The 72,089-nt window shown below is 35.8% G+C and overlaps 4 protein-coding genes and 1 non-coding gene across 12 annotated transcripts; 4 read left to right on the top strand and 1 right to left on the bottom strand.

The window, feature by feature from the left end:
- Positions 1-4,316: 4,316 nt before the first annotated feature.
- On the bottom strand, positions 4,317-10,986 carry LOC107761729 (uncharacterized). Of its 4 annotated transcripts, none has more exons than XR_001642630.2 (14): positions 10,786-10,986; positions 9,755-10,052; positions 9,204-9,394; positions 8,966-9,101; positions 8,139-8,417; positions 7,922-8,019; positions 7,628-7,742; positions 7,386-7,491; positions 6,734-6,827; positions 6,447-6,637; positions 6,009-6,108; positions 5,817-5,928; positions 5,534-5,590; positions 4,317-4,943 (listed from the first exon to the last, which is right to left on the bottom strand). XR_001642630.2 is itself a non-coding variant. In XM_016579993.2 (14 exons), exons 1-14 carry the CDS (start codon positions 10,882-10,884, stop codon positions 4,986-4,988), a joined length of 1,938 nt encoding a protein of 645 aa, XP_016435479.2. In that variant the 5' UTR covers positions 10,885-10,986; the 3' UTR covers positions 4,317-4,985. The 4 variants fall into 4 exon arrangements, 3 of the variants coding, with proteins under 3 accessions (XP_016435479.2, XP_016435477.2, XP_016435480.1); XM_016579993.2 differs by having other exon boundaries at positions 4,317-5,042; positions 5,817-5,933; XM_016579991.2 differs by having other exon boundaries at positions 5,817-5,933; positions 10,786-10,984.
- A 1,267-nt stretch (positions 10,987-12,253) lies between these two features.
- On the top strand, positions 12,254-18,920 carry LOC107761728 (cell division control protein 48 homolog B). Its single transcript, XM_016579990.2, has 12 exons — positions 12,254-12,565; positions 12,658-12,702; positions 13,008-13,063; positions 13,695-13,844; positions 13,996-14,103; positions 14,657-14,756; positions 14,912-15,196; positions 15,272-15,441; positions 16,259-16,387; positions 17,777-17,864; positions 17,973-18,050; positions 18,199-18,920. Exons 1-12 carry the CDS (start codon positions 12,416-12,418, stop codon positions 18,670-18,672), a joined length of 1,833 nt encoding a protein of 610 aa, XP_016435476.1. The 5' UTR covers positions 12,254-12,415; the 3' UTR covers positions 18,673-18,920.
- Positions 18,921-20,080: 1,160 nt separating this feature from the next.
- Positions 20,081-20,154, top strand: TRNAN-GUU (transfer RNA asparagine (anticodon GUU)). Its single transcript has one exon. It is a non-coding gene; the product is annotated as a tRNA-Asn (tRNA).
- A 4,617-nt stretch (positions 20,155-24,771) lies between these two features.
- Positions 24,772-32,566, top strand: LOC107761727 (pre-mRNA-splicing factor ATP-dependent RNA helicase DEAH10). Of its 4 annotated transcripts, XM_075247290.1 has the most exons (13): positions 24,788-24,956; positions 25,084-25,130; positions 25,682-25,762; positions 27,102-27,318; positions 27,567-27,708; positions 27,790-27,984; positions 28,231-28,434; positions 29,549-29,709; positions 30,452-30,637; positions 31,282-31,510; positions 31,726-31,925; positions 32,070-32,204; positions 32,328-32,566. In XM_075247290.1, the coding sequence occupies exons 1-13, from the start codon at positions 24,880-24,882 to the stop codon at positions 32,509-32,511; spliced, it is 2,058 nt and encodes a 685-aa protein (XP_075103391.1). In that variant the 5' UTR covers positions 24,788-24,879; the 3' UTR covers positions 32,512-32,566. The 4 variants fall into 4 exon arrangements, with proteins under 4 accessions (XP_075103390.1, XP_016435474.1, XP_075103391.1 ...); XM_075247289.1 differs by having other exon boundaries at positions 24,772-24,956; positions 27,567-27,984; XM_016579989.2 differs by lacking the exon at positions 28,231-28,434.
- Positions 32,567-34,687: 2,121 nt separating this feature from the next.
- LOC107761725 (putative methylesterase 11, chloroplastic) lies at positions 34,688-37,661 on the top strand. Of its 2 annotated transcripts, XM_016579986.2 has the most exons (6): positions 34,691-34,953; positions 35,037-35,261; positions 35,783-36,019; positions 36,281-36,424; positions 36,544-36,675; positions 36,948-37,661. In XM_016579986.2, exons 1-6 carry the CDS (start codon positions 34,951-34,953, stop codon positions 37,245-37,247), a joined length of 1,041 nt encoding a protein of 346 aa, XP_016435472.1. In that variant the 5' UTR covers positions 34,691-34,950; the 3' UTR covers positions 37,248-37,661. The 2 variants fall into 2 exon arrangements, with proteins under 2 accessions (XP_016435471.1, XP_016435472.1); XM_016579985.2 differs by having other exon boundaries at positions 34,688-35,261.
- The last annotated feature ends 34,428 nt before the right edge of the window (positions 37,662-72,089 follow it).

The raw sequence follows: 72,089 nt of genomic DNA on the forward strand, positions 1-72,089 counted from the left end.
GTTATTACACTAGATTTTTTTAATTTATGGATTTACTAAAATAGTACAATAAATTATGAAAAAGACATTTAAATCATAAGATTAACATAATGTGTTGCCGGCTTGTCGGCCCTAAACCAACTTTATATGCGGGTAGTGGTAGGAGGTTGAAGAGTGAAAATAACAGAATAAGTTACTAGATTGAAGAGACTTAAAAATATTCTTAAGCTATAAATAGGAGGAAAATTCAGGCGTTTAAGCCATCAGGTTTAAAGTTTAGCAAAGAAAATTGGCCTTCCTAGTATAAAAAATATTCCAGGATAAATTGATTTCTTTCACTAACAAAATATGACCAAAATATCTATAACGCCTCAATTTAAAGAATAGATTAGGAAAAGAAATGTTGTAATTATATTTTAAGATAAGAAGTTATCTTTGTCTACTTTGTTTAAAATTATTTTTCAAGAGATTTTACAAGTCTGAAAGTGATTTTCTTCTAAATTGCAAGTCCAGGCAGTCTTAATAGTAAATATAAAGGATTATGTATATTAGAAAATGTACATATATTGTTTTTGGTAGAAATGACATCAGATAGCCATTCTAAAGGATTGCTATTTAGGAATTAGTAATGTGTCATAAATTTCAGTTTTCTAGTTCAATTTTTCGAAATACAAATATCCTAAATTGTCATGAAATTAAGATTTTTAGTTCAAATTTTAGGAATAAAAATATATTGGCTAATTCCTAAGAATAGTTGATTGAAGAGAAAATGTAAGTAATTAACCCTTATGCAAATTTTCAACTATTTTAAAATGCTAATAATCACAAAATTGCATCAAATTATTACTGAGTCCCTTTTTGAAATATTTTTTAAAAAGAACTTCTTAAGAGAAATATTTTTCGCAAATTTTAGAAGCTCGACCAAACATACTAAAAATGGGATTAAAGGGCCATTTGATACTGCATGACAAATGTGTTCAACTATCGGCATAAAGAGCCAACTCTTTAGTATTTGCATTAGCAGCACAAATTCAATATTTTATCTAAAAGGTAGCAGCACAAATTCAATATTAACCAAATAATTTCCTTAAAATTAGCAAAAATATTTTGTATCCTTTCTCTCTCTCCTAATGATTCCAGCCAAAAAAAATTAAATATTTTTTTCCGAAATCGCTCTACTTCCTAACGACCTTGAAAAAAGAAAATATTTTTCCATTTTCAACTGTTTGGTTGCACAAAATAGTTTGAAAAATATTTTCCTAGATATCATATTTTTCTGATGGAGGAAAATGACTTCCGTAGAAAAAGTTAAGAAAATATTTTATAAAAACTCCACCTACCCTCACATCTAACCCCAACCCACTCCAACTTCAATTTTCGGTATTTTTTTCGGTTTTTTGCGCCACTCACCCACCCCAACCCCGTCAAACCCCCCACGGAAAACATTTTCCACTTGAGGATAAACTGATGCTATAGTAACTAGCTGAGATCCCTTCCAACTTCCCCCAATCCATAGCCGAAATTATTAAAATAATCTTCAAGCGATGAATCTAATGAATTATATTTGAATGTATATTCACTTTATATATCAGTATATATCACCATGTATTTCTGTTTTATCTCTCTTGTATATTATGCATATTAAAAACTATTCTTATGACAGAAAAAAAAATGAGGCTTTTAAGATTAAGACGTTTGAATCCGAATGTATATTTGAATATCAAGATGTGTATTAAGATTAAGAGATTTGAATCTGAATACACATCTAAATATTAAGATGTATATTAAGATTAAGAGATTTGAATCTGAATACACATCTGAATATTAAGATGTATATTAAGATCTGAATATTAAATGATTAAGACTGTTTGATTTTTAATATCTGAATGTGTAAAAAATATCTTTATTTAAACATTAATAAACATAAAATTCAAATAAAATACTAATTAATCCAATATTCTATCAACAAAATATATAATTTTTTAAAATATGATAGTTGCTGGTGGTGATGGCTAACGATAGTGTTTATGAATGCCGACTAGAGGCGGTGGTTGGTGGTAGTTTTGGTTGATGGTGATAGTTCAGGGTAGTAGCTAGTGATGATTGGTAATGGTATTATGATTGAGGGTGGTTGAGGAGTGATAGTTAATAATGGTGGGTGGTGGTGGTAGTTGTGATTGAGGAAGGTGGTGGTGGTTGGTGATAGTTTATAATAATGGGCAGTGCTGGTTGTGGTTGTTGATGGTGATGGGATGGTTAGTTGTGGTAGTTGAGGTGAATGAGTGTTGATTGTGGTTGAGAATGATGGTGGTGGGGATGGTAGGTGGTGATAGTCGATAATGGTGGTGGTGGTAGTGGTGGTTGAGTATGGTGGTGTTGGTGGCATGATGGTAGTTGATAATGGTAGGCGGTGGCAGCAGTTAATAATGAATATGGATGATAGCATCTTAATGAAATTAAGTATATGTTATATATCTTAATCATACAGACCTATTCAGACTCATTAAGTGTTGTGAAGTAAAAAATAATAAACACACTTAATGATTAATATCTAAATAATTAAGATTCGGACTTTAAAAACAAACGCGCTTAATATCTGAGACCTGAATGATTAAGATTCAGATCTCCATTAAGTGCAAACAAATGAGGCTAAAATAACATATGACCAAGATATCTATAACACGTGGATTTCAAGAATAGATTAGGAAAAGAGATGTTGTAATTATTTTTTAAGATAAGTAGTTATTGTTAGACTAAGAAATACAATCTCCGGTTAAACTATTTAATTTATATAATGAAGGGTTAAATTTAGTTAAGGATAATAACTTAGATATTAAGCACAAGGATGCACGATCGATGAGACAGAATCTGCATATGATTGATGACAATAAATGTAAAATACCCTTGCGACAAGAACATTAAATGAGATATATCTAGTAATAAATGTCTGTAAATGGCGTTTATATAAATAAAGAGAATGATTCACCCGATAATAACTGGACAAGGTGAATATTCTGTCTGACAATCGGTGAATGACAGATAGATCCAAGATTTGCATGAACAATCCTTGGATCTGGTGAAAAAGTGGGGAATAATATGAACGAGAATCTTTATAAAAAGGTAATCTTTGTGTTTTTGCCAGAGGGAAGTCTTCTTCTCAAAAAGTGTTCTTATCAGAAAAAATATTACATGCCCTTATCAGCGTCTCTTCTTTCTATATATATGGGCCATTTTTCTCAGAAAACCCTAATAGTACAAACACCAAGAATATTCACTGGAATATTCCCTTTTTTAATACTTTATTCCGACAAATTAGCCGTTACAAGTCTTACCACTAATAATTATTCCTTTCAAAATTTACACAAACCCAAAAGAACTAATGTATTACTTTACTTTTTTCACACAAGAACAATGTTGAAACTTGAGCTCAATACCTAAAAAGAAAATACTTTATTTTATTGAAAAAGAATGTATTCTTTCTCCAATATGAAAAAAAATTACTCATTTTGATGAATGAAAAGAAAATACTTTTCCTATTTCAAAATACTTAGTTTATTGAAATAAAAGAAAATATTTTTTCTACGTCATGAAAATGAAGTACTCGATTTGTTAAAATTTAAGAAAATACTTTTACTACATCATGAAAAGAATATTCATTTTGTTGAAATAAAAAAAAGTATTCTATCTACAACATGAAAAGAAAGTACTCTTAATAATAGTTCTATTTAGCGTGGGTGGTGGGCGAGGTTGGGGGTAGGGGTGGGTGGGGTATAGTGTGAGGGGGGGGGGGGCTAGAGAGTTTGATGGGGTAATGGAGTAGGTGCGTGGGTGGGTGGGTGGGGATGAAGAATAGGGTAGAGAAGGTTGAAAAAGAGTTTTGTAAAATATTTTCCCTTCTTTTGATAGGGAAAACATTTTCCTCTAATTGGAGGAAAATGAGTTCACGAAGAAAACGTTTTCCAAAACATTTAAGACAACCAAACATAAGAAAATTGAAAAATATTTTTCGCAAAATATTTTCCTTCATACCAAACACACTCTACGAGTCAATTCTTTGGTATTTGGCATTCGGTAGCACAAATTCAATATTTATTTTAAAGAATTCATGATGTATACATACATCGAGCCAATTAATTCCGAACTCAAGAGCTTTGGCTCAAACCCATGTAATATGTGTTAAAAGATCCACTATATAAGTATATATAATTGATTTCAACCCTAGTAAATCAAATGAGTTGTGGTAGAATCCCAAATGCGAGCCAATAAAATGTAAGCTGGAGCTGCTTATAATTACTAAGCTTTACAAGAAAACAAAAGGAAAAAAGGCATCAACCGAGTGAAAAACAACGGTGTGTGCTTGGATTTTAAACTAACTACATATATTGGATGTTCGCATAAATAGAGCCTATAGACAGTTGAAAGACAGAGCAAAACCTAGTAGGAGCAACATAGATCATTTGCCAAAAAGCCAAGAGAGTTTTCACTATATCTTTCCACCAAAGTATCAAACTAATAACCCTCCAAAGGATAATCAATGGTTTCAAAACTAAGTAGAACAAAAGGGAAAGTGTAGGGTCATCCTCTTGAACTCGGCGTCTTGCCAAAGCGAACACACAAGACAAGTGATAATATCAACATTCTCGACTCCCAAAACCGTCCTTCAAATAATATGCAGGATCAGTCATCACTCTAATAATATTATGGCACTAGCTGAATGTTGGAGTTGGCATGCATGCATCTTTTGCTAGTTTGTCATCCACCTTGATTTATGGTCTCATCCCGTCGTAAAGTAGATGAATGGAGTTGATAAAGGCTCCAGCAAACGAACTGGGCATTTATGATACATAAATATGGGATTATGAGTTATTTCCATATATCGTTACACTTCCGGCAGAGGCTTGATTGGCTGCACGGTTGCTTCCAAAATTCTTCCGATTTGATTCTCTTGCAATTCTTGAACCAAACTGAAGATAATGTTTAAAACATAGTTGAGTGAACTTGCCGCGTTAAAAATTTGAGCAATGGAACTCTATGGCCAATGAAGGACAAGCAACAAGTGGTACCTAAATTGTAAAGCAAAGTTGATTTTGAATGTAAACTCTATTTGGCAAAATGGATATCAACATTCAACAGTATGACAAGAAGAGTGCCATTTGGTTCTTGCATTACAGAAAGTTCTTATATTGTTTAGGAAAACCTCAAAAATTACTTCCCTAACAAACCTAGTGCCGAGGATGAGGCGAAAGGGGATCTAATGGTACAAGTAATTGGTTATTAATTTTGCAGTGAGGATTGCGATACCTTATATGATTAAAAAAACAAATCACAATCAACTTTTATCCATATTACCAATTATTCTTTATAAGTTTTAAAGTTGCTGTCAGAGTACGTGCATGCACAAGAAAGGATTAAAAAAAGAACGCTGTACTATGCACAATCACTCACTACATTAAAAAAAGTGGAAACCAAACTCCTCAATTAAGATATTTTATTGTTACTCAGTCATGAATAAGAGTATTGACTCGGCGACAGATGAAGAGCAAAACATACATACCTGGATTGCTCTTTTTGGCAGAGCGGCTGCTTCAGATAAACCAAGTAGATATGCAACCTTTAAAAGAAAAAGATAAAAGTGAAAGATATCAGAAAGGGGGAGAGCCACCGGGATGAAGAGAAACTTCGGCAGAGTGCAGCAGTAAAATTGGAAGAGAATAAAGTAAGGATTACGTTTCTGTTTAAGGTAGCCACCAAGTACAAATATAAACAAAGGATCATGACATCCTTCGTTAATGTAATTTCAAAACCCAATCTAAGATAAATTCAAAGGTGAATCTAACCTCTCTCAAGATTTTCTTGTCACCAATACCAATTGGTTGATCAAGGTCAGCGATCTCCCACAATGGAATATCTAGCAAAATCCTGATGACATCCTCATCTAAGAATGGAAACCTGGCCTGGCAAAAATAGAAAATAAGATCAGACTGTAACTATAATATAAGAAAGTACGCCATTTAAGCAGTTCAAAGTACCTCCTTGCCATTGTCAGCAATACACCTGTCATCTCTCCCTAGGTTTCTCTTCCAAATCCTCTGCATGTCTAGTTTCATTTCATCATTCAGACTTAACCAGCTGATCCAGATAGAGCACCAAATGAACAGGACGGAGGAGCACACATTAGAACATGAGCAATTACTATTTTAAGCTCTCAGAACTACTGAAGCAACTTTTTTTGCAGGAGGAAGAGGACATAGAAACATTAAATCATCTCGAGGTGAATGCACCCCATTGCTAGCTGCCCCTAGTACTATTGAGGAAGACAAAACTACACATAAGAACGCAGTGAATCAACAGGAATTGATTAAACAGAGCAAGAGAGGTTAGCGTACTATCAATACATGCACGCTCTACACAGTTCCACCTTTTGAATTGTGGAAGACAGGGTAAATTCATATACATGAGGACTTCACCTTCCATTTCTATATTTTGTCCTATGCCGACCATATCCAGCACATTGCTCATCTGCACCAGAACCAACTAGGAGAATCCGAGCCGCAGATTTGTACTTGACACGGTCAGAGGTATCATTGTTGCCTGTCTCATCTTGCAACAGACCATCTCCACTAGCAGCCAACCACAGAGCTATACCAATATTCAGATCCTGAAGCAAGGAAAGAAATTAGTTGAGCAAATTGATCGTGACTCAACACAAAAAAGTAACAGACGCAAATCATATAAATATCGATTGAAAAGATACCATGTAGGTACTTGCAGGATTTATTAGTGACATGACATGCTTCGTTTCAGAGGTCAGCTTCAGCAGCTCAGCATCAATCTCTACAAGTTTCCATCTGCAACTCAATTTTATGATGAACAAACCTCGAAAAAAAAGAAAAATTACAGAAAATGGAGAGAAACAAAATGGTAGACGCTCAAAACCAACGCATAAAAGTGTTTTACTTTCACATGGGCAACCTAATATCTCTCTGTCTTAAAAAAGTACATTGAGCAGGACCATTTTTTTAACATACTTAGTTACAAACATACCTCACAAGGGGTGTAAATGTAGGATTTCTGTAGAATAGGGGGTGTAAGTGTAAGTGTAGGCCTCTAAAATCCAAGGGGTGTATCTGAAACTGAATCATATTACATGGGTGTTTAGTGCGATTAACCCTTTTTTAAATTGCCAAAATTCTTCAATGCCCAATTATTCTTCACAAGAGCTATGCTTGCATTTAAATTCGAGGCTCATACTTTGCTTGTAAATGCAAGGCTCATACTTTGCTTGATTCATCATTTTGGGCATTATCAACATGCATATTCAAACATAAGTGTATCATCTTGCTTATTTCTCACGAAGAACTCCAGTCCCTAATAGTACATATGAAAGCAAGAAGGGGAATGGATACCTTCTTGATGGGGCAATTTTTTGGAGTTCCTTTAGACCTGCTCTAGCAGAGATTCGATCAGGAGCACATGAACCGTCAAAGCTTACATTAAGCAGATCAATTTCGTCTACAATTTTAACACCAGAATAGACCATTACTAAGGTTAGATTTGCCACAGGTATAACAAACAGGAAAGGAATTATAAAGAATGTTCTATTCTAAACTCAAGCAAGAGGGACATAGCAGATATTGGAAAAACTCACACTTGGCATCCATGCACTTATCTAGTAGTGCTGCAAGTATCATAGAGTCTATTCCACCAGAAAAGAGCACAGCTACCGGAGCATTGCATTTAGTTGTGTAGTCAACTGTAGCGGACTACACATTACCCAAGAATTATGTCAATTATGAAAGCTAAATAGCAGCTTATGTTTTTGCTGTTCCGTTGAAGGGCTTCTAAACCAACATGACGTTCCCATGGGGGGGGGGGGGGGTTTCAAAGCATTAGTTCTAACCATTGGGCGGAAACAGAAAACAAAAGCTAAACAGTTTCAAACCTGGTAGATTGTATTTAAGGCAGTGCGCCGCATTATTGACTCTTGTAAAGCATTCATTACCCTGTGAGGCAGCGATGTAAGTAGGCAGTCTGTAGAAGCTGTAAAATTAGAAGAAGACTGCACTCAAGTTAGACTCTGAACGCATTTTTAACTACAATTACTAAATCCACCAAACATGTAATAAATGGTATTAACAGCATGACTATGTGATATTGACCTAACTTAGATTCCATCAGAACGGAAGGAGTTAAACGTGAGTCCTCTTTCGTGCTATAAACCTTTTGACGGGAAGCAAGCAAGTCCTCGTGTTTTGGTTGGATAGAAGTTCTCTCCCAAGTGATTAACTCCTTAAGCTTTGGATCTGTCCAGTCATGCTTCAAAACTTCACCAATTAAATCCTCATCTGTTCCTGAAGCACCAATAGACAAACTGTATACACCACATGGAAGTTCTTCCCAAAAGTCTATTTTGGTTATTCCACCTCCATCTGCAAATTCTGCAAGATCAAAGTGTTCCATGCGTTAAAACATTGCACTTATTCACAGAGGGATAATCGAGGAGCTATAGACTACACTACCAACTGCTGCCATATTTCGTCTTTTTCATGTCGGTAGGAGACACTCAAATAATTCACATAGAAGTTTCGAACTTGAAAGTATTAAACTATGCATAAAGAATTTCTTCCAAAATCAACTATTTTATCCAACTAATAGACCGCTTGAAAGCTCAAAAGGAACAGTTTTGGATTGAGAGAGCTAATCTTCAATTATGTTTTTACGAAGCAACAAACTTCAGAAATAGAGGATGGCTAATTACCAGAAAGCTCAGCCAAAAACAATATGTTTGATCGTTAAATGTTCTTGTCTGTACATGGCACGTTCTCAATCATCACTATTGATAATTTAATATAATTGTTCTCAAAAGAGATAATGACAACCGATTCGCTTATGTTTTGCTTCAAAATAAGATGAAGTTTCTCCAAAAAATCTTTGATATTATTAGTAAAAGATATCAGTAAACGAGTAAGATTTTGAAGAGAGTTACCAGATTTTTCATTTACAGAGGCAAGTGTTGATACGGAAGACAGCAGAAACTGAGGGTCCTCCTTCGTTGGCCAGTGAACAAGAAGGCTTCGCCTTCCAAATGCATCTCGACCAAACCATAATGTTTTTGAACTACACTATAGCAAAGAGTAAGCAGAGCATGAGAGAAGCATTTGTTTCAAAATGATTCAGCCTTTCCTGCTGAAATAAGCCAATAGAAACTTACCACAAAAAGTTACCTGCCAGTAGATCAAAGCCCACGGCCCCTTGATTCTGGAAAGAAGTTCTGGAACAGAACTTTGCCTTTCTCCTGAAGTATGAGTTTTATTATGTGGAGAGGAAACACGAGAACAACATAGTCCTAGATGTTGCATAAGAATTTCAGTGTCATTGCTATCACTACTCATTTGGATGCCTCCAAATATTTCACCTAAACAGGAATACAGGAAAACAAACAATAGTCAATAAAAATAATTAATGTTGACAGAATGAAGATAATATAAAACAGAAAGAATGCTGAAGCAAGCAACTTGGTCGAGAAAAGAAAAAAAAATCAGAATTGTTTTTGCAAACAAGAACACAAATATTGTGGAATCTGCATTTGGTCATTTACTTGAAAGTGCAGAGAAACAAGTACTCATAATTGTGTACATTCTTTGACTCTCCAAGGTTAAGCATCAACTAAGTTAGAAAAAAAAAATATCACGCATAGGAAAGTCAAGAACCAAAAAAAATACAAGATATGCTTCAGTCTAGCATGTAGGTAAAGGCTCAGACGCCGTGGTATTACCATTATAAACAAGGATGTTCCCTGATATGTCTGTCAATGGTTGAACAATAGGATTTATGCCTCTAAGCTGCAATGTAGCACCAACAAATTGCAACTCTCCGGTGAATTCTTTACCACCACCACCCATACAACAAGCCTCCCCCTCACCGGAATCTTCATCTTCCACAAAGGCAACAACATCTTGCTCCCCACCACACAAAGATGAAACCCCAGAACGAAGTAAAATTTTCTTGCATCCCAAACTATCTGGACCCCTTCTTATTAACACAGCTTTTATGTCATCCACTGAAAACAAAGTCTAGTGACAATATAAAACATCGTTATCCTTTTCAAGATTTCTCTTGAAATTGAAAAAGATTACAACTTTAGAAATTCCACATAAATCTTTCCTCATTAAAGGTGCAAAGGTAGCTCTTTTCTTTTAATACTCTTTTATCAAAGCAAGCTTTTTCCTTTTCATTTGCAGCCAGTTTTTATGCTGCTTTTGCTTAATTTGAAATCTGTATAAGAAGATCAATCAAAAAGATTTTAAAGAAAAACCATACAAGTTGTTGTTCTTCTACTTAATTTAGATGTTGTAAGCAAAGGGGTTCATCTACTGAAAGAGTGATTTGATAAAGATAACAACTTTAGAAACTTCACATCAATCTTTCCTCATTAAGGTTCAAAGGTAGCTCTTTTCTTTTAAATCTTTTAGTTCAAAGCTAGTATTTTAAATTTCCCTTAAAAGACAATTTTTATGCTGTTTTTTCTACATTTATGTGTTGTAGAAAAATGGGTTCATCTCATATCAATCAAAGAGAATTTTTATTTTTTTAAAAAAAAACAGAAACTTCATAAATAATGATACAAAGATAGCTCATTTATTTGCTGTTTTTTAATTTACTTAATTTAGATGTTGTAGCAAAAGGGGTTAATCTAAAACGATAAAGAAAGGAGTTATGAATGTGAAATCAGAAGTAAAGTACAGGACTAATAAGGCTGCAGTTTTGTTGTTATTACATCAATGGTTAATTCAGTATATAATATACCTGCTGTTCCAAAAAAGGTAGTGGAGAGATGAAATTGATGTTGAGAGATGATGATAAGAGAATCCTAATTCCAGACACAATCACTGCTATACCACACATCTCTCTCTTTTTCTGCAGCGTCCCTAAACCCTAAACTCACTTGAAATACAGAGAGCTCTCGGAAGGAAGAAAGGTTTATGAAATATCAAAAAATTTAAATGAATATTAGCGAAAAAAATGACAAAAATTGTCCATTATGTTTGGGTAAGTTTAAAATAGTCACGTAAAAAATAATACAATTAACACAAATAGTAATTGACTTAAACTAAAAATAGTCCATCAATATATAATATCTACATAATTTATATATTTTATGTGAATAATTATATATAACTAGTTTTTACCCTATAAAAGTATGTATAATCTTTTTTTCTAAAATAAGATCTTGAAAATAAAATTTAAACTCTTGAAAATAAAAAATAAAAATACTTCTTCTTTTATTATTTTATAACATTTATTAAATATTTGACGAAAATTAAAAGTGCTTACGCTTGACAAATTTATCAACCATAGCGGATCAGAAGTATATTTAAAAGCATATTTAAATGACTATTTATAATCTAGCCAAATCAATATTTCAAAAGGAGTTTTCGGGGCGAGGCGCACCAAAAACGTCTCAAGGCGATGATGTGGAGCGAAAATCTCAAGAGGCGTATGCCCTGGCATTCGGACGTTTGAGGCGTATTTTTTTTGTGATGCGTAAGCCCTAGAGACTTTTTCAAATTAAAATAAAATTTGTTGAATAAGTCTTTCGTTTAATACCCAAAATCTCAAAAGTCAACTTGGTAATTACTCAAAAGTTTTAAAAAGGAACTGAAATATATTAAATCTAAAAGGCAAGACCTTTTTTATTGATTTTATGGTCTTTCCCAATTCTTTATCTTATCCGCTAGTCTGCTAATATCTCCCAAAAGCAACAAATATTTTTAAAAAAAAATTACAAATACAAAGAGAACTCCATTCTCCTTCGTAGCAGCAAGTTAAAAGTTCAAGTTACAGGTTAGTCATCCTTTTTGTCCTCCATATAGAAAACTTTATTCTTTTCGGCTCAAGTTAGTTGTGATTTTAAGTAGCATATAATAGATTATTTTAACTAGTTTTTTGTGGGGACGGAGCACATCTATATATATATTTTTCACATATTTATAATTTTCTTTAATTTTTATGTAATTTTACATGTTTATAAATATTTACTCTCCGCTTATTCTATAAAATATTAAAAATTAAATATGTTATGTCCGGTGTCTCGCGCTTACAGCTCGATGAGTCATACGTAAATCTGACTTGTATTACGCCCACGTCTTCTAAAAAAATTGAGCCAAATATACGAGACATTGTCTCGAATATTATCTATACTTTGATTAAATATTAAAAGGACAAAACTACCCTTCAGGTTAATTTCTTCTCCTAAGCCTTTTCAGAATAAAACGCTGAACGCTGCTGCTATTTCTCTAGTGAACAAAGCAGCCATTGCTGGCTGGGCGATTTTTTCTCCACAAAGGTTAAAAGAAGTAAAGGCAAACTGTAAAGCCAACCACCACCTCTGCTCTTCCATTTGCTGCGCTGTTCACCTCTTGCCACCGTAGTGGAGATGGAAAGTAGCAGCGGGAGCATCAGCTACGGCGGTGAGTGGAGAGCAGAGGAAGCTATTGCCGGCAACGCTGAAGCCCTTCGAATTCTCAGAGAACTCATCACTTATCCTCTCCTTTACTCAGCTGAATGTCGAAAACTTGGCCTAAAGGTACTACAAGTTTTCCAAATAGTATTTCCTTAATATTCGGCTTATTATCTTTAATTAACAACTTTCATTGCTTTGCTTATTTTTCTCTGTAGTGGCCACGTGGATTGTTGCTATATGGACCCCCAGGAACTGGCAAGGTACTATACATGAGCTTTCTTTATTTGGGTATGTGCCAAAATCATGCCTTTTTTTTTAATTTCAAAATTGACTTATTGGTTTTGAGCCAAAATCATGACATCTCAATTTCGAAATTGACATTTGGGCTGAGCCACAATCATGTGCTTGAATCTCGAATTTGGCAATTGTTAGAGCCAATGCCTGTCTTATCAATTTCACAGTTGACATTTGGATTTAAGTCAAAATCATATCTTTGGATTTGGAAATTGACTTTTGTGTTCTAGATAGTTGTTTGGTCAACTTTTTGTAATTTTTTTAATTGTAGACAAGCTTAGTTCGTGCAGTTGTTCAAGAATGTGGCGCCCATTTGATCGTAATAAGGTGTGTTTGATTCTCATTCAACTTTATTTTCTCTGTCAGGCTTCTTTCTTTTTGTTGCTTATGTGCAGTAAAAGTAATGGTCGTTTTCTTCATTAGTTCGGTGTTATCTTTTCCTTACTATGTATGCCTGACAAATAACAACAACTACGCCTCAATCCCTGCCTTCTTGGAGGTAGGGTTAAGGTCTGCGTACACACTACCCTCTCCATACCCCCACTTGTAGGATTACACTGGGTTTGTTGTTGTTGTTGTTTTACGCCTCAATCCCAAGCAAGTTGGGGACTGACCATGCTGCTCCAATTAAGTTCATCTTAGGACCCATATTATACAACAACAAAAAGTACTAGAAGTTCTATGCCTAGCAGAAACTTATCTAATTGGCTAATATCTATCAATTGAATCACTGAGCATTCCGTGATTGTTATGGTCCTTGATGTTATTTAATTAATTAAAGAATGTCTGCATTTTGAAAGAGTTGAGCTTTTGATGTTGGTTATTTCAGTATGGTGGGACAGTGGGTGACTCCACACTTTTAAGTACATTTAGAGAAGAGAGAAGAAATTGAACTTTAAGGGGAATCTTGCATTGTTTTGAACTTTATTGTGCCTTCTGGCTTTGGATGTATTTGCAGTCCTCATTCAGTTCACAGGGCTCATGCTGGTGAAAGCGAGAAGATTTTGCGGGAGGCATTTTCAGAAGCATCATCTCATGCAAAATTAGGCAAGCCATCAGTCATCTTTTTAGATGAAATAGATGCTCTTTGTCCTCGCCGGGATTCTAGGTATATGTTGCACCTCTTTATCCACATCCATACGACAGTGGCCTTGCTTGAACCATAGTTTTACAGTAAAAAGAAAAGATGTTGGCAGGGTAGAGTAGATGATATATACCAATGTTCTTTCTAACATGTTATTCGAGTTCTTTAATTGCAGAAGGGAGCAAGAAATTCGTGTAGCCTCGCAGCTCTTTATGTTGATGGATTCAATTAAATCATCATCAACATCTGTATCACATGTTGTGGTGGTAGCATCAACCAATAGGTAAAGCTTCTGCAACATTTGCTTTATTTGGTTTTTTATTTTTTATTTTTGTGGTGGATTGCATTTTCCTGTGTCTCTCATGTAAGTCTGCTCTCAACAGATTAATTTTTGTTGTCGTTATTAAGTAAAAACATCCATTAGATCTTTCCTAGTAGTCCTCGCAGGGCAAGCTGTAGGGCATGATATTTTGCGATGAGGAACTGCAACTTAGCTATTACCTGCCAAGGAAACCATTTCTAGGAATAGACTTGGTGAAGGATATTGTTCGCCCTTCAGAGATGTATGAAAATTATGATTGCTCTTACTTTTGTTTCTTTTGAGTTCATAAGAAACTAAAAAAAAATTCTCTTTATAATGATTAAAAAAATTCACGCGTTATATCCTAGAAGAAGATGTATGCAAGCTACAGTGCCAGCTTACTTTATGTACGCAAGCCACTGAGCCCCTAATGATATCCTTCTAATGGTCATGAAATTCTATGCTTACTTCTGTGTCATGGTGTTGTACACTTCCAAACCAAATTAACTCTGATGCCTATATATTTTATGTGCAGGCCAGATTCTATTGATCCAGCTTTAAGAAGGGCGGGACGTTTTGATGCCGAAATTGAAGTAACAACACCTACTGAGGAAGAGCGGTTGCATATTCTCAAGGTTAGCTGCATAAGATAAGATTTTTGCGTCTGCACCAATTTAAGGAGATACAATGGGTACTCTTTGTGGATATCTACGGTTTCTCAATTCCCTTCTATAGTATGATCTACATGAAGTTGGTCTTAAGATGCTGGTTTTCATTTCTAATCTTTCAGCTTTATACAAAGAAGCTTCAATTGGATGCGAGTGTCGACCTTCGAGCCATTGCCGCATCTTGTAATGGTTATGTTGGGGCAGATCTAGAGGCTTTGTGTCGTGAAGCTGCAATGTCTGCAGTAAGAAAGTGCTCTGATTCAAATCTAGACGAAGGCTCTTACAGCATTAGTATGGAAGACTGGAAGCATGCAAGATCAGTGGTTGGTCCTAGTATAACTAGGGGTGTTACTGTTGAAATCCCCAATGTTTCTTGGGAAGATATTGGAGGGTTGAAAGACATAAAGGTATGACCTCGCTTGAACAATTAGGTCTGGTTGAATATTTGCAATATCTAATATTGTGTTAAAATCTTGAAACAGAAAAGGCTTCAGCAAGCTGTTGAATGGCCTTTAAAACACTCTGAAACATTTGAACGGCTGGGAGTATCACCTTTCCGTGGAATCCTTCTTCATGGACCACCAGGTTGCTCGAAAACGACCCTTGCTAAAGCTGCTGCTCATGCTGCCCAAGCTTCATTCTTTTCCTTGAGGTCTGTTGACCGTTCTGGTCTCTTCTGCACTTGGCTAAATTATTGTATGCTGTTTGATGCCCTGTTTCCTGCTGACCCTTGCTGCAAATAACAGAGAAATGATAACTGTCATTATAATGAAGCATGAAACAGGGCATCATAAGGTAGGGGTAAGGTCTGCGTACACATTACCCTCCCTAGACTCCACGTGTGGGATTGCACTGGGTTTGTTGTTGTTGTTGTTGCATTATAATGATTTTTTGATATAAATGCTTCCGCTAGTAAAAGGAAACATATGCATGCACTGATAAAAGTCAAAATGATCCAATAGCTGGTTATACACTTGCAGTGCTTGCAGTTATCATAGCTTTTTACCTTTCTATCTTGTCTTCTTTATTTTCACCTATTTTTCTTATTTAAGCATTTCTTTTGAATGCATCTAAGAAGTTTATCTTTATTGTTTAGTAATTATTTCATGCATTGCTTAGAAGCAACTGAGTAATTTTTGTCTCCGTGAGCCTTTGCCAGCTGATATGACAGTTTATGGAAAACCAAAACCATGTTAAGTTCCAACTTATAGTTTCTGGAAAACCAAAAACATGTTAAGTTAGTTTAGAATGGCTGCCATTTAGTATGCTCCACCTAAATCTTGAATGTATGCTGGTGTTTTATGCCTCTTTTGGAAGGCATTAGATTGGTATTTACTATGATGTTAACTATCTTTATTAGCTTGTCCGCAGTAACTAAGTCTATATTATTATCTTGTGTATTTGATGTTTTGACTAAAAATTACAAGTCCTAATCGTTCAATTTCCTGAAATTCATAATCATGGAACAGTGGTGCAGAGCTGTACTCTATGTATGTTGGTGAGGGTGAAGCTTTACTGCGCAATACTTTCCGAAGAGCTCGCCTTGCAGCACCAAGTATCATTTTCTTTGATGAGGCTGATGTCGTCGCAACCAAACGGTAAGCTTATTTAGCTTAGCAATGTCTTGTGAGTTGAGTATGACTTTGGTATAAAACATTTTGGACCATCTCGTGTTTAGTAATTCGGATTTTGATTGTATCATGTCAAGTTTACACATATATCGTAGAGTTTATTGTACAATTTTGGTGACTAGGTGCTTGCCCCATATTCTGATTTCTGGTCTGGTAAACACATGCTTGACTGCCCTTGTTGCTTACTTATGGATGGAGATGGATGGAAGAGGGAGACAGAGAAAAAGAGGGGAATTGGGAGTCATGTAGTGAAGAGAGAAGTGGGTAGGATTGTATATGAAGAGAGAGACTGAAGAATAATCTTGTGGGAAATCCTTGTGGACTTTAGAAGTCTTCAGGCACACTTGTGCCTTGTCAAATATAATCCCTGCTTATACAAATTGCTTTTAGTTGGTACAGGACTTACCAAGGTCATGTCCCTAGAGGGGCCATCTATTTGTTAGTCTGACTGCGAGTTTAAGTTTATCTTCCTCATTATTTATGGGGTGGGGTGGATGAAGTGGAGGTCATCGTCTGGAGTCCTGTGTAACAAGAAAGTGTCACCGATACTCAAAGGTAAGTTTTATAGAGCGGTGGTTAGGCTGGCCATATTGTATGGGGCTGAGTGTTGGCCAGTTAAGAACTCACATATCTAGAAGATGAAAGTAGCAGAGATAAGGATGTTGCGGTGGATGTGCGGGCGCACTAAGATGGATAAGATTAGGAATGAAGATATTCGGGAGAAGGTGGTCGTGGCCCCCAGGGATGACAAGCTGCGGGAAGCAAGGCTCAATGGTTCGGGCACGTTCAGAGGAGAAGCCCAAATGCCTGGTGAGGAGGTGTGAGCGGCTGGCTTTGGTGGGTACGAGGAGAGGTAGAGGGCGGCCTAAGAAGTATTGAGGAGGGGTGATCAGGCAGGACATGGCTCTAGACAAGATGTTGTGGAGGTCGAGCATTAAGGTTGTAGGTTAGGAGGTAGTTGTGCATATTTTTACGACGCACCAGACTTAGGCTAGTCTGGTAGGATTTAGTCTTAGACTACTAGTGGATAGTGTTGAGTTCTCACTACTCTTTCGTTCCTCTTAGTGTCGGGGCTTTATCTACTAGTTATTGTTTTGCTTTTCATCTATTTTCTGGTCCTTGTGATGTTATTTTTTTTATGGTTTTTATTGATGGTACTGATATATTGCCTCTTTTCGTCTTCTTGAGCCGGGGGTCTTTCGGAAACAGCCTCTCTACCCTTTGGAGTAGGGGTAAGGTCTGCGTACACACTACCCTCCTCATACCTCACTAGTGGGATTTCACTGGGTCGTTGTTGTTGTTGTTGTTCCTCATTATTTATGGGAAACTCTGATATGGTTGATCCTTAAATGGCAGAGGAGGAAGTTCAAGTGGAAGCAGTACAGTTGGAGAGAGACTTCTATCCACCCTCCTAACCGAAATGGATGGTTTAGAGCAGGCTAAAGTGAGCAGTAAATCTTTTGCAGTTTTTTATGTACTGAATGCAAATAATGGATCATTGTGATCAGGTATAGAATGTGGTTCCTGTGTTTTCTAATCATTGCTTTGTCAGGGAATTCTTGTTTTGGCTGCCACAAATCGCCCCCACGCAATTGATGCTGCACTGATGCGACCCGGAAGATTTGATCTTGTAAGAAACTTATCGAATGCTTACTGTAATTTAGCATCTCAACATGAATGTTACTCTTAAGAGGCGTTCTTGTACTCGATATGGGTCATATAGTGTGGTTAGCAGCAACAGTAATTAGCTCATTTTATTCAATTTGCTTTGCTTGCAGGTTCTTTATGTCCCCCCTCCTGACCTGGAAGCTCGATTTGAGATTCTGTGTCTTCATACGCGAGATATGAAATTGAGCGATGATGTTAATCTCAGACAAATTGCAGAAGACACAGAGCTCTTTACTGGAGCTGAGCTGGAGGGACTATGCAGAGAAGCTGGAATAGTTGCTTTGAGAGAAAACATATTAGCAACAGTAGTATGTGATCGTCACTTCCAAATAGTCAAGAAGTCGCTAAAGCCAGCACTTACCGCAGAAGAGGTTGCTTCCTATTCTTCCTTTATGAAGAATCCATCTAGGAGGTCCGCAGATTCATTTGAAACCAGCTCCAAAACGAGTGACAAGCAAACCAAGAATCTGTTAGTTTTGGCCAGTCCTGTTACAATTGGTGTCATTTGTGTAGTATTGTACATTGGTGTGAGATACTTTCTGATGCCTACTGAAACATTGTCGAGGGAACTAAGGAGTACATAGAGTGCAACTAAGTTACTGTTAATTCCAGCACATTACAACACGATTAAATTACCAAATTTTGAAAACAATTTCATGGCCAGTCTAGGCAGTCCAGGTATGTGATAACAGTTTTGATGCGTTTGATTGTGTGTAACGTGACCTTTGATAGGAGAGTATGGAGGTTGAGAATTATGGTAGAAGGTTAGTAAGTAGTCGAGCTTTTCCTTTTTCATACCCGTAGTATCATTATTATTCGCAGATTTTTACACTTAGATCTCTAATACTGCCAGTTGTCTCTTTTGCTTTGGCTATCTTATTATCATGTTGGTGTTGAAATTATTGGTTTTGTTTTCTCATTCGTTGTTTCCAACTCCGGTAGCTCCCCTGTGCAAAGTTATTGCAACTGCTATGGCTGAAAGGCAGTGTCAGCAAACAAAACCAAATAAGGAACATTGGTAGAAAAAGACTTACTTTTTATTCTTCAAACAGTAGCTGCTCTTCCTATTCCCAGAGGATAACAGTTTTTTAGCAGTGTTTCATTCTTAGCCTTTGGTATTATCTTTTATATAGTTTAAAAACTTTCTTGTTGATACTTTGTTCATAATAAAAAAAAAACACTAGGTGATTTCGGCTTCTATCCATATTATCTGTCAATGAACCTATTTTTTATTCATATTAAATATGGATTGGATCGGATGCTTTGTCCGTTTTTGTATTATGTGTTTTTGCTGAAAAGCATAGAAAGATCATTGCTCAAATAATAACAAAGACGAGCATTATTAAAAATAATCGTTGCATTAGTTCAAGCCTTTATTTTCCGAGAAGATTTTTGTGACTTTAGAAGAAATTCCTCCCGCTGACTTTGTTTAGGAATTTTCCTTTTTAATGAGGTAATATATCATGAGAGTTTTTAGATGATAAACAATAACATACAAATGTAGATAGAATATAGAGGCCAATTAATAAGAAACGTAGAAACAGGATCAGACTAGTTTCTTGTAAATTGCTTCTTGACTTGCATTACATTTTCACATCTTTCTAATGACTATTAAATAATTTTTTTTATTCTTAAAAACTATCCTGATAACACTTTTAAATTAATATCTTTTATTTTTTCTAAGTATCTTTATATCCTAAAAAGATTGACAGAATTTGAAAAACCTGAATTGAAACGTCGGACTTTTGGTATGAATTCAAACAACAATTCCTCACAAGTTTTTTTTTAAAAAAAAAAAATCAATACTCAAAAATTTTACATAAAAAGCTAAAACTCAAAATTTGTATGATTAAGAATATTTTAGAAATATTTGAAAAGTTGGACGGGAAAAATCTTAAATTAATACGAACGGCATAAAAGCGAAGAAATAAGTTGAGCACGGGACACTGGATAGAAATGTTTAATATATTAAAACGCAGTGAAAACGCATAAGCTGGAATAGCTCAGTTGGTTAGAGCGTGTGGCTGTTAACCACAAGGTCGGAGGTTCAACCCCTCCTTCTAGCGTTGTTTTCTTTTCCTTTTTATTTTTTAAAATAAAATTTATTCAGACTTTGGTAGGATGCATTAGATAAGCTAATGCATGCATTAACTTTGTGTATTAATAATACCTTGTTTAGTACACTTTTTGAACCTGCGGACCCTGAAGCAGATTCAATATTAGAAGTAAATAACTTTAGTCGTAAAATAATAGTTGTCAAGTGGGTTCAAATAAAATATTTATACAAAATTTATGCAGCTTTAGTCGTAATTTATACATATACACAATATTATTTTTTGATGAAGCGAGTTCAACTAAACCCGCTTGCTACCACGTGCGTCAGCCACTGTATGCATTAGTTATGCAAGCATTACTTACACCATATTTGGCATTATCCTATGCATAACTAATGCATAAGAAACCATGGTATTAACAATGCAATGGATTTTAATGCATGCATTAGCTTAGTTAAAGATAAAATTATCCTTCAAAATTTATGCTTGATTAAAATATGATATTATATTAATGCATGTTTGAAATAATCAAGAAAGTGGGAAATAAAATTATATCACTAGTAAATAAATAAATACTTAGCAAAAATTTTATTGATAAATAAATATTCAGTTTTATACTACAATATAGGTAGACAAATCAAATATTTTTTTAAAACCTTTTTTCATATAAAAATATTCCTCAACATATGTTTCTTTTAAAAATATAAAGTGATGGACTAGTTATGGGTGTATTTTTTTAAACAAATAATTCTTTTAGAAATTGTGCAATATTTTAATACGTCAAACCAAATAATGGATAAAAAACATGTCAGCATAACTAATGCAAGCATAACTAGTACCGGCATTACTAATACACCATATTCAGTATTATTCTTATACACTCTACCATTTGGTAGGATGCGTTACATAAAATAATGCATGCATTAGTTTTGTATATTAATAATACCTTATTTGATACACTTTTTGAACATATACATTAGTTATGCAAGTATTAGTTATACAACATATTTGGTATTATCCTATGCATAACCAATGCATAAGAAATCATGGTATTAACAATGTAATGAGTTTTAATGCATGCATTAGTTTAGTTAAATATAAAATTGCCCTTCAAAATGTATGCTTGATAAAGTGATGGACTGGTTATAAGGTTATTTTTGTAAACAAACAATTCTTTTAGATATTGTGCAATACTTTAATACATCAAATAAAATAATTATTAAGAAATATGTCACCATAACTAATGTAATCATAACTAATATCACAATTACTAATACACCATATTTATCATTATTCTTATGCACCCTACCAAATGACTCCTAGGGTCGTTTGTTATGTAGAGAACTTATGCAATGATCAATTATGTAAGGATTAAAATATGAGTTTTGTTTACTTTTAAAAAAATGTCTAATACACCGTCTATTACAATTTATACAAACCTTTTTAATCGAGCATAAATTTAAGAAAAAAAACTTTTAAAATTTATGATCTAAAATAAATTTCCTCCCGTATTATTTATGAGAAACTCTGATACAACTTTGGGAGGAGAGAGTTCAAATGAAAGCAGTACAGTTTGAGAGAGACATCTATCCATCCTCCAAACTGAAATGGATGATTTAGAGCAGGCTAAAGTGAGCAGTAACTCTCCTGCATTGTTCTCTAATCTTTGTATTTGTTTATTATTAAATAATTATATTTTATCTTTTACTCTGCCTTTTTATTTAAAGGGAAGCAACATCTTATTATCTTCGCGAGAACTTCCGGATCGTAGAAGCATTCGGAACGGGCTCCGCGTTCATTTCATTGGCAGAAACAATCCATGTAATTTTTTATCGTACCTTACTTTTTTAAAATAATATTATAAGTTTATTCTTCATATTATTGGTGCATGATATCTTGAAACGGCAGTAAACAGTACAATCTATCCAAACATTATATACATCAAAACGATACAGTATAATACAATATAATACTATACGATACATTATGAAATGATACATAACAACCATCTAAAAAGTTGTAAGGTCTTGTAGAAAGATTTACCGGTGCTTTTGGGAGATAACAAGTGTCCGATAAAATAGTTGAAGTACACGCAAACTAACCCGTACAACACTATTATCCAAAACGCAAAGTTCGTTCTTTACAAATAATGGTGCCATCTACTACTGATTTTAACAAATTATTTTGCATATTCCATGTTTAAAATATTAGTTTTGGTTAGATTTAAACTCCTAGTTGTAATGTGAACATGCAAGAAGGTAAGCACTTATGCAATATGGTTCTTCTGGCGAATTATTTAAGATGGATTAAACCAAATTCGGAGAAAACAGTCCATTCCAAATTTTTTTATTCATGTATAACTTTGAAAATAAATAAATGGTTTAAGTAGTTTAAGTAAGCTTTTGAACAAAAGATCTGAACAATCAGAAAACAAGAAAAACGCACATTAAAATCTTTAAATAACTTCCCTTTACAAAAAGAATCTCTAAATAAATTCCTTAAATTGTCTGTTAAAAACAGGTTCAAAAACGAAAAATATTAATTATGCTGATTTTTTGCGATTTTTATTACTACGACATATAAATTACCTCTTTGACAAAAGAATGTCTAATAATTTTAATATATGAAATTTATAATATATAAATTCTTATATCATTTTTATATTTCAAAAATAATTTCACATTACAGCTTGTTTGGATGGTTGTTACCAATTGTACGTATTGTTACTTCAAATACAATATTTATTTTGATTGTTGCTTAAATTTTATTGTATCGTATCGTTAAATCCGTCGTTACGTAATGACAAAAAATTCCACCTTATGTAACGACAAATTTGGTGTGGTCGCGTTGTTACCTTATTTTCCCCCTCTCATCTTGCCCTTTATTATTAATAGATAATCTTATTTTATCATTTTCCCTAACGTTTTATATAAAAATTTTACCTCGTATCATAATTTTTTTTTTATAATATTGCAAGTTTATTCTTTATATAGGTGGTGCGCGATATCATGAAACGACGGCAAACGATATAGTCTATCCAAAATTTATATTCATCAAACGATACAGTACAATATAATATAATACGATACGATACATTATGAAACGATACGAGACAACCATCCAAACAAGATGTTAAAGACAAATAAACCAATTAGCAATTCTTTGTGGGAGAAAGAAATCAGACAAACTTAAAATAAGTCGCAGATATATAATATATGTATAATTCTATGTATAGTCATATATAATCATTGTATAATGTACTAGCTAGAAAAAATAAATAATGAATTCAAATTTATCTGTGTAAAAATCCCCTAATTTTGTAGGTTTTGCAAAGTGTCCGGTTTGACTCAACTTATAAACGTCGTTCTTCAGTTTAATTTTTCGGGTTCTTTGTACGCTCACAAAGTTTAGAACCATTAACAAGTCTAAGGGCGACTCCATAAAATTAGTGGCCCAAAACTAAATTTTAATAAGAGGTCTTATGCTTTTTTTATTAGTACATATACACACATATATGCAAAACAATTAATCTTGACATTTTTTTTCATACTTGTTGTTTATAGTATATATTCTTAAATGATATAAAGTCTTTTAACTTCACATAGTAATATTATTATTTATATTAGAAAAGGATAGTTTAAATGAATGAGATGTTAGACATATATTTGCAATATGTTACATTGATATCGTTGTAAAAAATATATTTACTAATATGAAGATTTAAGCAGTTTAATTCAAAGTTTTTAAAATATTACTGTTAAAGAGTAGACACCTTTCTTTCTTTTTACAATATTTTTTGTACTTTTTTATTTTTTTCTACAAATATTAATATTGTCTAATTTGAAATAAATTATAAATTTCATTATTCAAACTTTTGGGGGACCTAAATCAAGGCTTTAATAGTCTCTTACTAGAGCCACTTGTCCACCATGACATTCTAAATCAAATTTATAGAGTCTCACTTAAGATAATGCAACAATGACAAGAATATTAAAGGCAGTAGGTGTGTCATTCAGTTACCAAATGTTAATGAAGGTGGTTGAACATTACGTTCATGATGGGGCAGTAGTCTGTAAATAATTATCGATCGTCAATGATGGTCGGCTCAACATAATTGGTAGCCTAAAATCAAAATATTAAAAAGACCCTGAAACGTCTTTTACAAAATTCATATAATATTGAGACACAAAAAAAACTACATCATTTTGATACTGGTGAGAACGCAACTCATGATGTATGAGTTAGACGCACGTCATATGGTATTGAATTCTTCCAAGTGAAAAGGGTAAAGGATGAGCCTATTATCCATCATGTTTTGAACCTTGCGACATTTGTTACGGGAATTTCTTAGTTAAAAAAGATGAGGCACCAAAGAACTTGATTTCTGGTATGTGGATCAATCAAATGTGACAAAAAGGAATATATAATTTATAGAATTTCAGTTGAAATTGGAAAGTAAAAAATCGAGAGAACCATAGAAAAAGACTATACATAAAAGAAGATTTTTTTTTTGATGAGAAGGTAAATATATTATTTAATTTAGTGAGAAAAATTTATCCAATTAATTCACTCAATTTTATTAATAATTATATAAATCTAAATTATGGGTATATATTATATAATAATATAGTAGTGCTTTTTATTTTTGGGGCCTTAATTATTTGGGGGACTAAGGGCGTAAGGCAAGGGAACCTGGAGCCGCCCTTGAACAAGTGTTTTTGGAGCAAATCTTCAGACATGCCAGGCGCTAATAATTTTTCAAGAAACAGTTATCTCCATCACCCTAACCAAACAAAAGGGGAATTTTTTGCCAGGTTTTTTACTTTTTAGCATACCCCATTTGTCTATTAACCTTTATCCCTTCGTTGTTCAATCCCTGAGGCTAGAAAATGCTATATTGTTGTTCAAAGGTTTGATCTTTCTTGTGTGAAATTTTTGCAGGAAGCAAAAGATTGAGCAACGGAGAAAAAAATTACCAATTGCTGCAGGTATTGTTTTTGTTGTTTAATTTGAATCCCTTATTCTAATGTCTGCTCTCTATCTTTATTTTAACCATGTTCTGATTATTCCAATGTGAGTTGCTTCTAAGTTTACTGATTCTTTTACAAATAAAAAATTTACGCTATGTGCTGGGTCCGGGGTCCGGGAAAGCGCCGGACCACAAGGCTCTATTGCGTGCAGCTTACCTTGCATTTCTGCAAGAGGCTGTTTCCATGGCTTGAACCCGTGACTTCCTTGTTGACATGAGTTGTGCTTAAATGGAGAAGTGAGGATTCATATAGCTGACCCCAACTTGTTTGGAAATTAATTTTGTCTGGTGGTTACAGCTGTTTTTTGTCTAAAAAATCTAGGGTGCTGTGGTTGTTCAGGAAAAAAAAGGGATGTATGCTGTGTGTCATTCATTACCTGAGAAGACAATGCCTGCATTATTTTTCATTCTAATCCTATTTCTGTTTTATTTAGTTTTCGTCCGTTCTGGATTTTGGTTTACTGAATTCTGTAGTTTTTCATCTTACATGTGATATTTTATTGACTCTAGTTGAAAGGAGACTAGTGGAGGAGGTGCGGAACAATGACACTCTGATAATTGTTGGAGAAACTGGAAGTGGAAAGACAACTCGTAAGTACTTTGCTACACGTCCTCTTGGTCTGAGTGACATGCATTTGAAGCAGAATCATTTGCTTTGCACTACTTTAAATGATACTTCAACGAAGGTGGTCATTTATGATGTTTCATAGTGTTGTTCCAACCTTTTTGTGTACACGTGTTTGAGCATCTTTCTTCTTTCTCCGTGTATTTGTGCTTTGGGTTATGTGTGTTTTATCAGTCTTTACTGAGGTGTATAAGGTATCTTTCTGTATGTTTGTGCAAGTCAAGCATTATAGAACTGGTGAAATCGTGAAGATTGATGACATATTTGATTCATTGATACTTTGGTGAACATGTCACAGATGATTTACGTGTGGATTCAGTAATCATAGCACTGAATAACTTCTTAGAGTCTTTTTCTTTTGTAGTGAGGGGTTAAGGAAGTCATCTGTGTAAACTTTTTGTTGTTCGCAATTGCATGCTGAGGTTGCATCCAACCCTCTATTGTTTTTCATCTTTTGCTTATTCTTTTTATTTTGGACTCCTGTTAGAAGAATTAGGGCATATCTTACCTTTTGGTAGATGGGTGTGTTTGAGGATGGACAAGTGGGTTGCTCTAGTGGTGAGCACCCTCCACTTCCAACCAAGAGGTTGTGAGTTCGAGTCACCCCAAGAGTAAGGTGGGAGTTCTTGGAGGGAGGGAGCCGAGGGTCTATCGGAAACAACCTCTCTACCCCAGGGTGGGTAGGGGTAAGGTCTGCGTACTCACTACCCTCCCCAGACCCCACTAGTGGGATTATACTGGGTTATTGTTGTTATTGTTGTTGAGTGTGTTTGAGGATGAGAGGGAATGTGAGGATTGACAGCAGGAAGCATGATGAATTAGGATGGGAACACTATAACCTTAAGAAAGTTTCAGTTAGATCCAAGTAACCCTCAGTAACTTGGTCTAGCCATAAACCGAGGAACGCTTGTGGTGGCTAGTGAAAGTTTGTGATTTGGTCATAACTGCTTGACTTGTGCACCTGAAAGTATTGACTGGATTGTCGTTAGGCAGCTCACTCTGTTTCGTCGGTTTGATATTTTGAGTGTGTCCTAATTATACATCCTGATAATGATAATGAACTTATATGTACTGGCCTGTGAATTCTGAGATTATTCTTGGATGCTCTTTTGCTAATTTCCTTCATCTCTCTCTCTCTCTCTATTAATACTTCATTACATAGGAAGTAGTAACAAAATTTGTTATTCATTCTATAGAAATAAATACACCAGAATACTCTTGAAAGTTGTGTCTTTTGTAATATTCATCAGATACAAATAGGTACGTGTTACATGGTCTATCTTATCCTGGCATATATATTTGCAGAAATACCTCAGTATCTTTTTAAAGGGGGATTTTGCCGTGATGGTGGTATCATTGGGATAACTCAACCTAGACGTGTGGCTGCTATTACTGTTGCTAAACGTGTTTCTGAAGAATGTGGAGTTCCACTGGGACAAAAAGTTGGATATGCTATTAGATTTGAAGATGTAACTTCTGGCCTAACAAAGATCAAATATATGACAGATGGTTTGCTTCTAAGGTAATAAGGAAGAATAGTTTGATGCATAATGTCCATGAGTCTTGCTTTTTCCCCCCCAAAAAAAGAAGTAATATATACCCATGACTATGGACTCGATTGTTGCATACATGGTACATGTATGGAGTGATTGTTCAAGTTCCACGTAGAGTTTACCTTACATCACAAGATATAGCTATTTATGGTTATCAACAGCTGTATGCGTCTAGAAAAAGCATTTACAAATGGCGAATGACATGTCACTATTGCAGGGAAGCATTATTGGATCCATACCTCTCCAAGTATTCTGTTATTATTGTTGATGAGGCGCACGAGCGAACTATCCACACTGATGTATTGCTTGGCTTGTTAAAGAATGTACAGAAAGCAAGGTCAAAGGGTATCAACGAAGTGGTAAATACTGATCATAATAATTCTAATAACGGGCATGCCTCGGAGGGGAGGATTGACAATCAGAATAATGGTATTTTGAAGCCAGGTCAAGCGAAAAAGTATAACCCATTGAAATTGATCATCATGTCAGCTAGTCTGGATGCACGAGTTTTCTCAGAGTACTTTGGTGGTGCAAGAGCTGTTCATGTTCAGGGACGGCAGTTTCCTGTCGATATATTCTATACCCATAAGCCTGAGACAGATTGCATAGATGCAGCTTTGATTACTATATTTCAGGTTTGAACTGAACGACAATGTCACTAAAAATTTTCACAAAAACACAGCATTTTTATCCTTTGTTGTTGCTTTCTCATAGTATCTTATAAGCTCCATTTGCTTGATTTCCTACTAACATTGGCTTTTTTCCGTAGCTAATTTTTAATGTTTCACGTAGCGTTGGGAGTTCAATTAGTTAAGATTATAGTTTGTGGTGTTGCTGAATGTCTTATTATCTATTCATCTCTTTCTAACTTGTTTTCCTAGATACATCTAGAGGAGGGTCCCGGTGATATACTTGTATTCCTTACTGGCCAAGAAGAGATTGAATCCGTTGAGAGGCTTATCCATGAACGCCTCCGACAATTACCTGAATGCAATAGGAAGCTCTTAACTTTTCCCATATACTCGTCACTTCCCTCTGAGAAGCAAATGAAGGTTTTCATGCCTTCACCAGCTGGATATCGTAAGGTTGATTTGTTTCTTCGGATAGCTTATTTTTTGAAGTTTGAGATGGATGTATTCACTGTTTTTTTTTTTTGGGGGGGGGGGGGCTGCAATTAGGTCTCTGTGAAAACATGACTTAAATGAACTTCTTTTATGGATTTGTTCAGAAGATAATTTAAGAATTGAGGGTGATATCCTCTGTTAAAAAAAAAAAATTTAAGCTTGAAATCGTCTGAAAATTCAAATCGAGTTGCAGTTTTTAAAGGAATAATCCACTTGCCAAAATACAGACACTACTCAATTGAGATGAATGCTTGAAAACAAAGGTTCATGCGACTTTAATATGCTTTAATTGGTAATCACTGATTATTTTATGAATTCCTTCCATTACCTTTACACAAACATAGTATAAATACGAGTTTCATGGTCCTAGAAACGTTTTTTTTTCACGTAGATGCCAGATAAGAGGTGATGATAACACCGGACAAGCAAAATTTTGAAGGGCTTTACATAGACCCTTCATTGCCTTTATGTAAATGTGTAGAACGGGTGTCACGTTGGTGTGTGGGTATTTCGTGTGGATTCTTCAAATACACCCAACAAATGCAAGTACGCCCACTGCGGTGCCAGGTAGTTGCACTTGTATTAGAGTCCTTGTAACATATATTAAGGGGATATATATGTCTTGGGGATAAACGTATGGGCCAATTTTTTTCTCCGGGATAGGTCCATATGGGTGGTCAGTTAGTGTTTTCAATATTTTCTTTCTTGGTTGAGTTTATAGGGGTGCATCCCTTTGTCCCTTTTTTTGTACACTTTTATCTACTCAATAAAAGTATATGAAATTAATACCTGACTTAAAGAAGGCATTCATTTGGTTATCTCTGACATGAGGGAAATAAAGTTTGGTTATCTGCTAGCTTGTAGCCTTGTACTTGTTGTGATATGGGCTTAGCATTGTGAATGTGCATCTGTTTATTATTTAACTGTTTTAATGATAAGGCCTACTAATTTTTTATCCAATATCTCTTTTATGCTTGACATGGGGTTTTCATTGCTGAAAATATTTGGTATTTGCTCTGAGTTGGCAAGCTATGTCCATTAAAACCAGATTTTAATTCTTTCATGTGGTGTTTAGGTGATACTGGCAACAAATATTGCTGAGACATCGGTGACAATACCTGGAATTAAGTATGTTGTTGATCCCGGATTGGTGAAAGCACGAACTTATGATCCTAAGATGGGAGTTGATTCATTGATCATTGTCACAACATCTAAAGCTCAAGCTCTGCAAAGGAGGTAGGGTGTTTGCACGTGCATTTAAATCGCAATACACATGTTGACTAAAACACTTTTCCTTCACTAACTTTAGAAACATTCTTTGTCCAGCTTTTATACTATATTATGGTGGTTTGAACCATAATTTCCTTCTTACTTAAGGAAGCGCATATATCAATAAGGCCTCGTATGCATGTCATATTCATATTTGACAAGTGGGATAGGCTCGGGATATGTACCCGGATGTGCTTGTGATTCAAAGATTTTTTTATCTTGGATCGGTATCTACTACTAGGCACAAATATCCTTCAAAGGGTCAACATAATAATGATGATACCATCAGAGGAAATAAAAGGATTGTAATTGTAAGCATATTTTTTTGAAGCAGAAGAATTGTTTTTATTTCTGGTAATATATAGAAGCTTTAAATTTTAAAATTGCAATAAATGGAAGTTAAGCTTATTCTTTCCATATGCCTAATCTTTGGTGGGTAGAGTTTTGTGGGAGGTAGCAGGTACTCAGCGGAATAATCGAGGTGTGCACAAGCTAGCCGTAATACGACCGTTATAAAAAAGAAACAAAGTGAAACGTAAAAAATTATGGGTGCACCCTCCGAAGTAAAATCCACGGGAGGATAAAAGTTGAACCAATGCAGTAGGATTTATATATACATGAGTTAAATGGATAATGGACCTGTGCTCTGTTTTGGTCATGTTGTCTGTTAAATATCAGATCAAGGGCTAATTTCTTGAAATATTTATAGTGGACGTGCAGGACGTGAAGGACCTGGGAAATGCTATCGCCTCTATCAAGAAAGTTTCTTTGAGAAACTCACAGATTCTACATTACCGGAGATTAAGAGATGTGATCTCTCGAATGTTGTATTGCAGCTTAAAGCTCTAGGCATTGATGATGTCATTAATTTTGACTTCATCGAAAAACCAGACAGGTGATTACACCAATCAGTGAGACTAGTTTTCCGGTGCATATTTCCAAGTGTAATTTGGCTATCAGCATCTATGGTGCTTTTTCTTCGAATCCTTACTCCCCAACATTGTCCTCTAGTCTGGTACTAATATTTGCATGACTTAAGTTTGTCGGGCGTGTTTGACCATTCATTTGCATCTATCTCTAGCCTGGTGCTAGTATATTGTTTCACTACACATATGTTCCTAATTTTGCTAATTTCTATGTATTAGAAACCATTATATGTTTTGTTAAATTAACGAAGCACTAGGGGGAGAACATCCCTCCTATAAACCTGCATTTTCCTTGTGAAACTGTTTCGAAACGTCATCAGTATCCTTGAAATTTACTCTCTATTTGCTGGAAAATCCTTGCGTCGTCTTATAGTACTATTTTATGAAATATCCCTCCTCAATCCTACAGTTTATAAGAGAAGAAACTAGAAATTTACTGGACAATTGCCAAACATTTCTCCTGCCCCTTCCTTTATGTAGCAGAATGTTGCATCATCTGATAATGCAGTCATTGAGTGCTTGGATGTTGCTGTGGAGTTATTTTTTTCAACCTTTTGGGAAAATACTGTTTTCATCTTTAACTATAGCTTCTTCGTTGATTCTCTTTGAACAGGACTGCGATAGTCAACTCACTGTGGTCTCTCTACTTGTTGGGTGCTGTAACAGAAGAGAATAAACTTTCAGATGTTGGATATCAAATGGCCAAGCTACCCCTTGATCCAGTCTATTCTAAGGCTCTCATTGTTGCTAGCCAATTTGGCTGCTTGAAAGAAATGTTGATCTGTGTTGCAATGCTTTCAGTCGAATCTATTTTCTATGCTCCACGTGAAAAGTTGGAAGAGGTAGTCCTTTGTGCTGCTAGTTGTGATTCATCCCCATTTTCCCTTTATCAACAATCACAATATTTTGCAAACTTGTGGGTATACATGAGAAATTGTTTCCTCTGTGTTATCTCTCAACTTAGCATTCACCTTGACTTTGTTGATGTGTTGCACTATTTCTGGCAGCTAATGTTAACAGAAAACACAGTCTGAACAATTTTACTTGTTTTTACCAGTCACGAAATGCGTTGAAAAGCTTTGCAAGTCCGGACGGGGATCATTTGACTTTGCTTAATGTATACCGCGCTGCTGATGAGTTCTTTCAGAAGAACAAGATGGTAAATAGTGAAGAAAAGGCTGAAAAGAGTCTTAGAAAATGGTGCAAGGATAATTATATTAACAGCCGCTCTCTAAAACACGCTCGTGATATCCACAGGTGGGCTTATGTACTTACAAGATTATTGAAAATCTATTCTTATGTATTCTTATACTTAGTCAAATATGATGTCTTAGCTTCTTCTTCTCATTTGCCCGAGTCCTCAAGCATGTGATTTATTTAAGCTTTCTACTTATTTTGTAGTCAAATTCTGAGGAATGTAGAACAAATGGGTCTTCGTGTCACTTCTTGTGAAGACGATATGCTCCTCTTCCGTAGATGCCTTGCTGCTTCGTTTTTCCTTAAAGCAGCTATGAAGCAGCCTGATGGTGTATACAGGTAAAGATTTGTGGTTTTATCTGTTTGTATTTCTATTTGTGTTCAACTTTTTAAACAAAGGCAACTTTGACATATTATCCGTATGTTCCCTTGATATCTGACATTCATTTTATATACTCGCAGGGTCACATTAAGTGGTTTGATAGTGCAAATACACCCGTCTTCTGTCTTGTTCCGAGCCAAGCCAGAGTGTATAATTTTTAATGAATTAGTCCATACTAATCATAGTTATGTCCGTAATGTTTCTAGAATCGATTACTTGTGGCTAGTTGAGCTGGCTCCTCACTTGTATGCCTTGCAAGACTAAAGGTGTTTACTGTCATATTATTTATAATAGTAAGAGATCCCTTTGTTCACTGTCATATATTCTGCCTACTCTGGTGTTCAAGTTGGAAGTAAAGGAGAAGGAAACTAACATGTGAAGTTCCGACTTTGAGTTCGTTCCAACTTTATTTAAGTCTCCGGCATGTAAATATTTGACAAGAGTATGTCTTCTGATGTCAACCAATTCTCAGTTACAACAGCCTGATGAGATCTGTCCGCGGTATTGTATATGACATTACCTTTCCTCATTTGTATGTTGTGAAATCCTTCGTCAGTAGACGATATTTGCTTTGGAGGGAGACTCTCTTGAAGTGCCAAAAAGCAGGACTGAAGCGTTGAATACGTATACGAAGGCGCCATGTTTATCTTGCCTAGGGTGTTGAATCTGGAGAAGTGTTCATCATCTTTAGCAGACTCTCCAGCTTTTATTGATGCAGAGGTACCACTGGTTATCGATCTTTTTCGGGTAGGAACGTCTGAATACTTGAGCAGAAACTAGCATTTCTGGATATACTGCTGGATAAATACCTTTGGCGGCCAATTCTCTTGATAGTAGTACGGCAGTAGAATCTATATGTGCAAATGTCGTACCAGGAGCAGGGTTGGTCAAATCATTTGCGGGTTTTCTTTCCATTGAAAATTGATTTTACTCTATCTTTTTCGAGCCAAGGGTTTTTCGGAAACAGTCTCTCTACCTTCTTAAGGTAGGGGTAAGGTCTGCGTATACTCTACCCTCCCAGACTCCACTAATAGGATTACACTGGGTTTTTTTGTTGTTGTTAATCGATTTTACTGTATAGACGCTTATGACCTCCCACTCTATGCTTTAGCGCTAATAATTCCTCTGACATTAAGGCCTTATGTAATTGCTTTGTAAAGAGCGCTTTATCCTCCTTAGTGGTTTAGATTAGTCGGCCCAGCAAGTTTCAGATACTTATCCTCCTTAGTGGTTTGGATTAGTCGGCCAGCTCAGATACTTGATGACCAAAAAAAAAGTTAATGGAGTTGTAATGCCAACTCATTAGAGTGACTCAAATATTTATTTATCAATATAACAGAAAATGTGAAAGTTGTAATCTTGTTAGTGGTTTTTACCAAACCTAGTCTTTTTTATTTTCTCTCTTTTGATGATGATAATGTGAACGTCAAAGAAAGACAAAAAAAGGTTTCAGTTGCAGTCAATCACCAAAATATATAAAGAGCACTAACTTTTAGCCACTTTCTTTATAGACCGAGGAAAATAATTAATCAAAAACAATAAAATTTTGGATTTTTTTTAATTTCGCCAGAAATTATTTACATTCGGTAGCCGAAAACGTATATAATATATAGAATGTATGTATATATATATATATATATATATATATATATATATATATATACACATTTTTTTTTTTTTTTTTTTTACATATTTTGGCTATTATTTGAGAGCGGCTATACAGTGTCATTTGGAGTAAAGTTTTATTACCTCCACCAAAACAAGTTAAAAGAAATTAACAGTGTAAACATTTTTAACACTGTTAGTGTTAATAAGTTTAAATCCTAGACTAATATTATTATTTATCTAAATTTTACAACTTTCAAGAATTTAAATTCATTAATTATTTAAAATTTTAAACTCCGGTGGTGTGTTCTTTATCAAATTAATATCTTATTGTCATTTAAGATTTTCTTCTAGTACTATTAAGTGAACACTCTTGTAAATGAAGAACGGAAGCCTTCGAGCAACAATAAAGTTATTTTCGTGCGACTCATTGGTCACGGGTTCGAGCGGTGGAAACAGTCACATGCTTGCATTAGAATAGATTGTCTACATCACACTCCTTGGGGTGCGGCCTTTCTCTGGATCCTGCGTGAATACGGAATGACTTGTACATCTAATTTTTTTTTTTGTGTACCTAACTATCAAACTTAGTATAATAATATTTTGAACAATTTGTTAATAGAGCATTTCATAGCTCCAAGCAGGTGTGTTATTTTAAAAGGAGGAAAGAAATATCCCACTAAATTCCAAATAGTGATATAGTTGTTTAAAATAACGCAACACATTTTCTAATTCAAAGGTCAAAATTGTACTACTGCATGTTATGAATATATGTTTCTCTTTCCACACTCCTTTCCAAAATCAGCTTTCCTATTGACTCTTTAACAATTTCTTGGAAATTTCACTTTCTTTTAACAACTTTCCATTCCTCCTACTCCTAACCTTAACATATAGTATAAACATTTATATTAAGCCTTATTTCATTCACATTCAAGGAAATTAAACCGCGGTGTATTGTTGTCAACTCAACTATATAGTCGCACATACCAGCAACAAGACGACTAGCCAAATTTCCAATGGGCAATTCATTAGCATGTTTTTCTGAGAAAAATCAAGCAACTAAATTTAGAAAAAGCAACAAAAGTAGTAGATCATTCAATGGTAATGTTCCTCCTCCATGTATCTCAAGATCAACGAGTCGAAAATCGGATAGAATTTATCTAAATTCTTTAAGATTTGATCAGGGAAAATGTGATGATGATTATATTAGAGAACAAGCTCGAGTTGCTGCAGCTTTATTACTACAACATCATCAACAAAATGGAACACTTACTCAATTTGAACGTTCAGTTTCTCTTAGGGAAACTTTAACTTCTTCTAGGAAGCAAAAGAGGATTCCTAGAAGCTCGAGTTGTCGTGCCAGATCTCTCTCTGATTCAATTCCTCAGCATCTGGAGCTTCTTGATCAGGTTTGTCTTTCTATAGTTTGCTCCAAATTATTGGTAATTTACACTTTTCAAGGGTCTACTTTGACCAATATACTGATTACTGGGTTAATTTCATGTATGGTAAATATTTACATGGATGATCGTTTTATTTTCTAGGCCTGAAATTTGACCTTCGGGTCATTTGTATTCTCTGAGTAATTCACACATAGGTTAGTTACTTTAATGTGATAAAAAATATTTAGTGTTATAGTGGGTAAAAGTCAGTTGCACGCAATAAAAAAAAAATAGTTTTTTGACTTTACGATAATATTAGTTTGTTTAATGGATAAAGTTCATGAATCATACCAGAAATTAGCTCCCAATATGCTAAATGACAATCAGAAACTACACGAATAATACTGTAGGATGAAGGTAATTTCCCTCAAATTTAGCTATAGTTTAATGTAGAAAGGTGACTCTTTGAAATGTGAAGAATGACAAAAAAGAAAGTTTTCTACCATGGCAGTACGTGTAAATAACAACATGCTTTTTACCATTTTCAGGGTACAGATGTTGAAAGTTTGAAGAATAAACATTTTGTTCTTGTACATGGAGGTGGTTTTGGTGCATGGTGTTGGTATAAAACTACAACACTTCTCAAAGAATCTGGATATCAAGTTGATGCTATAGACTTAACTGGTTCTGGTGCACATTTCTTTGACTCCAACAACATTACTACTCTGTCACAATATGTAAAACCACTCACTGATTTCCTCGAAAATCTCGACGATAACAAGAAGGTTTGATGATTCACTTGCACCTTTGCTATCTTATTTTCGGTTTTCTTAATATCTTGTATTGTTATTATTTGTTGTAAGTGCTTCTTTCATCTTTTCTTTAGCTGATGGTCTATCGGAAACAAACTCTCTGCCTTCCCAGAGTAGTGATAAGGCTGCGTATATCCTACCCTCCCCAGACCTCACTTGTGGGAATCCACTGGGTTGTTGTTGTTGTAGTTGTAAGTTCAGATATTGAAAAAAATTTGATCTTTTCTTATGCAGGTCATATTAGTCGGGCACGATATAGGGGGAGTTTGTATTTCTTATGCAATGGAATTGTATCCATCAAAAGTTTCTGCAGCAATTTTTGTTGCTGCATCAATGCTGAAGAATGGACAAAACATACTCGATATGTTCTCCGTACAGGTTGGTTACATTAGTTATACGAAGATTTAATTAGTTATATGCATGATTTTATACCATAAACCAAACATAGTATAAGTGATACAGAAGTTCATACAGAGATTAAATTTGCTAATTTGCAGCTTGGATTGAACAATCTATGTCAACGCGCTCAAGTTTTTCGCTATGCAAATGGGAAGAATCATCCTCCAACTGCTATAGATTATGACAAGTCATTAATCAAGGAAGTGTTGTTCAATCAAACCCCAACTAAGGTATTGATTGAGTTATTATATACATTGTGAAAGAAGCTTTTATGTATTTCTCTAGTCCAATGTTATGGTGCGACTATGCCCGCCTTAGCCGGGGTCTTTTGAAAACAACCTCTCTACCTGTACAAGGTAGGGGTAAGGTCTGCGTACATACTATCCTCCCAAATCCCACTTATGTGATTTCACTGATTTTGTTGTTGTTGTTTCTGTTCCAATTTTGTCTCACTGTGATAGAGAAAGGTGTTTTTATTTTGACAATTTGCTCTTAATTTCAGGATGTTGAATTAGCATCAGTATCAATGAGGCAAGTTCCCTTTGGACCACTAACAGAAAAGCTAACACTTTCTGCAACAAATTATGGTTCTATTCCAAGATTCTATGTCAAAACACAAGATGATTTTGCAATTCCTGCATCTCTTCAAGAAGTTATGATAGATTCAAATCAACCTGAACAAGTTTTCCAGATTAAAGGGTCCGATCATTCCCCCTTTTTGTCGAAACCTCAGTCTCTCCACAAGATTTTAGTAGAAATTTCCAACATTCCTCCAAAAATGAATCTCAAAACTACCATCTAAATAAAAATGAATACTAGCCAAGATGATTCTTTTTCCATGACATGTTCCTATATATGTACATATCTTTCTTGAGCCGATGGTGTATCGGAAACAACTTCTCTATCTTTCCAGGGTAGGGGTAAGGCATGCGTACACACTATCCTCCCCAGACCCCACTTGTGGAATTCCACTGGTTGTTATTGTTGTTGTTCCTATATATGTACATACCAAATATATAGTATCAAATCTTTTTGTGAAATTCTCAATTTTCATTTTATTCTTTCTTTTTTTCGAATGAAATGCCGTATCAAAGAATGAAAAGTGAGAAAGGTCTTGTGTAACTATGTAAAACATATTGTTTGATCATATGGTGTAGTGAGTATAGCACGAATGATTCATATAGCAGATTCCAACTTTGTATTTTTTCTGTAGAAACATACTATCTTTTATTCATATTAATATTACATTAGTTTGAAAATGTTCTAACGAGGAAAACAATCATGATAACAAGCGCAAAGGCGAAGAGCAGAGCCAGGAATTTTTTCACTAAAGGCAAAAGGATGAAGTCCATTGTAGTCATTAAGACACTGCTTCCAACAACAATCTTTGTTACAGTACTTATAGTTGCAGGGACCTAATTGAGCCAAGCACTGATACTGTGGCTTGCCGTGTGATTCAGGTAATATTTTACGAACTTCTCCCTCTTCATCTACACGTGTGGGCGCCTTCGCCATGTTGGTAGCTGCTACTTTGCCTATAAAAAAAATGTTTCATTAGCTAACCATAAGATAAATAAGGTCACAAGAATGAGATAAGTTAGCTCAATTAGTATGATGTTCAAAAGCGGATTTGAGACGGGTTTTGTGGCTTCAATTAAATTCATTATTTTCAGCTTGAGCTATACATAAATGTACGAAAGAATATTTTATTTTATTGTATACATATAATAAGATCATTGAATCCATTAGATCTAGGTCATGCATGTATTCGCCTCTAAAAGTGAATATAAAAGTACTTTTTTTCTTTTTTTTGCTTAGTCGTTCTAACAAATAAAAACCTACAATAATCATTGTTAGAATTTTCATTATGAAAAATCACAAAAACAAAGAATAAAGGCCAGAGAATATCACCTGATGGAAAAATGAGAAATAGGAAAATGAAAAGAGTTGGTGAGATCACTGTCATTTTCTTTTTTGAGTATAATATAAAGATCTTTTTGAAGCTGGAAGTTCAGTAGAGAGAGTGCAATTTCACTTTGCTTTATATATTCCACAAATTGTTGGACCCCCATTTTGATTTATGTTAATTTTTACTCATTAAGGAAATATCAACCATATCCAAAATTGAAAAAGAAAATATCCTTAGAAAAGTGGTAAAAAATCAATAATTACTGAATTCAAACTGAGTTCATACAAGATATGGCAAGTTTAATTTTCTTTTTTTGTGTAGGTTCAATGTTTAGTTGGAAAGTTTGTGTTATTAGGCAGAAGCTGAAGATAAATGGAGATTAATTTAGATTTTAATTCTCAACTTGAAGATACGTAAGAATTAATGACTAATTCCTTGCTCTTTAAACCTGAGATTTTTGCCTCCAAAAGATAATGATTAGTGTAACATCTTGATAAGTATTTATTATATTTTCAAGTATATAATGCTAGCATTCATAACCCTATTGAGGAGTAAAGGAGAGTAACGATAAAAATTTATCCACGCCCGAGTTTATGTCAATTGAATGATTGCACGGTTTGTCTCTGCATATACATTGCTATGACTTCAACTTAATTAATCAACATTTTTTACCTCATTTTTATATTTAACTATAATAAATTGACGTTGTAAAATATATTCCACCACCGGATTTTTACATTAATCCAATAATTAAATGACATGTATCTTTATATACATTGTTATGACTTAATCATAGTTAATTCGGCAAAGGGCCAAATATACCCCTCTACTTTCGAAAATGGTCTAAGAGTACCCCTCGTTATACTATTGGGTTATCTATACCCCTGCAGTCATACTTTGGGATCAAATATACCCCTCATTTAAACGGAGGGACACGTGTCATCGTCCTGTTGGTCAATTCTAAATATCTCCTAATTAATTAAAAAGACCCATTATCCATACCCGAAAAATAATTTTTTTTTTGTAAAAACTGGAAAAAATATTTTTACTAAAAACTGAAAAAAACAAAAATATTTTTTTTTTAGTTTTTACAAAAAACTGCTTTAAAAAAACTGAAAAATATTTTCTAAAACAATATTTTTGTAAAAACTGAAAAAAAAAACTGAAAAGCAATTTTCTAAAGCAGTGTTTTTGTAAAAACTGAAAAAACAAATATTTTCTTCCTTTTTTTTTTCCAGTTTTTAGTTAAAAATATTTCAGTTTTTTCAGTTTTTAATTGCTTTAGAAAATTGCTTTTTAATTTTTTTTTCCAATTTTTACAAAAATATTATTTTAGAAAATATTTTTTAGTTTTTTTAAAGCAGTTTTTTGTAAAAACTGGAAAAAAAAATTTCATTTTTAGTAAAAATAATTTCAGTTTTTTCCAGTTTTTACAAAAATAAAATTGCTTTAAAAATTGCTTTTCGGGTATGATTATTGAGTCCTTTTAATTAATTAGAAGATATTTAGAATTGACCAACAGGACGATGACACGTGTCCCTCCGTTTAAATGAGGGGTATATTTGAACCCAAAGTATGATTGCAGGGGTATAGATAACCCAATAGTATAACGGGGGGTATTCCTAGACCATTTTTGAAAGTAGAGAGGTATATTTGGTCCTTTGCCGTAGTTAATTTACATGATTTTTACCTTACTTTCATATTTAACCATATAAAGTAATGCGATTTGATATAAACACGTAAAAATTGCATGGGGCGTCCTATTTGGTCACCCCTTTTAACTTATACCTGTTTTGTTTTTCCGTTTGCATCCGTATCCATTTTTTTGTTAAAAGCGTTTTAAAAAGACGATTTTGCCCTTCAGGACTATTGACAAAACTGTAGACTGCAGGACAACACTTCAACATGTTTTGGCATGAAGTTTTAACAAATGAACTAAATAATTTCAGCATGTTTAGTCTGAAATTTTAGCAAAAACTCATTAGAAAATTACATATTGCAAGACAAAAACTTAAACATGTTTAGTCTGAAGTTTTCGAAAATGAACTAAATAACTTGAGCATGTTTAAACTGAAGTTTTAACAAATGAACTAAATAACTTCAGCATGTTTAGTCTGAAATTTTAGCGAATGAACTAAATAACTTCAGCATGTTTAGAGTGAAGTTTTGGATAAAACTCATGACAAAACTGTTGACGGCAGGATAAATTACTTCAGCATGCATTAGCATGAAGTTTTAGCTTGAATGTAAAATAACTTCAGCTGCTACTGTAATTAGCTGAAGTTTTACACCATCTCGCATGCTAATGAATAACCCCTGGTATTGTAAAACAACGTCATATCCAAACGTTAGCATGCTGCTACGTTTATCAGGGCTTGTTTTACAGGTCATCTCCAAAGTAGCATGCTAATGCTAATACTATCAGGGGTGTAATTATCATATTATTACGGTTTTTTGGTCAACTGGCTACCAAATCAATAATTTTTAAAAATAGGGTACAAGTTAAAATGTGACACAAATATAGGGTACGGTTGCAAATTTCCCCATAAATACGGAGTGTGAATAAATTTTCTGCAACTTGGTATGACTGATTCACTTCCTATAAGATAAATAAATAATTTTTCCTAAAATTAAAATCTGGGTAAGAAAACAACACTAATAATATACCACACCGTTAATGAAACAGCTTTTATTCTCTTTATAATAAAATCCACAACCGCATTGGTTCAACTCGACTGCAAGACGACGTGAATGGGCTTGGGCCCGTTCTTTGAATGGGTCAGGGCCCAGGAAAGTCCCCGGGTCATTTCTGCAGAGATGCAGTCCCGGATACGGGTTTGCTTCACGGGCTTAGGAGTCTAATCTTACACTTGTGAGATGGGCCGAGACGAGGTGGAGCCTATGGACTCCTACCGGAAGCGTTATTGGCCGATGATTACAGTTATTCACGTGGTTCAGTATGTACTGGACTAACTGAACGGGGCTTATGTTCTTGCAGTTCACTTTTTTTTTTAATTTTTATTTGGTGTCCGGCTAGTCCGAATTTACGTCGCGTAAAATCTATCAGTATGGCTTAATTTTTATTTGGTGTTTGATTAGTCCGAATTCACGTCGCTTAAGATCTATTAAAAGGAACTCCCCATTAGAATTTTTTTTTCCATTCTCAAAGCTTGAATCCAAGACCTCTGGTTAAAATGGATCATATCCATCCTACTATAACACTTAGTACAGGTACGTGGTTTGGTCCTAATACATGTATAATCTATGAAGATCCCTTCTTTTATCAAAATTGTTGAGATTTTGTTTCCTCTCATCCCTTTTCTTCAAGTCTAAGCTTCGCATCCCCTTCTTTTATATGTGTTATTTCCCTTATCAGTGTTATTTAGCGTATTTGTATTTTCTTTAGCAGTGTAATTCGATGTTACGTTATTGTAATCAGTGCTGCTCTTCTTGAATATAGTAAAGGATTTCAACTAGGACACGTTACAAAATCCCCGAAGTTCCTACAAAATTGAATCGTATAAACCATCTAAATAATGATGGACATATATCAACACGTAAGATCTTTTGGTTTAGAACATGGTCCGATGTATATGCATGTCAAATACATACATATCTTATGTCTCTTCAAGAAGAGAATTACGAGAATATTTGTTTTCTAAGTTAGATTACTTAAACTATTAGTTCTTACTTGGTTTCATGTAATTCTTGGGTGCTTTTTATTTGTTTCATGCAAATTCGTTCGTACTTTTATTTGACTTTAGAGAGTGTTTGGCTAAGCTTATAAGCAAGTTGTTGCTTCCAAATGCACACGCAAGTATACATGGTCGTACAAGTAATATAGGATTGTAAGTCCAGATATCGTACCCACAGGAACTTGTGATTAACTATTTACTGAATTAAACTAAGACAATTAATCTCTTCAAGAGATTTTCTAAAGTATGAATATTTAATTAAAACGAATCTAGAATAGCAAACTAAGCGATTACAGAAAACAAGTGAGCAATCTTAGAGATGAATTCAATGGGAGAAAATATTACAGAGCTATGAGTTAGCTAACAATCCCATTGAGTTTTTTTACTTAAATTGTCTAATTAATTTATCTAGTTTATTGATTGACAAGGTTAATATTACTCGTAGCATTCTCCCAAAATACTACTCGCCTATTCAAACTAACTTAACGCCTATATTCCTATAGAATTAGGATTAACAAGAACGCATTAATAATTCCCGTATAAAAACCAAGTAAGGCGATTAGGTATATCCCTATCCTAACCGTAAATTCGTTCCCGATGCTCGAGTTCAAGATGTTGCTCTACTCAATCTTATATGCAATTTAGAATTTTCTCTCCCGAGTTTAATCCTAAATTCGTAGATAGCATTCAATTGGTGATCAAGCAATCAAATAATTAAGCGCAAGATTGAATAAATAAACCAATATAATAAAATAATAAGAGCAATCAAGCTTCAAACTACAACGTTCATGTAGCACCCAAAACTCTAGAACTAATAAACTATAAAGTTAAAGGAAGAGAAGATGAAGAAAAAACTGAGAATCCTTGCTCTTGAGTGTTCCGTGCGTGTATTTTCCTCTCAAAGTGGTGTATTCACCTCCAAAATAGGTTTAGACTTGCTTTTATACGCATTGGGGAGGGGGGTCTTGCGCCGAAATAACCTTGTCCCGGGCGAACTAGGTGAACTTTCCCGTCACCAGCACCCAGGGTAGCGTGGGGAGCTAGGCCTGGCGCTGGAAATATTTGTGTTTCTGGAAACTGCGCCACAAGTGGCGCCCCACGCTGCCTGTGGCGCTACACTGTCCCAATTTTTTATTTTGTTACCTTTTTGCTTCAACTCGTGTACTTTCGTCCCACATTGCCTCTAGATGACTCCTACACATAAAAATACCATAAATTAGAATAAATCATTACATTCCACATTCAAAAATTCACAAAACATGAGTAAAATGCGAGGCGATATGCATAGACATATACATACTTTAAGCCGAATATCAACATCCCACACTTAAACTCTTGCTCGCCCTCAAGCAATGAAATTATAAACTACACCCCAACAACGTACATATCAACAAAGGAGGAGCAATTCGATTCCGTTTACAACATACACTCTACCAATGACCATGGTTGATAGCAACAATTAAACTGTGGCATATGCAATCACTTACACTTCCCTTTACTTATGTCATTCTTCAAAAATATTCACAACAAAGACAACATGCTCATAACAATCTTAACCTCAAAAACTGACTCAATATCACAATGCACTCATGGCTTGAACACTCAACATCACAGAAAAGTCTAATAACGTTACTTATCCCTCGTAAAGCCATGTGCCCTCACAACAAGAACAAGAGAGAGTAAGTTGAATCCACACATTCGAATCTCATGATCAAATATAATCTAAAGACTCACATCTATCAAAAAAATTACTCACTCTCACAAAGAAGTTGCATGCATGCAAAAGATACCATAGGCTTGCCCATAATATAAATCTCCACTAATGTAGGCTCACTCGATCTAAAATCAATTAGGACTTTATTGTGGTTGTAACGTGGGCTAAGGAACGAGTAGGATATATATAGGAAATAGTGGTTCACCATTCTAAGCACTTTAACATATCACATAATAAACTTTAAGCGCAAATTCTTCAATCCACTTCAATTTCACACACAAGACCACTCCCCAAATTATTCCCTCTTTCTTTAAGCACTACTTTAATTTATACCCCACTAGTAAGAACAATACAATAATTTATTCATCTCTATCTTTTTGTTCTTTCTTTTTTTTTTCTCCAGATTTTTCTTTATTCTCTTTTTTTCCCCTCAATTTCCGCTAGTGATGTATTATTCTACAAAACAAGTGCACCTTTTTTTCTTTCATTGGTTCCACTCGAAAGACACCCCACACTTAGTCCGTACTTCTTCTAGCATTAATTTCATAATTATAGTGCTTTCAGAGGTAACAAGATCAAAATAATGTCAATTAAGAACAAAAGGATATCAACTCGTAATGTGAGTGCCAAATAAAAGTCTATAGGCTCAAAAGGGTTTACTAGGGTTAGTTTTTATTTGGTGATAAGCATTAAGCTCAAAAAGATCAAAGAAAGCCTAAAATCATTTTTCAAACCGAGCATCACCTAAAATTTCGCTTCGACTCACATACCGTGCAAGTTCTAGACTCAATCAAAATAACATGGACTACGCAAAAACTCACTTCACACATAGCATATGACTCACTAAGGACAATTTCATTCTGACTCTCAAACAATGCAAGTATTCATGGAACCACAAGATATTAAGCATTAAACACAAAGTGAATATAAGTCAAGCAAAAGAGACATAGGCGTCATAACAAGCTATCTAGTTTCATCAAGGCATCATGAACAATTTCAAAACATATGGAAGATACTCCACATGCCAAAACCAAATAATGCTACTATCAAAGAAGTCAATGGCGCCTAAGAATTACATTATTCTTCTTCCTTTTATTTCCTAAATCCTAATCTACTCTAAAATAAATTACTACCCGGTTCAAACTACATCCCATGGAAAAGAACCGGGGCTCAAAGAAAAATCACACGTGATTATTACTACCTAAAGAAAAATAAAAGACACGGTTTTTGGATTTTTCTATTTTTCAAATTTTTTTGGTTAAACTGTAATTCCTCAAGAAAACTGTCTAGGAGATCCATCGTCGGGAAAAGTCGAAAATTTTCTGAATTTTTTTCTCAATTTTCATTTTTTTTTGTTTTTTGTTTACAAAAATCACTACACTAAGAAAGAATACTATAATTAAGCTAGGATAGCACAGAAAATCACACAAACAATCTCCTCACCCCACACTTAAAATTGTGCAATGTCGTCAACGCACACTGTAAATAACTGGAGGGTAAAATAGACTCCCCGGTAGGCCAAAGGCCGAAGCATTAGCAGCTCATGAGATACTTAGACTTCTCCCAGGTATGGTTCTTTCTGTGAACACCCCACACTTAGTTCCAAATTACCTGCTCGCTTATGCATACTTCCTGTTAGCTTTGCCTCCATGCTCATACTCCTACAAAACACAAAAATAATACTACAAAGATAACACAATAATAAAAACAATTAAACAAAAATAAAAATAAAAAATTAAATTGGGTTGCCTCCCAACAAGCACTTGATTTAATGTCGCTGCACGACGCCATCACTTTCATCACTTTTCTTTCCACTTTGAGCATATGAATTGAGTCCCCAATTTTGCATCAACTTTTCTGTCAAGTTCCTCGGGCAGTGGTGTGAAAATAAAGGAACCAAGCAATAGATATCGCATCTTGCACTTCTTGGCCCTCAAATGAGAGATGTCATTTTGTCTCCTTGGCATCACAAATTCCAGGATGTATGCTCTTTGTTTCCCATCCATTGACTCCTTCATAGGCTCGAATGGGTCGATTCTCGTGTCACTATCCAAACACAATATTAAAAAATGTTTAGAATGAGTTCCAATGCGCTCCAACCCTAGAACCTCTTCACTTTTAACATCCTCACTTTAACACACTTCCTCAACCTTGGCATAATTAATAATATTATGGTCGAATGATTGGAATTCCTCTTTTTGCTCCACATGTTGGCCAGTATCCACAATAATTTGTTGTTGGGCATCAGACGCCTCAATCTTTTTATTCAATTGAGCCTGCAAGTCATGGATATCTCAACCAAATTGGTCTATCTCCTCTCTGAGCTCAGTTCTTCCTTCTATTAGATGTTCTGCCATATTTGAAAGACCATTCCGGAGAAACTCATGATATTTCATTACTTGAGCTTGTTCTTCTAGCCGAGATTGACTCACTATATCTGCTTCTTCAACTTTTACCTCTTGTAGGATCTCACTCTCTTCGTCGAGTTGAGGTTCTTCTTTAAATTGACCATTAATTATTCCATTCTAGCCTGCGGTACTTTGATTTCTAAGGCAATCTTTTTTTTTGAATTTCATCTTGTTACTCGGCTACTTGCCTCACCATGTCCATAATACGAGCAACATGTTCCACATCCTCTACTTCATTGCTCCTATCAAACTCATAAACATTATTAGAAATATCATAATAAGGGCTCAGGGAAGGGTAAAAAGAATTAGGACAACCATCCCAATGGCCACCTTGACAACCACATACATTACAAATATTCCACGCAAAAGATTGAGATTAACAATTTTTGCCACAAGTGTGGTCCTCCACAATATGGACAACGATCACCTAAAAAAGAATAACCAATATTTGACCAATTCTCATTCTAAGACGGCATGTCAACAAAGATAATAAAATGTTAAACTTATATTAAATAAATAAATAAAACTTAAAAAGACAAAAAGTAAAAATCTAATCTAGTAAAATAGTTAGTTTCAAAGTCCCCGGTAACGGCACCAAAAACTTGTTGCTCCCAAACGCACACACAAGTATACGTGATCATACAAGTAATATAGGATTGTAAGTCAAGATATCGTACCTACAGAGACATGTGATTAACTATTTACTGAATTAAACTAAGACAATTAATCTCTTCAAGAGATTTTCTAAAGTATGAATATTTAATTAAAACTAATCTAGAGTAGCAAACTAAGTGATTACAGAAAACAAGTAGGCAATCTTAGAGATAAATTCAATGGGAGAAAATATTTCAGAGCTATGAGTTAGCTAACAACCCCGTTGAGTTTTTCTCTTAAAATTGTTTAATTAATTTAGCTGGTTTATTGATGAACATGGTTAATATTACTCGTAGAATTCTCCCAAAGTACTCCTCGCCTATTCAAGCTAATCTAACGCCTATATTCCTATGAAATTAGGATTAATAAGAATGTATTAATAATTTCCATATAATAACCAAGTAAGGCGATTAGGTATATCCCTATCCTAACCGTAAATTCGTTCCCGATGCTCGAGTTCAAGATGTTGCTCTACTCAATCTTATATGCAATTTAGAATTTTCTCCCCCGAGTTCAATCCTAGATTCGTAGATAGTATTCAATTGGTGATCAAACAATCAAATAGTTACGCGCATGATTGAATAAATAAACCAATATAATAAAATAATAAGAGCAATTCAAGTTTTAAACTACAATGTTCGTGTAGCATTCAAAACTAACTAATAAACTATAAAGATAAAGGAAGAAATGATGAAGAAAAACTGAGAATCCTTGCTCCCGAGTGTTCCGTGCGTGTATTTTTCTCCCAATGTGGTGTCTCCCCCTCCAAAAGAGGTTTAGACTTGCTTTTATACGAGTTGGGTGGGGGGGGGGGGGGTCTTGGGCCGAAATAACCTTGTCCCGGGCGAACTAGGTGAACTTTCCCGTCACCAGCGCCTAGGGTAGCGTGGGGCGCTAGGCCTAGCACTAGGAATATTTGTGTTTCTGGAAACTGCGCCACAAGTGGCGCCCCACGCTACCTGTGGCGCTACACTGTCCCAATTTTTTATTTTGTTCCCTTTTTGTTTCAACTCGTGCACTTTTGTCCCACATTGCCTCTAGATGACTCCTACACATAAAAATATCACAAATTAGAATAAATTATTACATTCCACATTCAAAAATTCACAAAACATGAGTAAAATGCGAGGCGATATACATAGACATATACATACTTTAAGCCGAATATCAACATCCCACACTTAAACTCTTGCTCGCCCTCGAGCAATAAAATTATAAACTACACCCCAACAACGTACATATCAACAAGGGAGTAGCAATTCGATTCTTTTTACAACATACACTCTACCAATGACCATGGTTGATAGCAACAATTAAATTGTAGCATATGCAATCACTTACACTTCCCTTTACTTATGTCATTCTCAAAAATATTCGCAACAAAGACAACATGCTCGTAACAATCTTAGCCTAAAAAACTGACTCAATATTATAATGCACTCATGGCTTGAACACTCAACATCACAGAGAAGTCTAATAACATTACTTATCCCTCATGAAACCATGTGCCCTCACAACAAGAACAAGAGAGAGTAAGTTGAATTCACACATTCGAATCTCATGATCAAATACAATCTAAGAACTCACATCTATCAAAAAAATCACTCACTCTCACAAAGAAGTCGCATGCATGCAAAAGGTACCATAGGTTTGCCCATAATGTAAATCTCTACTAATGTAGGCTCACTTGGTCTAGAATCAATTAAGACTTTATTGTGGTTATAACGTGGGCTAAGGAACGAGTAGGATATATATAGAAAATAGTGGTTCACCATCCTAAGCACTTTAACACATCATATAATAAACTTTAAATGCAAATTCTTCATTCCACTTCAATTTCACAAACAAGATCACTCCCCAAATTATTCCATCTTTTTTTAAGCACTACTTTAATTTATACCCCATTAGTAAGAACAAGACAATAATTTATTCATCTTTATATTTTTCTTCTTTTTTTTTTCTTCAGATTTTTCTTTTTTCTCTTTTTCCCCTCAATTTTTGCTAGTGGTGTATTATTCTACAAAACAAGTGCACCTTTCTTTCTTTAATTGGTTCCACTCGAAAGACACCCCACACTTAGTCCGTACTTCTTCTAGCATTGATTTCACAATTATAGTGCTTTCAGAGGTAACAAGATCAAAATAATATCAATTAAGAACAAAAGGGTATCGACTCGTAATGGGGGTGACAAATAAAAGTCTATAGGCTCAAAAGGGTTTACTAGGGTTAGTTTTTATTTGGTGATAAGCATTAAGCTCAAAAAGATCAAAGAAAGCCTAAAATCATTTTTCAAACCGAGCATTACCTAAAATTTTGCTTCTACTCACATACCGGGCAAGTTCTAGACTCAATCAAAATATCATGGACTACACAAAAACTCACTTCACACATAGCACATGACTCACTAAGGACAATTTCATTCTCACTCTCAAACAATGCAAGTATTCATGGAACCACAAGATATTAAGCATTAAGCACAAAGTGAATATAAGTCAAGCAAAAGAGACATAGGCGTCATAACAAGCTATCTAGTTTCATCAAGGCATCATGAACAATTTCAAAACATATGGAAGATACTCCACATGCCAAAACCTAAAAATGCTACTATCAAAGAAGTCAAGGGTGCCTAAGAATTACATCATTCTTCTTCCTTTTATTTTCTAAATCCTAATCTACTCTAAAAAAAATTACTACCCGGTTCAAACTACATCCCATGGAAAAGAACCGAGGCACAAAGAAAAATCACATGTGATTATTACTACCTAAAGGAAAATAAAAGATACGTTTTTGGATTTTTGTGTCTTTCAATTTTTTTTGGTTAGACTGTAATCTCTCAAGAAAACTGTCTAGGAGATCCATCGTCGGGAAAAGTCCAAATTTTTCTGAATTATTTTCTGAATTTTCATTTTTTTTTTTGTTTACAAAAATCACTACACTAAGAAAGACTGCTATAATTAAGCTAGGATAGCACAGAAAATCACACAAACAATCTCCTCACCCCACACTTAAAATTGTGCAATGTCGTCAACGCACACTATAAATAACTGGAGGGTAAAATAAACTCCCCGGTAGGTCAAAGGCCGAAGCATTAGCAGCTCATGGGATACTCAGACTACTCCCAGGTATGGTTCTTTGTGCGAACACCCCACACTTAGTTCCAAATTACCTGCTCGCTTATGCATACTTCCTATTAGCTTTGACTCCATGCTTATACTCCTACAAAACACAAAAATAATACTACAAAGATAACACAATAATAAAAATAAATTAAACAAAAATAAAAAGAAAAAATAAAATTGGGTTGCCTCCCAACAAACACTTGATTTAATGTCGCTGCACGACGCCATCACTTTCACCACTTTTCTTTTCACTTTGAGCATATGAGTTGAGTCCCCAATTTTGCATCAATATTTCTGTCACGTTTCTCGGGCAGTGGTGTGAAAATAAAGGAACCAAGCAATAGATATCGCATCTTGCACTTCTTGGTCCTCAAGTGAGAGATGTCATCTTGTCTCCTTGGCATCACAAATTCTAGGATGTATGTACTTTGTTCCCCATCCATTGACTCCTCCATAGGCTCGAATGGGTCGATTCTCGTGTCACTATCCAAACACAATGTTGAAAAGTATTTTGAATGAGTTCCAATGCGCTCCAACCCTAGAATCGCTTCACTTTTAACATCCTCACTTTTGCACACTTCCTCAACCTTGACATCATTAAGAATATTGTGGTCGAATGGTTGGAATTCCTCTTTTTGCTCCATATGTTGGCTAGTATCCACAATAATTTATTGTTGGGCATCAGACGCCTCAATCATTTTATTCAATTGAGCCAGCAAGTCATGGATATCTCAACCAAATTGGTCTATCTCCTCTCTGAGCTCAGTTCTTCCTTCTATTAGATGTTCTGCCATATTTGAAAGACCATTCCGGAGAAACTCATGATATTTCATTACTTGAGCTTGTTCTTCTAGCCAAGATTGACTCACTATATCTGCTTCTTCAACTTTTACCTCTTGTAGGATTTCACTCTCTTCGTCGAGTTGAGGTTCTTCTTTAAATTGGCCATTAATTCTTCCATTCTAGCCTGCGGTACTTTGATTTCTAAGGCAATCTTTTTTTTGAATTTCATCTTGTTGCTCGGCTACTTGCCTCACCATGTCCATAAATACGAGCAACACGTTCCACATCCTTCACTTCATTGCTCCTATCAAACTCATAAACATTATTAGAAATATCATAATAAGGGCTCAGGGAAGGGTAAAAAGAATTAGGCCAACCATCCCAATGGCCACCTTGACAACCACACACATTACAAATATTCCACGCAAAAGATTGAGATTCACAATTTTGCCACAAGTATGGTCCTCCACAATATGGACAACGATCACCTAAAAAAGAATAACCATTATTTGACCAATTCTCATTTCAAGATGGCATGTCAACAAAGATAATAAAATGTTAAACTAAGATAAAATAAATAAACAAAACTTGAATAGACAAAAAGCAAAAATATAATCTAGTAAAATAGTTAGTTTCAAAGTCCCCGGCAACGGCGCCAAAAATTTGTTGCTTCTAAACGCACACACAAGTATAAGTGGTCGTACAAGTAATATAGGATTGTAAGTCAAGATATCGTAACCACAGATACATGTGTAATTAACTATTTACTGAATTAAACTAAGACAATTAATCTCTTCAAGAGATTTTCTAAAGTATGAATATTTAATTAAAACTAATCTAGAGTAGCAAACTAAGCGATTACAGAAAACAAGTGGGCAATCTTAGAGATGAATTCAATGGGAGAAAATATTTCAGAGCTATGAGTTAGCTAACAACCCCGTTGAGTTTTCCTCTTAAAACTGTTTAATTAATTTAGCTGGTTTGTTGATTGACATGGTTAATATTACTCGTAGCATTCTCCCGAAGTACTACTCGCCTATTCAAGCTAACCTAACGCCTATATTCCTATGGAATTAGGATTAACAAGAATGCATTAATAATTCCCGTATAATAACCAAGCAAGGCGATTAGGTATATCCCTATTTTAACCGCAAATTCGTTCCCGATGCTCGAGTTCAAGATCTTGCTCTACTCAATCTTATATGCAATCTAGAATTTTCTCTCCCGAGTTCAATCCTAGATTCGTAGATAGTATTCAATTGGTGATCAAGCAATTAAATAATTAAGCACAAGATTGAATAAATAAACCAATATAATAAACTAATAAGAGCAATTCAAGCTTCAAACTACAATGTTCGTGTAGCACCCAAAACTCTAGAACTAATAAACTATAAAGATAAAGGAAGAGAAGATGAAGAAAAACTGAGAATCCTTGTTCCCGAGTTTTTCGTGCGTGTATTTTCCTCTCAAAGTGGTGTATCCCCCTCCAAAAGAGGTTTAGACTTGCTTTTATATGCGTTGGGGGGAGGGAGAGAGGTCTTGGACCGAAATAACTTTGTTCCGGACGAACTAGGAGAACTTTCTGGCGCTGGGAATTTTTGTGTTTCTGGAAACTGCGCCATAGGTCCCATGTTACCTGTGGCGCTACACTTATTTTGTTCCCTTTTTGCTTCAATTCGTGCACTTTCGTCCCACATTGCCTCCGGATGACTCCTACACATAAAAATACCACAAATTAGAATAAATCATTGCATTTCACATTCAAAATTTCACAAAACATGAGTAAAATGCGAGGCAATATGCATAGACATATACATACTTTAAGCCGAATATCAGTGGTCAAACTAGCTTATAAATATTTTTTGACTTATCTATGCGTTTGATAAACATCAAAAGTGCTTATAAGCCAAAATCGACCAAAAGCCATAAGTAGGTAACCTCCTATTTTTTATTTTACAGTTTATAAGCACTTTTGGTTTGATCAATAATTTTACTATTTTATTCCTATTATTTTTGTGTAATCCTTATACCTTTTCTAAAACAAAGGCTAACCTTCTCCATGACTATATTTTCTACCATCAAAGAACAATCAAATTTCCTTTGGCAATTGACATTTTTGTTTGGATAGAAAGCTTTTGTCTGCTTTGTTATATAATTTTTCATATTGTTATATATAAAAGATCTGGTGTGTTCCTAATTAATTACTTTAACTAATAAATATCATTGATGGTCTACGATTTTTGATTGGATCCGTTGACTATGACATTCTTAATCTGTTGAAAACAGATCGAAGAAGAAAAAGGTACAAGTTTGCAATGTGTTTGAAAGGGACAATGTTGCTGTGTTGCAGCAAATGTGTTTCCCAGTTAGCAAAGTTCCCTTGTATTAATTTGTATTCCAAATATCGAACCAACATGTTTTCTTTGTTCTACTCTTTTAGAGTGTAACAAACGTTAATCAAATTATTAATTATTTTTTATTACCAAAAAATATTAATTATTTCTTTTTATTATCACAAATAATTTATATTTATTAGAAATAATTTTATCTAATCAATTTTACTATAATAAATTGAAACATAAAGTATTTTGTATTTGAATCAATATGAATTAATAAAATAAAATCTTGTAATACTAATATTTGTATTATATAAACAACTTTAAGGGCATTTAAGTTATGTTAGTAGAAAAAATGTGCTTATAGTATTTTTTTACCAAACACTTCAACTTTTTATTATCAATTTTAGTACTTTTATCCAAACACGCAACTATTTATTTATGCTTTTCAGCATTTAATGCTTATCAGCTACTTTAGATCAGCTAAACTAAGCCAAACAAGCTCTTAGTCCATTTAGAACTATCATATTGTCAATGAGACAAAGATAGAACTACATATCCACAATTGATTATTGTAAAATTAAATTGAAACAACGATTTATCCAAAATGAAGAATGATGTTTATAGAAACTCCTAGCAATGTATGTTTTTCTTTTTATGGGCTTTATGCGATGCAAATCTGAATTAGTAGGATCAATAAATTCTGAAATCAGATGATTATACAAAAAGAGAAATAATCTTTGTGAAGAAAGATATCATGTTATCATATTATATTTTATGAAAGTGTTCTAAATGAGGAAAACAATCATGATAACAAGCACAAAGGCGAAGTGCTTGACCAGGAATTTTTTGACAATAAGCCACAGGATTAAGTCCACTATAATCATTTAAGCACTGTTTTGTAAAACATTTTTCATTGCAGTATTTAGTGCTACACGGACCCAATTGAGCCAAACACTGATAATTTGACATAATTTGTGATCGTGCTGTTATCAATTGATGCTTATTTTCTCCCTCTTCAGCTGCTACGTTACCTGGGAAGAAAACATTATTATAAATTTTCGCATAACTTATTATTGGATGTTAGCTATTTAATATTGTTAACCAATTGATGCATTATGCAACCATTATTTTTTCTTAAAGCATAGAACCTAAGAATAACCATTGCCAAATCTTGTGATTATGATTTTTAAGAAAAATGAGGAAGAAATTAAAAGGCCGCACAGAATAAATAAAAATGTATATCACCTGATCCAAAAATGAGAAATAGAAAAATCAAAATAGTTGGTGAGATTAGGGACATCTTCCTTTGAGTACCAAAATCTTTTCAACTGGAAAACTCAAGGCAGGCTGGACTATAGGAGAGTGCTGCTTAATTTTTAAGTATTTATTTTAAGTACTCCAGGGATTTTGTTGACTTAATTCCCTTTTGGATTTATTTTAAATTTTTATTATTAATTAAGGCATCATCTAGATCAATAATTTAAAAGACTATTTTTAGAAAACTAATATTTTCTTTATAAAAAAATTATTCATTTCGAACAGAGTTCACATAAAATGTGGCTAAATAATTCCTACTTTTAATCAATTTTTTGGGTGTCAACCAATATTTTTCTTTTGGTTTCTCACCCGGTGTTCGATGTCCACATTGATTAACTCCTAATTCACGCAAGCAAATCTCAGTTAAGGGGGCAACGCGGTCCGTAGCAAAGTCGAGTTCAAACTCAGGTCTCGAACCCAAAACTAATTACCACTCCACAAAATCAATGTTGAAGTGACAAGGTTTGTATTATTAAGCTTAATGCCTGAATCTAAGAATTACTAGAGATTTCTTTAGATTTTAGTTTTCAAAATTGAAGATGAGTAAGAATTAATGACACTCTAGTCCCTTGCTCTATAAACTTGAGCTTTTTTTGCCTCCTAAATGATAATAAGTGTAGTGCTAATTTTCATTTTTCAAAAATAGAGTTGCCACTTAACATTTGCATCTCAATATATAAGTATTACTATTCAATTACAAACAATTCGAAATAATGTTACGAAAAGAGAAAATCAGAGACAAAAGGGAGTTTTTATCTTTATTTCTCCCAACATAACTCTGATACCATGAGAAGACACAAATGAAAGATGGGCACTACTATATATTATAGAGGAATTTTTATAAAGCATTATAATTTAGAGCTTAATTATCATATATAATTATAGTTTTCCTAATTACCATTTTAGCTATTGTTCAATTGTTATCAACTTGTATCACTTGTATTTAAACGCGCAACGAATACAGCTTGTGTCGACTGTATTTCTTCATGCAAGGAATACAACTAAGGCAAAATACTAGGGTGTATATGTCACGACCCAAAATCCACTAAAGGTCATGATGGCGCCTAACGCCTCCGTCAGACAAGCCAACAATGATTGATCAACTTAATTACTCATTTTATTACTTTCGAAATCATAATCTCTATTAATTAAATAGTATAAAATAGAATTTACAGGGTAAAATAAAAATAATTACGTGAACTACAATAACGAACAACCAGTAGGAACTCCCAAAATCTGGTGTCACAAGTGCATGAGCATTAACTAGAAAATATAATAAAATGCAATATCAGTCTGGAATACAAGTTAGACACGAGAATATAAATAACTTTGATGGAGACTTTGTATGCTGCGGATCGTAACATGGAATGCAACTCACCTTAAAGTCCCGACAAATGCCGCGCCTCTGCGCCCAGAGAACTACCACACACACACACACACACACACACACACACACACACACACACACACACACACACACACACACACACACACACACACACACACACACACACACACACATATATATATATATATATATATATATATATATATATATATATATATATATATATATATATATATATATATATATATATATATATATATATATACACACACACACACACCTGCACAATAAGTGCAGCAAGTGTAGCATGAGTACGTAAATCAACGCGTACCCAGTAAGTATCTAGTCTAACCCAAGAGAAGTAGTGATGAGGGGTCGACATCGACACTTACTAGTGGTCCAATAAGACAGGTACAGTAAGGAGTAAATAAATATTTGGGCAGAGTAGATAAACGGTATGAACAAATATAAATACGAGCTACAATCCTCCTCTGAACGGTAAACTCAAGCTCTCACTAAGCAGTTACCTCCTAAATCGGAGTGTATATATATATATAATGGACCTCACCAGATATGTCACGACCCGAAATTCCCACCTTCGGGACCGTGATGGCGCCTAATATTTCACTTGTTAGGCAAGCCAACGTTAGAAGAATATTAACCATTTTAAAATAATTTTAAATTAATTAATAACAAAGAAACAAATGCGGAACTAAAGTCTGAAATATAGTAATAATCTATAATAATAGCGATATCTAAATACCATCCCAGAACTGGTGTCACAAGTGCATGAGCTACTAGAATAATACAAATAAAGGTCTGAATGAAAATGAAGCTGTCTGAAAGAAATACACAGCTACGATAAAGTGGAAGGGGACTTCAGAACTGCGAACGCCATGCAGTTATACCTCAAGTCTCTTGCGAATAGCTGAATCCGATCAAATCTACTGTATGCCGCTGGGACCAACTCCGGTATCTGCACAAAAAGTGCGGAGTGTAGTATCAGTACAACCAACCCCATGTACCCAGTAAGTGCCGAGCCTAACTTCGACGAAGTAGTGGCGAGACTAAGACATGTCACTTACATTAACATGTACGCAATAATAATAATAATAAAAACAATAATAGAAATAAAATAGGTATCTCATTTCAATAGTTGAAACCAACTCGGCAGTCATAATCAATTATTATTTCAATCAGTTTCCGTTGCGGCGTGCAGCCCGATCCCACAATATATTCATATTTAATTCCGTTGCGGCGTGCAACCCGATCCCAATATATCTTTTCAATCAATTATGTTGCGGCGTGCAACCCGCTCCTCCAATATATTCACTTTCATTTCTGTTGCGGCGAGCAACCCGCTCCTCAAATAATATAATTTACCAATTTTTATAAAAGAAATTACTCCAATAAATGCAACAATTAATATGAAAGTATAAGGCAACAAGCATACAATAATTATGATTTATTTAGAAATAAGTGATGACAAGTAGCAATTAATTATGAAAATTAAGAAGGTAATAGGCAATTTAATAATTAGTATGCTAAATGTCAAGTAGCAATTAAGTCACATAAATCAAATAAGCATGTAGCAATTATAGCATGGATTCAAGGCATAATATTGAGCAAGGAATATGAGAGAAATAATTAATTCATGATTTAAAATAATTTATAATTTTTAAATAATTAGGTAGACAATTAATTTGACGACGTATAGACACTCGTCACCTCGTCTATACGTCGTTCACATGAATTTCACATAACAAATAATTCAAGGGTTCTATTCCCTCAAGTCAAGGTTAACCACGACACTTACCTTGCTTCGCAACCAAATTCAATATTCCAATAAACCTTTATCTCGCAAATTCGTATCCGAAAGCTTCAAATCTAGTCACAAACAATTCAATATACTCAACTCGAATCGTAGGAATTAATTCCATATAAATTTACTAATTTTTCGAATTAAAATCCAAAATTCATTTTAAAAATTGACAGTGGGACCCACGCCTCGAATCCCGAAAAACTCAGGAAATCCGAACACCCGTTCCGATACGAGTTCAACCATACAAAAATTATCGAATTCCGACATCGGATTGACCTTCAAATCTTCATTTTATATTTTTTGAAGATTTTATAAAAATCTGATTTTTCTTCCATAAATTCATGGATTCATGATGTAAATGAGTATGGAATCATGAAATATAATCAATATAGGATAAGAAATACTTACCTCAATATTTTTCCGTGAAAATTCCCCAAAAATCGCCTAAACCGGGCTCCCCAACTCTATTTTTGTCAAAAATGGCAAAAACTCCTGTTTATAGAGCCTCTGCTGTTTTCGAGCGCCACAGGTAGCGTGGGGCGCTGCCTGTGGTGCAGTTTCCAGAACCCCAACAGTTTCCAGCGCCAGGGCTAGCGCCCCACGCTATCCTGGGCGCTGGCGGCGACAGAAAATCTTTTCTGACACGGAAATGGGCATAACTCTCTCATACGATGTCCGAATTCGATGATTCTTTTTGCTATGACTTCAAAATTCAATACAGATCTAATGTTTCAATAAAAAACTAAATTTGGAGCTCATTTGATTAATGTGATACCACTTATTCTTGAAGAAACGATGTCAAAACATTCTAGAATATCCAAATTAAATTCCGCTAACTATCCAAAATCCACCCGAGGCCTTCGGGACCTCAACCAAATATTCCAACAAGTCCCGTAACATAATACGGACTTACTCGGAGTCTCAAATCATATCAAATAACGTTAAAATTATAATTCACACCTCATTCAAACTTATGAGTTTCAAACTTTTCATTTTACAAAACCTGTGCCGATGTCACGACCCGAAATTTCCACCTTCGGGACCGTGATAGCGCCTAATATTTCACTTTCTAAGCAAGCCAACGTTAGAGAATTCATTAAACCAATTTTTAGTAAATTTCAAAAGCAGAATCAATTAAGCTAAATAGATGCTAAAACTGAAGTGCGAAATAACATAAAGCCCATCATATTTGATACAATACGGATCTGGAGTCACAAATCACGAGCTTCTAAAATTTATTACAAACAGAGTCTGAAAGAAAATGCAACTTTTCTTAATGAAAAGAAACAGTAAAATAAGGAAACTAGGAAGGGACCACAAGGTCTGCGGACGCCAGCATATCTACCTTGAGTCTCCGATAAGCAAGTTCGGACTGCCGAGTATCACGATCAGCTAGGGTCGGTACAAAATTTACACAAGAAGTGCAGAGTGTAGTATGAGTATAACCGACCCCATGTAGTCGTAAGTGTCGAGCCTAACCTCGACGAAGTAGTGACGAGGCTATGACAAGACACCCACATAATAAACCTGTGTAGATAACAGTATATGCACAAGAAAACAACAATAACTGCTAAACATGTACTATTGGGAGGGGGACATGCTAAAGGGGCACAAGATATAAGAGATACAACGAAAATGATAACAAGAACAGTCAACATGCTTTTAACCAGTGAAAACAACTAAACACAATGAAGAAAATTGTACGACATCACCCTTCGTGCTTTTACTCTCAACCTCACAATGAAACAATAATACTGCACGACATCACCCTTTGTGCTTTTACTCTCAGCCTCACAATATAAATCAATAGATATGGCACATCATCACCCTTCGTGTATTAACACTCACAATATGGCACGACATCACCCTTCGTGCATTAACACTCACAATATGGCACAACATCACCCTTCGTGCATTAACACTCATAATATGGTACAACATCACCCTTCATGCATTAACACTCACAATATGGCACGGCATCACCCTTCGTGCATTAACACTCTCCCTTACCACATAAAATTGAACAAGTAATAGCAGGGAGATAGAATCAACAAGAACATGCCTTACTTCAACAATGGTTCCACAATACCAATCTCAACTTTGGAATCAATACTCAATTTTCACAAAAAACCGATAAACACGGTAAGAACGATCAATTTAACAGATAACTAGTCTAAGCATGGATAACATGATCAAAGTAAGCAATAATTACAAGAAACAAGTCTCACCCGCATGCTTTAGCCCGACAACAATGCATAAGTACTCGTCACCTCACATATACGTTGTACCCAACATCTAAACATGTAGCAAATAGACAAACAAGTCCTAATCCCTCAAGTCAAGGTTAACCATGACACTTACCTCGCTTCAAAAGTCCGCTCAAAGCTCAATCACATCTTTGCCTTTCAAATAAGCCTCTGAACCAATAGAATCTAGCAAATTGCCAACCAAATGATTCAAATTAAGCCTTAGAAACTACCCACGATTGCAAAGGATTCAATTTAGGTCATTATTGAAAACGCCAACAAAAGTCAACTCCCAGGCTCCCTCGGTCAAATCCTGAAATTCAGACCAAAACCCGATTACCCATTCACCCCGAGCCCAGTTATGTAATTTATTTTGGAATCCGACCTCAATTTGAGGTCTAAATCCCCATTTTACAAAAATCCCTAATTCTACCCAAAACCCCTAATTTCCACCATGAAAACACAAGATTTTTGGTTGAAATCTTAGGAAGTGTAGTGAAAGATTGAAAGAAACTAGTTTAAAATCACTTACCAATGATTTGGGGAAGAAAGGTTCTTTGAAAAATCGCCTCTAGGGTTTCTTGTTTTGAAAATTTGAGAGAATGAACCAAAATCCCGTCTAAGTCCCATTTTGATTAGTTGCAGATATCGCATTTGCGACCTGGGGTTCTCAAATGCGAAGAATCAATCGCAAATGCGAAGACCTTCACATTTCTGCTTTCATCGCATTTAAGATGACTTGTTCGCAAATGCGAACATTGATCTTCCGCATTTGCGACCAAGCCTGCCCCAGCCCCACTTCGCAAATGCGAACTCTGGCCTCCCCGAAATTGCGATCTCTTGATCGCAAATGCGAACTCATGCTCACCCAGGTACTCTTCGCAAATGTGAAGAATTTGCTCACAAATGCGAGCCTGTCAGGATTGGGGAATGTTCGCAAATGCGAACATTGATCTCGCAATTGCGAGATCAGACACCAATTACCATAAATTGCAGAACCAACTCAGTTTTCTAAGTCCAAACTACTCCGTAGCCTATCCGAAACTCACCCGAGCCCTCGGAGCTCCAAACCAAACATGCACACAAGTCTAAAAAATCATACGAACTTGCTCGCGTGATCAAATCACCAAAATAACACCTAGAACTATGAATCAGACACCAAAATCAAATGAAATTTTCAAGAAACTTTAGAATTGCTATATTAACAACTGGACGTCCGAATCACGTCAAACCAACTCCGTTCTACACCAAATTTGACAGATAAGTCATAAATGTAGTATTGGACCTATACCGGGTTCTGAAACCAAAATACAGACCCGATATCAATAAAGTTAAACATTGGTCAAATTTGCAAAGTCATTAAGCTTTCAAACTTTCAAATTTCAACAAAGTCTGATAACTCCAGCTAGGGACTTCTGAATTCGATTCCGGACATACGCTGAAGTCCCAAATCACAATACGGACCCACCGGGACCGTCAAAACATGAATTCAGGTCTATTTGCTCATAACATTGACCGAAGTCAACTCAAATAAATTTTAAGGCAAAATTTTCATATTTTCTCAATTTTTAACATAAAAGCTTTTCGAAAAAAATACCCGGACTGTGCATGCAAATCGAGGAAGGCTAAAATAAGGTATTTAAGCCTTCAAAGTGCAGAATTAGGTTCTAAAACATAAGATGACCTATCGGGTCATCACAACCGAAACATATTAAATGAATCCGGAATGATTTCAAATTTGGCGCACAAGTCATAAATGACATAACGGAGCTATTCCAACTCTCGAAATCTCAATCCGAGTCCGATATCGATAAAGTCAAATTTACGGTCAAACTTTGGAAATCTTTAGCCTTTAGATTTCTAGTTTCCGTTAAATGGCGATAATTCGAGGTAGGGACCTCCGAAATTTGATTTCGGACGTACGCCCAAGTCCCAAATCACGATACGGACCTACCGGAACTTTTAAAATTTTGATCCGGGTCCGTTTGCTTAAAACATTGACCGAAGTCAACTCAAATAAGTTTTGAAGCTCCATTTCACATTTTAATCAATATTTCACACAAAAACTTTCCGAAAAAATTTACGGACTGCGCCCGCAAGTCGAGGGATGCTGAAGGGTGCTATTCGAGGTATCATAATATAGAAATAAATGTTTAAATTTAAAGATAACATATTGGGTCATCACAAGATAGGTCGTCACAGTTCAAATCAGGAAAACACACATATACACTGGCTTCTTGTCAAATAATACGCACGATTTCATAAGAGTATTTTATAGAAATGTCCAGGTGTACCGCCCGATCCCATCATAATATATGCACTGCCGAGCGGTACGATCCATAGATGCATCTATTATATTGCCGAGGCGAACATCTCTTTCCCATGAGAGTGTGATACAAAATTCTGCCGAGGCGAACGACCCGATCCCATTGTAATATGCGCACTGTCGAGGGTTGAACAATACAAACCATAGATGTATCTATTATACTGCCTAGGCGAACGTCCTGATCCCATTAGAATAAAAAGCCTTAACGGGTCCTTGACCCCATTCACGAATAAACATGCGAGTTATGAACCTTATGGAAAACTTTTCGATGAAAACGCATAGCGCGGGAGAAATTCATAAGAGGAGTACAATTATTCTGCGGCTAATCATGAAGCCCGTCAAATCTCTACAATAGAAAGTCTATCACTCTCTACAAGTCTAGTCTCAAGTCGTAATGTAAAATAAAGGAATTTAATAGGCAAGGGACAACTCAAATAGTACAGTTATAGCATGGTGTGAACCTCAGTCTACCTGGATAATAACATGAATTTATCTACGTACGGACTCCCGTCACCTCGTGCGTACGTAGCCCTCGCAACAAGTAGCACATATCAAATACATCACCTGGGGGTAGTTTCCCCCTCACAGAGTTAGACAGGAGACTTACCTCACTCCGAAGTTCTATAACCAGCTCCAACACCTCTCAAACACCTCAAACTGATGCTCGTATCTCCAAAACTAGTCAAACAAATGTGCAAATCCATAAATATATACTCTATTACCCACAATTAATCAATTTATAACAATTCCCAACTCCGCTCAAAAATTCAATAAAGTCAACCCTCGGGCCCACTGTCACGACCCGAAATTTCCACCTTCGGACTGTGATGGCGCCTAATATTTCACTTGCTAGGCAAGCCAACGTTAGAATAATATTATCAATTTTTAAAATAATTTTTAAATTTATTAATAACAAAGAACAATTGCGGAAGTACATTCTGAAATATAGTGAATAATCCATAAAACTACGGTGTCTAAATACCATCCCAGAATTGGTGTCACAAATGCACGAGCTTCTAGAATAAATACAAATAAAGGTCTGAATAAACTAAAGGTGTCTGGAAACAAACACACAGCTAAAGTAAAATAGATGGGGACTTCAGAACTGCGGACATTGTGCAATTATACTTCAAGTTTCCTCCGAGTAGCTGAAATCCGAGCAAGTCTATGGTGCGCCGCTGAGACTAACTCCGAAATCTGCATAAGAAGTGCAGAGTGTAGTATCAGTACAACCGACGTCATGTACTGGTAAGTGCTGAGTCTAACCTCGACGAAGTAGTGACGAGGCTAAGACGGGTCACTTACATTAACCTGTACGCGATATTAGTAACAACAATAAATAATAGAAATAAATCAGGTAACTCATTTATAATAATTGAAGTCAACTCAGCAGTCATAACCAATTATCATTTCCATCAATTTCCGTTGCAGCGTGCAACCCGCTCTCACAATATATTCACATTCAATTCTGTTGCAGCGTGCAACCCGCTCCTCACAATATATTCATTTTCAATCCTCTCATGTAATTATTTTTAATCAAGTATATATATTGACTTTTAAATAAGTCTATTGCGGCGTGCAATCCGATCCCCCAAATATTAACTTTTAATAAGTCTGTTGCGGCGTACAACCCGATCCTCCAATATGGACTTTTTAATAAGTCTGTTGCGGCGTGCAACCCGATCCTCCAATATATTCATTTCAATCAATTCTATTGCGGCGTGCAACCTGATCCTCCAATATATCCATTTACCAATTCTTATAGAAGAAATTTTCCCAATAAATGCAATAATTAATATAAAATTATAAGACAACAAGCATACAATAATTATTATTTAATTATAAAATAAACAATGACAAATAGCAAATTATTATGAAAATCAGGGAGAAAATAGGCAGTTTAATATTTAATATGCTAAATGTCAAATAACAATTAAGACACATAATTCAAATAGCATGTGACAATTAATGCATGAATTCAAGAATTAATATTTGACAAAGAATAGGAGAGAAATAATTATTATAATAATTAATTCATGATTTAAAATGATTTATGATTTTTCAAGTAATTATGCAAACAATTAATTTGACGACGTATAGACACTCGTCACCTCGCCTATACGTCGTTCACATGCATTTCAGATAACAAATAGTTTAAGGGTTTTATTCCCTCAAGTCAAGGTTAACCACGACACTTACCTCGCTTTACAAATTCCAATCAATTACTCGGCCACAACTTTTCCTTTTAAATTTGCTTCCAAAAGCTTCAAATCTATTCACAAACAATTCGATATACTCAATACGAATCAATTCCATATGAATTTACTAATTTTCCGGATAAAAATCTAAAATTCATTTAAATATTTGACAGTGGCATCCACGTCTCAAATCTCGGAAAAACTTACGAAATCTGAACACCCGTTCCGATACTAGTTCAACCATACAAAAATTATCCAATTCCGATGTCAAATGGACTTTCAAATCAAAAATTTTCGTTTTTGAAAGATTTTATAAAAATCTGATTTTTCTTCCATAAATTCAAGGGTTCATGATGTAAATGAGTATGGAATCATGAAATATAATCAATATAGGATAAGGAACACTTATCCCAATTTTTCCCGTAAAAATCGCCCAAGCATTCACCTTATCCGAGCTCAAAATGACCAAAATGAGAAAAAATCTTGGATTCTTCGATTTATACACTGCCCAGGCATTTCCACACCTACGGTGCCTGGGATCACACTTGCGAGCTCGCATTTTCGAGAAAATCTCGCATCTGCGAAATGGGCCTGTCAGGCGAGGCTTCGCATCTGAGGAGAAAAAATGCGCACCTGCGTTGCCTTCCGCTTCTGCGGACGCGCGGGTGCGTGCAGGTTTCCGCACCTGCTGAATTTTGCCCAGCTTGCCCAGGCCGCTTCTGCGATGGAAGGCTCGCTTCAGCGAGCTCGCACCTGCGGTGCAAAATCCGCAGGTGCGATTACACCAGAAGGCCAAAAATTAGATTTTTCCTTAAGTCCAATTCTTATTCCGATTTCGATTTGAATCACACTCGGGGTACTCAGGACCCCGTACGAATATACCAACAAGTCCCGTAAAATAATACGGACCTACTCGGGGTCTAATATCACGTCAAACAATGCAATTCACACCCCGATTCGAACTTTTGAGTTTTAAACTTTTCAATTTGCAAATCTTATGCCAAAACATATTAAATGAATCCGGAATGACTTGAAATTTGGCACACAAGTCATAAATGACATAACGGAGCTATTTAAATTTCCAGAATCGGATTCTGGCTCCGATATCAAAAAGTCAACCCCGTGGTCAAACTTGAAAATCTTTAGCCTTTGAATTACTAGTTTCCGTTTAAATGGTCATAACTTGAGCTAGGGACCTCCAAATTAAATTTCGGGCATACGTCCAAGTCCTAAATCACGATACGGAGCTATTGGAACTGTCAAAACACTACTCTGGGTCCATTTGCTCCAAATTTTGACCAAAGTCAACTCAATTGAGTTTTAAGGCTCTATTTCACATTTTAATCCTTTTTTCACATAACAACTTTCCGGAAAATTGTACGGACTGCGCACGCAAGTCGAGAAATAATAAATAGTGCTTTTCAAGATCTTAGAATACAAAATTACTTATTAAATTTAAAGATGACATTTTGGGTCATCATATTCTCCACCTCTAAAACAAATGTTCGTCCTCGAACGGAGTTAGAAAAAAGTACATGTGCTGGAGAAAAGGTGTGGATATTTACTTAGCATGTCCGACTCAGACTCCCAGGTAGATGCCTTTACCGGCTGACCTCTCCATTACACCCGAACTGAAGGATAACTTTTATACCTCAACTGTCGGACCTGCCGGGCTAGAATAGCCACCGGCTCCTCCTCGTAAGTCAAATCTTTGTCCAATTGGACTGAGCTGAAATTTAACACATGGGACAGATCACCATGATATTTCCGGAGCATAGACACATGGAATACCCGATGAACCGCTGATAAACTAGGTGGTAATGCAAGCCTGTAGGCTACTTCACCCACCCTTTCAAGAATTTCAAAGGGTCCAATATACCTAGGGCTCAACTTGCCCTTCTTTCCGAACCTCATTACACCTTTCATAGGTGAAACCCGGAGCAATATTCTTTCTCCAACCATGAATGCAATATCACGAACTTTACGGTCGGCATAACTCTTTTGCCTAGACTGAGCTGTGCGAAGTCGATCCTGAATAATCTTGACCTTATCCAAGGCATCCTGTACCAAATCGGTACCCAACAACCGAGCCTCTCCCGGTTCAAACCAACCAACTGGTGATCGGCATCGCCTTCCGTATAATGCAATGCTCGACTGGTAGCTATTATTATAAGCAAACTCCGCAAGTGGCAAGAAATGATCCCAAGAACCTCCAAAGTCTATAACACAAGCGCGAAGCATATCTTCCAATATCCGAATAGTGCACTCTGACTGTCCGTTTGCCTGTGGATGAAATGTTGTACTCAAGTCCACTTGCGTTCCTAACTCATATTGTACATCCCTCCAGAAATGTGAGGTAAACTGCGTACCTCGATATGAAATAATAGACACGGGCACACCGTGAAGGCGGACAATCTCACAAATGTAAATTCCAGCTAACCTTTTTGAAGAATAGGTAACTGCCACTGGAATGAAATGTGCTGATTTGGTTAACCTATCCACAATGACCCAAACCGCGTCAAATTTTATCTGAGTCTGTGGGAGTCCAACAACAAAATCCATAGTGATACACTCCCATTTCCATTCAGGAATTTCTAACTTCTAAAGCAAACTACCAGGTCTCTGATGCTCGTACTTAACTTGCTGACAATTCAGACACCGAGCTACATATGCAACTATATCCTTTTTCATTCTCCTCCACCAATAATTTTGCCGGAAATCTTGATACATTTTGGCGGTACCTAGATGAATAGAATACCTGGAACTGTGTGCCTCTTCAAGAATTAATTCACGAAGCCCATCCACATTAGGCACACAAATATGACCCTGCATTCGCAGAACTCCATCTTCCCCCACAACAACCTGTTTGGCATCACCGTGCCGCACCGTGTCCTTAAGGACAAGTAAATGAGGATCATCATACTGCCTCTCTCTGATGCGCTCATATAAAGAAGATCGAGCGACTATGCAAGCTAGAACCCGACTGTGTTCTGAAACATCTAAACTCATGAACTGATTAGCCAAAGTCTGAACATCTGCAGCTAATGGCCTCTCACCAACCGGAATATATGCAAGACAGCCCATACTCACAGCCTTTCTACTCAAAGCATCGGCCAACATATTGGCCTTTCCGGGGTGATACAAAATGGTGATATCATAGTATTTCAACAACTCCAACCATCTTCTCTGCCTCAAGTTAAGATCTTTTTGTTTGAATAGGAACGGAAGGCTACAATGATCAGTAAATACCTCACACGAGACACTGTAGAGGTAATGCCTCCAAATCTTGAGCGCATGAACAATGGCTGCCAGTTCTAAGTCATGAACATGATAATTCTTCTCGTGAACTTTCAACTGCCACGATGCATATGCAATTACCTTACCATCTTGCATTAATACTGCACCAAGCCCAATATGAGATGCGTTATAATATACCGTATACGATCCTGAACATGTGGGTAATACCAACACTAGCGCCGTAGTCAAAGCAGGCTTGAGCTTCTGAAAGCTCAACTCACACTCGTCTGACCATCTGAATGGGACACTTTTCTGGTTCAGTCTGGTCAGTGGGCTTGCTATAGATGAAAACCTTTCCACGAAGCGACGATAATAACTTGCCAAACCCAGGAAACTCCAGATCTCTGTAATTAAAGTAGGTCTAGGCCAATTCTGAACAACCTCAATCTTTTTTGGATCTACCTTTATGCCTTCTGCCGATACAACATGCCCCAAAAAGGCAACTGAGTCTAACCAAAACTCACATTTTTAAAACTTGGCATATAACTGATTATTCTTCACAATATGAAGCACACTCTGAAGATGCTGCTCATGCTCCTCTCGACTGCTGGAGTAAATCAAGATATCATCAATAAATACAACCACAAAAGAATCCAAATAGGGCTTGAACACCCGATTCATCAAATCCATAAATGCTGCTAGGGCATTTATCAACCCAAATAACATCACTAGGAATTCGTAATGCCCATACCGAGCTCGAAAAGCTGTTTTAGGGACATCTGATGCCCTAATTTTCAACTGATGGTAACCAGACCTCAAATCGATCTTCAAAAATACCTTGGCACCCTGAAGCTGATCAAATAGGTCATCAATTCTTGGCAACAGATATTTGTTTTTGATAGTGGCCTTATTCAACTGCCGATAATCTATACAAATTTGCATTGAACCATCTTTCTTCTTTACAAATAATACCGGTGCACCCCAGGGCAAGACACTGGTCTAATGAATCCCTGATCAAGCAAGTCTTGTAACTACTCTTTCAATTCTTTCAACTCTGGCGGGGCCATACGGTATGGTGGAATAGAAATGGGCTGAGTGCCCGGAGCCAAATCAATACATAAGTCAATATTTCTGTCGGGTGGCATCCCCGGCAAATCTGCAGGAGATACTTCTGGAAATTCATGAAAAACTGGTACTGAGTCCATAGAAGGAACATCCGCACTGGGATCGCGAATATAAGCCAAATAGGCTAGACACCCTTTCTCTACCATACGCCGAGCTTTCATATAAGAAATAACCCTGCTGGCAGAATGACCAGGAGTTCCTTTCCACTCTAACCAAGGTAACCCCGGCATAGCTAGGGTCACTGTCTTGGCATGACAATCCAATATAACATGATAAGGGGACAGCCAATCCATACCCAAGATGACATCAAAATCTTCCATATCAAGAAGTAAAAGATCTACACTAGTCTCCAGATTACCAATAGTAACCACACACGAACGATAGACATGATCTACTACAACAAAGTCTCCCACCGGTGTAGATACACACACAGTAGCACTCAGAGAATCACAAGGCACAACCAAATATGAAGCAAAATAGGAGGACACATAGGAATAAGTAGATCCTGGATCAAATAGAACTGAAGCATCTCTATGGAAAACTGGAATAATACCTGTGATCACAGCATCAGATGACTCGACCTCAGACCTAGCTCGAAAATCATAGAATCGGGGCTGGGCCCCATCACTCTGAACTGCGTCCCTGGGACGGCCTCTAGCTGGCTGGCCTCCACCTCTAACAGTCTGACTTCCACCTCTAATGACCTGACCTCCACCTCTAATGGACTGACCTCCACCTCTAGCTGCCTGGCCCCTACCTCTAGATGGCTGAGCAGGCGGTGAAGCAACCGGTGTCGGTATGATTGCACGAGAATCTTGCCGAGATCTGTTACTCGCCAATCTAGGGCAATACCTCCTGATGTGACCAATGTTTCCACACTCATAACACCCATCCTGATGTCATGGCTGCTGAAGTTGAAGCTGACCCAAATGGGCTGGATAACCACTGTAGTAACTCTAGAGTGGTGATGCACTGATAGGAGTTGAATGTGCACTAAATACTGGCTACCCAGAGTAAGGCATAATAGGACCGTGACTCCCTGAAGCACCGGGAGATGCATGAAGTGCTGAATGAAATGGTCTAGGAGGATGACCCCTACCAAAATTACCCCTGCCTCCAAACGAGGCACCACTGAAACCACCGAACTAACGAGGCATCTTATCAGACCTCTGCCCTCTCTTTTGTGAAAGAACCATCTCGATCCTTCTCGCGACATTAGCAGCCGCCTGAAAAGAAATCTCACTTCTGGTCTCCTTGGCCATCTAAAGCCTGATAGATAAACCTCCTCACTCTCTCTCCCTCAGTAGGTAGTAAAAGGAGAACATGACGGGCCAAATCCACAAAACGGGACTCATACTGAGTAACAATCATACTGCCCTACTGTAGACGCTCAAATTGCTTGCGGAATTCCTCTCTCAGTGTGATAGGAAGGAACTTCTCCAAAAATAGCTGAGAGAACTGCTCCCAGGTAAGTGCAGGCAATCCAACTGGTCTGGTCAATGTATAATCTCTTCACCATCTCTTGGCGGAACCCGCCATCTGAAATATAGCAAAATCAACCCCATTGGTCTCAACTATACCCATGTTCCGCAACACCTCGTGGCAGCGTTCAAGATAATCCTGTGGGTCCTCAGAAGGTGTACCACTGAAGTGAACTGGAAAGAGCTTAGTTACTTATCCAGTCTCAATAAGGCCTCAAAAGACATGGCGGGCCTATCACTGGTCTGTACAGCAACAACTGGCTGAACTACCCCAACTGGCGGGGCTGCTGGAGCCAGAGTCTTGGGGGCCATCTGCTCCGGAGCGGGAGTAGTGGGAGTTTGTGCTCCTCCCCCAGCCTGTGAGACGGCTGATGCCACTGAAAATGTACCATTCTGGGCCACGCCCTCCATAAGACTTACCAAACGGACTAGAGCTCCTAAAGTACTGGAGTGGCTATGAATCCTTCCGGGACCTGAACTGGTCCAACTAGTACAGTCTGAACTGGAACTTCCTCTTGAAGGTCTACTTGAGGTCCTACAACAGGTGCAACTGCTCGAGCTCTGGACTGAGCTCTACCTCGGCCTCTAGTACGACCTCGGCCTCGACCTCTACCCCTGGCCATAGTTGCCACCGGGGGTTCTGGTCCCTGACCATCGGTAGAGGTATTACGTGTTCTCACCATTTGCGAGAGAATAAGAGTAAAATGATTCAATCATCGATGTTAGGATAAAATTGCATGACAGAATAAGAAAGAAGTGATGTTGTTCCTAAACTTCATAACCTCTGAGAGATAAGTACAGATGTCTCCGTACCGATCCTTCAGACTCTACTAAGCTTGCTCGTGACTCGTGAGGCCTATATAACCTAGTGCTCTGATACCAACTGTCACGACCCGAAATTCTCACCTTCGGACCGTGATGGCGCCTAACATTTCACTTGCTAGGCAAGCCAACGTTAGAATAATATTATCAATTTTTAAATTTATTAATAACAAAGAACAATTGAGGAAGTAAATTCTGAAATATAGTGAATAATCCATAAAAATAACGGTGTCTAAATACCATCCCAGAATTGGTGTCACAAGTGCACGGGCTTCTGGAATAAATACAAATAAAGGTCTGAATAAATTAAAGCTGTCTGGAAACAAACACACAGCTAAAGTAAAATAGATGGGGACTTCAGAACTGCGGACGCTGTGCAGTTATACCTCAAGTCTCCTCCGAGTAGCTGAAATCCGAGCAAGTCTATGGTGCGCCGTTGGGACCAACTCCGAAATCTGCACAAGAAGTGCAGAGTGTAGTATCAATACAACCGACCCCATGTACTGGTAAGTGTTGAGCCTAACCTCGACGAAGTAGTGACAAGGCTAAGGCGGGTCACTTACATTAACATGTACGCAATATTAGTAACAATAACAGATAATAGAATTAAATCAGGTAACTCATTTATAATAATTGAAGCCAACTTAACAGTCATAACCAATTATCATTTCCATCAATTCCCGTTGCAGCGTGCAACTCACTCTCACAATATATTCACATTCAATTCTGTTGCAGCGTGCAACCCGCTTCCACAATATATTCATTTTCAATCCTCTCATATAATTATTTTTAATCAAGTATATATATATTGACTTTTAAATAAGTCTATTGCGGCATGCAATCCGATCCCCCAAATATTGACTTTTAATAAGTCTATTGCGGCGTGCAACCCGATCCTCTAATATGGACTTTTTAATAAGTCTGTAGCGGTGTGTAACCCGATCCTCCAATATATCCATTTTAATCAATTCTGTTGCGGCGTGCAACCCGATCCTCCAATATATCCATTTATCAATTTTTATAGAAATTTTTTTTCCAATAAATGCAATAATTAATATAAAATTATAAGACAATAAGCATACAATAATTATAATTTTATTA

The sequence above is a fragment of the Nicotiana tabacum genome, chromosome 24 (genome assembly GCF_000715075.1).
Source record: "Nicotiana tabacum cultivar K326 chromosome 24, ASM71507v2, whole genome shotgun sequence".
Classification (NCBI taxonomy): domain Eukaryota; kingdom Viridiplantae; phylum Streptophyta; class Magnoliopsida; order Solanales; family Solanaceae; genus Nicotiana; species Nicotiana tabacum.

Bases quoted from the DNA above. Each gene is read 5' to 3' on its own strand.
- LOC107761729 (XM_016579991.2), bottom strand. From the start codon at position 10,884: ATGTGTGGTATAGCAGTGATTGTGTCTGGAATTAGGATTCTCTTATCA. The intron at 10,053-10,785 runs GTATATTATATA...TATTGTCACTAG, and splicing joins TACCTTTTTTGGAACAGCAG to ACTTTGTTTTCAGTGGATGA. The intron at 6,638-6,733 runs GTATCTTTTCAA...TCCTTGCTTCAG, and splicing joins ATCCTGCAAGTACCTACATG to GATCTGAATATTGGTATAGC.
- LOC107761728 (XM_016579990.2), top strand. From the start codon at position 12,416: ATGGAAAGTAGCAGCGGGAGCATCAGCTACGGCGGTGAGTGGAGAGCA. The intron at 13,064-13,694 runs GTGTGTTTGATT...ATGTATTTGCAG, and splicing joins GCCCATTTGATCGTAATAAG to TCCTCATTCAGTTCACAGGG. The intron at 14,104-14,656 runs GTAAAGCTTCTG...TTTTATGTGCAG, and splicing joins GTGGTAGCATCAACCAATAG to GCCAGATTCTATTGATCCAG.
- LOC107761727 (XM_075247289.1), top strand. From the start codon at position 24,880: ATGCCAGGCGCTAATAATTTTTCAAGAAACAGTTATCTCCATCACCCT. The intron at 28,435-29,548 runs GTTGATTTGTTT...TGTGGTGTTTAG, and splicing joins CACCAGCTGGATATCGTAAG to GTGATACTGGCAACAAATAT. The intron at 32,205-32,327 runs GTAAAGATTTGT...ATATACTCGCAG, and splicing joins CAGCCTGATGGTGTATACAG to GGTCACATTAAGTGGTTTGA.
- LOC107761725 (XM_016579985.2), top strand. From the start codon at position 34,869: ATGGGCAATTCATTAGCATGTTTTTCTGAGAAAAATCAAGCAACTAAA. The intron at 35,262-35,782 runs GTTTGTCTTTCT...TACCATTTTCAG, and splicing joins ATCTGGAGCTTCTTGATCAG to GGTACAGATGTTGAAAGTTT. The intron at 36,425-36,543 runs GTTGGTTACATT...GCTAATTTGCAG, and splicing joins TCGATATGTTCTCCGTACAG to CTTGGATTGAACAATCTATG.